The 72,089-nt window shown below is 48.2% G+C and overlaps 1 long non-coding RNA gene across 1 annotated transcript; it reads right to left on the minus strand.

The window, feature by feature from the left end:
* Positions 1 to 42,615: 42,615 nt before the first annotated feature.
* LOC147101079 (uncharacterized) lies at positions 42,616 to 45,918 on the minus strand. Its single transcript, XR_015073493.1, has 3 exons — positions 45,813 to 45,918; positions 44,485 to 44,524; positions 42,616 to 43,732 (listed from the first exon to the last, which is right to left on the minus strand). It is a non-coding gene; the product is annotated as an uncharacterized LOC147101079 (long non-coding RNA).
* Positions 45,919 to 72,089: the final 26,171 nt, after the last annotated feature.

Below are 72,089 nucleotides of genomic sequence, written 5' to 3' on the forward strand. Positions count from 1 at the left end.
AAGGGTTATGGGTAGGACCATGTGATGCCAAAGGAACCTCCCCTTTCTTCACAGCTTCCATTTTCTACATCCAGCGTGAGAGATTTCTCTGAAGAGAGCTGGGGTGAATATGACTTTTGAAATGAACTTATTCTGTGTAAAGTACAACTAAAACAGTATTAAGTGCAACCCAGACTTAGTTTTAAAGTGATATTGTTTCCCAAATCACTCGATACCACGGGGATGCTTGCAGATTGTCCCACCATGTGCTGGTGTTAACACTTGCTAAAATTGTTGTTGAGTCCTTGGGGGCTACGTTGCGAACGAGTTTAATATTCTGTGTTTTCTTGTAAGATGTAACAAGTGATAACGGGACATAAGAATGTATTGTACTATTGGTTTTGTTTTGTATAATGAGTGTTAGCTAACTAACTAACTGCACCTGTGGTTTGCCTCGTGTTCTGTTCTACAGCAAGCCACTGCCGTATTTTATCGACTGTGTTTTCTTGTATTTGCCGTATTTCTGTATTTTACATATTTTATACAATTAAATGTGGTTTTATGTATTTACAACTACATCCTAAGCCTAGAAACCAAGTTATCAATTCAGAATAAAAAACCCCAGAAAAAAGAAAGTTCTGTGTCCTGTGCTGCTCCATTTTGCCAGGCTACACATTTTGGTACCAGGAGTGGGGTCTGTTAGCTTGGAGTTTCTCAGGCTCGGTAAAGAAAAAATACATAAAATACGGCAGTGGGGGAAGAGCGGTGTGGTGCCAAGTGGACCTGGAGACGGACGGAGAGTGCTGCCTGGGGTTGCTAAGGAGGACCAGACCAGACAGACGGGATCCAGAGGGCGCCAGGACCAATCTGGGAGAGGACCCATCAAGGCACCGAGGAGGGACACCATTGGAGAAGAATCGTCGCAGCTGCCATCCCATTCAGTGGCTTTCAGGGACTTGTGAACTGAGTCAAAATGTTAGAGTCTCCTGATGAGGAGGTTGGAGCTCACACTTCGGATGGTGAGGACAATACCTCTAGTGTGGGCGAGGGCAACCGGATAGATGAACTCAAGTCACAGATTTCAGAGTTGAAAAAAAACCATGACCAAGCAATGGCAATTATTGCCACTCTAGGTAATGGGGCAACCAAGTCATATGTGTATGTACCTAGAGAGCGTCAGATCCAACCATTCAGTGGTGAGGTATCTAAAGATAATCGTTCAGTTGATGAGTTCATTGAAGAGGTTGAAAGTGTACTACGAGCTAGAGATCAGACTCCTGCAGAGCAGGTAGATTTCATTCGATCTTTGTTGAGGGGTACCACCAGGTTGCTGTTCGTGAAAGTGACAGCCCTAAGACTGCTTTTACAACTCCTTTTGGCTTTTTTGAGTACCTCAGAATGCCTTTTGGTGTCTGTAATGGACCTGTGACTTTTCAACGACTTATGCAAGCGACTATGAGCGACTTAGTGTTCCACATCCTATTGGTGTATTTAGATGACATCCTCGTGTTCTCTCAGACCTTCCCAGACCATTTAGAGAGGCTTGAGGCAGCTCTAAGACGACTGAAAGAGACAGGCTTGAAAGTAAAGCTTGAAAAGTGTCACTTCCTGCAGCAGGAAGTCAGGTTCCTTGGGCATCAAATTTCAGGGGAGGGTATAGGGACAGATCCAGAGAAAATTGCCGCCGTAAAGAAGTGGCAGGTCCCCAGTACAGTCAAAGATCTGAGGTCATTTCTTGGCTTCTGTAGTTATTACAGGAGGTTCATTGAGGATTTTTCTAAACGAGTTGGCCCTCTCCATGACGTAGTCAATGCATGCCTTAGGGAAGACAGCCCAGCAAAAGCAAAACGGTTGTTTGAAGGTTCATGGACAGCTGAGTGCCAAGCTGCTTTCGAACAGTTGAAAGAAAAGCTGATCAGTGCTCCAGTGTTAGGTTACGCAGATTTCACTCAGCCTTTCATTGTAGAGACGGATGCCAGTAACCTAGGATTAGGTGCCATCCTCCACCAGCAGCAGGGAGATAGGAAGAGAGTGATAGCATATGCCAGTAGGAGGCTCCGTAATGCTGAAAGAAATGACAGAAACTACAGCAGTATGAAACTAGAGCTCCTCGCCCTCAAATGGGCTGTTTCAGAGAAATTTCGAGGTTACCTTCTAGGTTCCAAGTTCACTGTCTTAACAGATAACAACCCCCTGTGTCACCTTTCTACAGCTAAGTTAGGTGCTGTTGAGCAAAGATGGGTGGCTCAGTTAGCTGTTTTTGACTTTGACGTCAAGTACCGCCCAGGCCGCTGTAATGCAGCAGCAGATGCCCTCTCTAGGCAGCCGTTAGCAGGGGAGCCCGAGTCAGACAGTGGGGAGGCAGACTATGATGATTGTGTGGCCATATGTAATGTCATTCACAAGGGAGCAGCTCTAGGACCAGACTTAGTGACAGCAGGAGTCAAGTGCTGTAAAGTCAGACAGATCCGTGTTTCGGGCGCAGAAGAAAGTACTGAGCGTAGTGAGTCGCAGGGTAACACACCAACACTTCCCGGTTACTCTAAAGAGGAACTACTTAAGTTTCAGGACACAGACCCCACCCTCAGCGTGTTTAGGAAGTTTTGGGGTGAGCAGCGAAAGCCAACTTACAAGGAGAGGTCGCAGTTATCCAAGCTAGTATTATCCACGTTAAAGCAGTGGCACCGTATTTGTGAGCAAGATGGCTTGTTGTACCGTGTAATCGAGGATGTCCATGTTGGTGAATGTCACCAGCTACTACTGCCCTCTTGTTTGAAAGAAGTCGTGCTTGAAGGTGTGCATGATCGTATGGGCCATCAGGGAATAGAGCGCACACAGAACCTTTTGAGACAGAGATGTTTTTGGGTTGGGATGTATGAGGATGTGGAACAGTGGGTCAAGAAATGCGAGAAGTGTGTTTTGACAAAAATGCCCCACCCCAAGATACATGCCCCTATGAAATCATTTCTAGCCTCCCGGCCCCTTGAAGTAGTTGCTGTAGATTTCACCATGCTGGAACCAGCCTCTGATGGTCGTGAGAATGTGTTAGTGGTGACAGATGTTTTCACTAAATTCACACAAGCCTTCCCTACTCGGGGCCAAAAGGCTGATACCACGGCAAAAGTCCTTCTCAAAGAGTGGTTCATGAAGTATGGGGTCCCAGAAAGATTGCATTCAGACAGAGGTCGAAATTTTGAGAGTGAAATCATTGCCGAGCTGTGTAAGCTTTATGGTGTAAAGAAAACCCGCACTACCCCACACCACCCGGAAGGAAATGCTCAATGTGAGAGATTCAACAGATCTTTACATGATCTTTTGCGTACACTGCCTCCAGAAAAGAAACGCCGCTGGCCTGAGCACTTATCTGAGTTGGTGTATGCCTACAATGTAACACCCCATGCTACGACTGGCTGCTCACCGTACTATCTGCTTTTCGGGGTTCATCCACACCTTCTTGTAGATGCTTTATTAGGTCAGGAGCAAGTGTTAGACAAGAAACATGAGTGGTTGGTTGTCCACCAAGAGCATTTGAATGAGGCACATGCAAGGGCAAGAGAGTACACTGAAAAGAAATCAGCTCAAAGAATTGAACTTAACAAAGACAAAGTGTACTGTCCAACCATTGAGGTGGGTCAGCTGGTATACTTACGACACAGGCCTTTGGGTAGGAACAAAATTCAGGATGCTTGGGGTCCTACTGTGTACAGAGTGGTGGAGGTACAGGGCACTACACATGCAGTTGAGCCTTTAGAGGGCGGTCCTTTAAAAAGGGTCCATAGAGTTAATCTTAGGCCATGTGTTACCCCTGTCCCTGATCCTAGGCGGATGAGAACCAAGTCCCCTGTCACCGTACCCCCTGTCACTCTTTTGACAGAATCGTTGCCAGAGCCCTCTGATACTGAGTTTGTTGTGGTAGACGAAGTCACCTATCCAGAGTTAACTCAGGAGGAAAAAGTAAACAATGATCCTGTTGGTAACGCCCAAGATGTACAGGAATCAGAGGCTGTTTCTGAGCCAGAGCATTCAGATCCTTCTGAGTGTGGGACTGAGGTTGAGGTACCCATTCCGGCTCCTCGCAGAACTAAAAGAGCCAATGTTGGGGTAAACCCTAACCCGTACCATTTGCCTTAGTCAGCCTGTAATGCAGTCTCACTCAGTCCTGAGGTGTTCTCTCATGTTTTATCTAGTCTGGGTGCTGCATTTTTTCGAGAAGCTGTAAAAGAAGTTAAAAACTGGTGCTAAGTCACCGAGGACGTTGACTTTAAAGCAGGGGAGAATGTAGCCAAGTGGGGAAAATGCAGTGAATATTTAAGTCCACTAGATGGCGCGGTTCATTTTCCCCTTTAGTAATTTGAACAAGGAGAAAAGGGTTATGGGTAGGACCATGTGATGCCAAAGGAACCTCCCCTTTCTTCACAGCCTCCATTTTCTACATCCAGCGTGAGAGATTTCTCTGAAGAGAGCTGGGGTGAATATGACTTTTGAAATGAACTTATTCTGTGTAAAGTACAACTAAAACAGTATTAAGTGCAACCCAGACTTAGTTTTAAAGTGATATTGTTTCCCAAATCACTCGATACCACGGGGATGCTTGCAGATTGTCCCACCATGTGCTGGTGTTAACACTTGCTAAAATTGTTGTTGAGTCCTTGGGGGCTACGTTGCGAATGAGTTTAATATTCTGTGTTTTCTTGTAAGATGTAACAAGTGATAACGGGACATAAGAATGTATTGTACTATTGGTTTTGTTTTGTATAATGAGTGTTAGCTAACTAACTAACTGCACCTGTGGTTTGCCTCGTGTTCTGTTCTACAGCAAGCCACTGCCGTATTTTATCGACTGTGTTTTCTTGTATTTGCCGTATTTCCGTATTTTCCGTATTTTATACAATTAAATGTGGTTTTATGTATTTACAACTACATCCTAAGCCTAGAAACCAAGTTATCAATTCAGAATAAAAAACCCCAGAAAAAAAGAAAGTTCTGTGTCCTGGCTGCTCCATTTCGCCAGGCTACACATAGATAAACATGAAAGGCGATATTTAACCAACGTATCATTCATGCTTCTCTGGAATACAGCGGGAACTGCAGTATCCACAGGCAAAGGATCTATAACTAGAATCATGGAATGGTACAGCACAGAAGGAGGCCATTCGGCCCATCGGCCTGTGCCGGCTCTTTGAAAGAGCTCTCCAATTAGTCCCGCTCCGCCCCCCCCCCCGCTCTTTCCCCATAGCCCTGCAAATTGTTCCTTTTCAAATATTCATCCATTTCCCTTTTGAAAGTTACCACTGAATCTGCTTCCACCACCCTTTCAGGCAGCGTGAGATGCATCCGCCCCTGTACGTCTCAGAGGGTGAACTGCTCATTCCTGAACATACTTTTCCTGCTCAGATTCGCTGCTGATGATTAGTTTTAGCTGGTTTTTTTATTTTTGAAATGATGGATGGCCAGTAAGTCGAAAGTGCCTTTTCCTGTGTATTTTATGGGCAAATTCCCTGGTGTTTCTTTACTGCTGAAATGTAGAATGATAAAAATCAAAATGGGATCGAAAGTACAGTAAAACCATCGATGCTTTGAGTTAGAATGTCTGTTTGACATTTCCCCTTGATAGGAAAGGGCCAGCTGAGGAGCCTGCGGAGATGGAGAGGAAAGCTCCCCCTCCTTAAAACCTACCTAAGTTTTTAGTTAGTTACCCCTCCTAATAGCTCCTTCTTTGGCTCAGATTTCATTAAAAAAAAAAAAAATATTCATTCACGGGATGTGGGCAAGGCCAGCATTTATTGCCCATCCCTAATTGCCCTTGAGAAGGTGGTGGGCCGCCTTCTTGAACCGCTGCAGTCCGTAATACTTCTTTGTAGCGGTTTAGGTACTAATGAGTGGCTTGCTGTGGGTCTGGAGTCACATACACAGGCCAGACTGGGTAAGGACAGCAGATTAGTGAACCAGATGGGCTTTTACAACAATCCGGTAGTTTCATGGCCACCGTTACTAACACTAGCTTTTTATTCCAGATTTATTTAATTGACTGAATTTAAATTCCCCAGCTGCCGTGGTGGGATTTGAACTCATGTCCTTGGATCATTAGTCCAGGCCACTGGATTACTGGTGCCAGTAACATAACCACTATGCTACTGTATCCCAGCATGGTTGCTTACTCTTCTGTGAAGTACTGCGGGACCTTTTTATACATAAATGTGAGCTGTTGTCGTCGTCGCATTTTCCTGAACATTTCTTTTAGCAGAGGTGCTAATCTATTTATCTTATCCCGTATCGTAATTAGGCCATAATGTTTTAAAGATGTATTTGTAAATACTGCCCTAGGGAAACAATACTCCAGCACTGTTCAGATTATTGAAATGCTTTACGTGCATTCTGTTAAGGACATGACCATAATCAATGTAGAGACTAAATGTGAATTTTTTGTTAACATGTCAAAAATCTAAGCATTTCTCACCTGCCGATGCTTGCTCAAATACTGGAAACTGAACAATAAGGCTAAACTATTGCTTGAAAATCCCAGTTAGATGCAGGCCTGATATAAAGCCTGGTGCTCCATTCACAGAGTGTAGGTTCAGTGCTAACATGCCCATCAAAGAAGAGCCCATCCTTTCTCAATGGGAAAAAGCCCCGTCATCATAAGAACATAAGAAATAGGAGCAGGAATAGGCCACTTGGCCCCTCGAGCCTGCTCTGCCATTCAATAAGATCATGGCTGATCTTGGGCTCAAAGCCACTTCCCCGCCCGCTCCCCATAACCCGTCACTCCCTTATCTTGCAAAAATCTGTCCATTTCCACCTTAAATGTATTTAATGACCCAGCCTCCACAGCTCTCTGGGGCAGAGAATTCCACAGATTTGCGACCCTCTGAGAGAAGAAATTCCTCCTCATCTCAGTTCTAAAAGGGCGACCCTTTATTCTGAAACTATGCCCCCGAGTTGTAGATTTCCCCACGAGGGGAAACATCCTCTCTGCACCTACCCTGTCGAGCCCCCTCAGTATCCTATATGTTTCAATAAGATCACCTCTCATTCTTCTAAATTCCAATGAGTATAGGCCCAACCTGCTCAACCTTTCTTCATAAGTCAACCCCTTCATCTCTGGAATTAACCCAGTGAATCATCTCTGAACTGCCTCCAATGCAAGTATATCATGGTACTGAGCACCCCAAAGCAGCAAATTCTCAGACTGTTAGTTGATTTTATTTGGGCTGGTGGAAGGGTTTTACAATTGACAGCAGCACTCCCAGTTAGCGAGGGAGAAAATTAGCATTGGCTCCCATCCCTGGTTGGTATCCAATAACTCCACTGGGAGTGAGTGTGAGATTTTTGGCCTCACTATAATGTCCCCACAGTTGAATAGCCCACCAACCTTTACCGTCCAGGCTCAAAAATAAACACCCTCTTAGGCAAAACACCGGTGAGCCACTGCTGACCAAGGGACTACACTCCACCAAAACTCACCAGATTCGGCAGAAGGGAATTTTATGAGAACATGGATTGGATGGCAATCAATTTAAAAGCATGTGATTTAGATAATTTAAAGAGAAACAAAATTCATCAATTCAAAACTGTGCTAATGACTCTGCCATACTCCCCATCTGTGTGTGTGTGTGCAAATGTGTGCACGTCTGTGTGAATATGTGTGTGCACGAATGTGTGAATATGTGTGTGCATGTGTGTGCACGTGTGTGCATGAATGTGTGAATATGTGTGTGCATGTGTGTGAATATGTGTGCACGTGTGTGAATATGTGTGTGCATGTGTGTGAATGTGTGCACAAATGTGTGAATATGTGTGTGCACGTGTGTGAATGTGTGTGCACGTGTGTGCATGAATGTGTGAATATGTGTGTGCACGTGTGTGTGAATGTGTGTGTGCACGTGTGTGTGAATATGTGTGCACAAATGTGAATATGTGTGCATTTATATGTATGTGTGGTTGCATGTGTGTGCGTGTGTGTCTATGCGTGTATGAATGTGCATGTATGTGAATAAGGGTGCAAGTGTGTGGGGGCATGTGTGTGCAAATGCGCGTGTGTGTTTTTAAATGTGTGAATATGTGTACATTTTTGTTAATAGAGTAGTTATGCAAAATTCACAGGTACACACGTGTGTATGTGCATATATGAATGTGTGTGAATGTGCATATACGAGGGTGTGAACATGTGTTCATGTGCATCACCATATTACCCACTATTACACAGGATATACGGCACAAAAACAGGCCATTCGGCCCAACCAGTCCATGCTGGCGTTTATGCTCCACTCGAGCCTCCTCCTGTCTTTCCTCATCTAACTCTATCAGCATAACCCTCTATTCCCTTCTCCCTCAGATGCTTGTCTAGCCTCCCCTTAAATGCATCTATACTATTCGCTTCAACCACTCCCTGTGGTAGTGAGTTCCACATTCTCACCACTCTTTGGGTAAAGTAGTTTCTTCTGAATTCCCTATTGGATTCCTTGGTGACTATCTTATCTTGATGGCCTCTAGTTTTTCTCTTCCCCACAAGTGGAAACATTCTCTCTGTATCCACTCTAACAAAACCTTTCATAATTTTAAAGACCTCTATTAGGTCACCCCATCAGGCTTCTCTTTTCAAGTGAACAGAGACCCAGCTTGTTCATCCTTTCCTGATAGGTATAACCTCGCATTTCTGGTATCATCCTTGTAAATCTTCTCTGCACCTTCTCCAGTGCCTCTATATCCTTTTTAAAATATGGTGACCAGAACTGTACGCAGGACTCTTAAGTGTGGTCTAACCAAGGTTCGATACAGGTTTAGCATAACTTCCCTACTTTTCAATTCTATCCCTCTAGAAATAAACCCTAGTGCCTGGTTTGCTTTTTTTATGGTCTTGCTAACCTGTGTCGATACTTTTAGTGATTTGTGTATTTGTACTCCGAAATCCCTTTGTTCCTCTACCCCACCCAGACTCGCACCCTCCAAGTGAAAGAAGTTTAAAGAACCTTTGTTCACGTTGGATTTGGATGTGGCAGCAACCGGAGAAATGCCAAAAATAAAACAAGGTTTTTGCATTTTATTATTGCTGAAGAATTCAGAATTCAATTGGCATATTTAAAATGTTAGCAATCAGAATCAGTGGAGCCTGAGTTTGAGCCTGTCTTTGGGTCCTTTTGTTCATCCTGTTCAGGGCTGTGAGACTTGGGTCGGAGCTCACAGTCACAGTGTTGGAAGTGGTGCGGATTCAGCTCCACAATGGCATCTCACATGAACTCATTTCCAGCATTAATTTCTTTAGTCATATAAATGACCGTGAAGATATGTTACTATTATTATTACCACAGAGCTCTTGATGATGAATTCTTTGCAGTTATGTCATTCTCAATAAAGTAATTAAAAATGATTACTTCATAAATAATGTGGCTACGGTAGCTTGGCCCCCTCTATGCACAAATACTCCATAATGTTCCCATCGGGAGGTGATAGCTTTTAAACGTGAGCTTCTAATGATCCCACGGAAAATATTTGGTTGTAAATTCACTTTACAATACAAGTATAATCTCTTCCTGCAATATATCACTTGCTCAAACAGTCAGCCTTAATCTGGCTGGGACCCCTCAATGCACACACTCAAAGTGTTAAACGCCTTGAAAAATGAAAAAGTGACAGACGGCCTCTCAGGAACTGCTGATAACAAGAGCTAAGAACAGAGGCTGTCTGTCACTAATGGGAAAGCCGTGGCCGAGAAGGTTTCCCTCAAGGTATGTCCAACTAATTTTCCAATGGATTTGAAACCATATGGGCTGAACAAAAAGCGCCCAAAGTTCTTACACTGTCAGCACCAGTGAAGTGTTTATGAGGGGAAAGTGCAAGAAAGGTTACTCCTGAGGCGAGAGGTCAACTAGAACCAGTCTGGTACCATTTATAGCCCAAGGCTTAGAGTCAGAAAGTCAGACGTTTCATTCGTATAGAAGGATTCACTCTAATAAAACCTGAATTGTACTTCACAATGTAAAGCTAAACGTAAGCTGCAGCATATAGTCAAATCTGATTAACTGGTCATAAATAGAGGAATTTGAGGCTTCAGATTATTTTTGGGGCCCAAGAAATATGGATTGAAAAGTCTGAAAGGAAACAGTAACGAGCAGGCCAGTCAGTAGCAGGGAGTGTCTGCCTTTACCGTCAGGGAACTCGAACACATTCCTTCCCTGAGACTGCAGGCCCCTCCCTCAGTCAGTCAGGAAACATGGAGGTCACACAGAAGTTTATTTTAAAACTAAGAGCAGCCAGCATACACAAAATTCAGCTACCATCACCAGCACTGTGGATGGATCTCTTCAGCCAACTTACAGGACAGGCTTGTGCCGGTTACACGAGGAGCCAACTCCAGGAATTATGTGTGGGTGTAAAAGAGAATCGTGGAATGTTGCAGAAACAGGCCACTTGACCCATGGCCCCGATATTTACCAAGTGGTGGGGAAGGGCGCATGTCTGCGGCCAGGAAACCCGCAAATACCGGCAAATTTAACGGCAGGACCTCTTTAGCAGTTTTTTTACTCCGTTTCCGGCCTGGCAGCCGAACAAATTGAAGGCTGCCAGGTGAGAACGCCTGCAGTAGAAGAGTGCAGCCGGAGAATGTGGGGGTTGGTGCGGGGTAGGCTGCCAGCGAGGAGGGAGGGAGGGAGATCGCGGGAAAGGAGAGATCGGGGGGAGGGAGAGATCGCGGGGAGGAGAGATCACGGGGAGGGACGAAGCGAGAGATAGCAGGGAGGGAGAGATCGCGGGGTGGGAGGGGGAGATCACGGAGGAAAGTTTGCTTGAGGGGCCAGGGGTAGCACTCCTGTTCCTCCTGTCCCACAAGCAGTGCTGGGAAAGCACTCACCCGCTGGATCTGGCAGCACCCGCCTCCCTTCAGCTGCCGAGTTTCCCAAGCCCTGGGAAACCCAGACCACAGCCGTTAAATTCAAATGGCTCCCATAATCTGAGGAACGGAGCCTCATTTAAATATTGAAATCACTGACCCGACTCTCCAGAGCGGGTTACACAGACTCCCTCAAACATACCTGTCAAGATGGATGTAAAACTTCCCATGATACTTGTTATGTCTGACATTGGTGATAAGGTACTCGATTGCCTTGGCCTGAGCACATGGAGTTTGATAGTGCTATTATCGTTGTATTGTGTCTGACATTGGATATAGGTATTTGATTGCTTTTGCCTGTAGAGTGTGTTTGGATCAGCCATTAAAAGCAACATGAACTGAGCTCTGCTTACAGCCTCTGGATTATCTTTGCAAACGCAACAATACTATTTGAAGAAGAGCAGGGAGGTGTCCTGGTCAACATTTATCCCTCAAACAATAGCATTAAAACACAGATTATCTGATCATTTGCTGCCTGTGGGATCTTGACCTGCATACATTGGCTGCCTACATAAAGGAAGACCTGCATTTATATAGCGCCTTTCACGACCACCGGACGTCTCAAAGCGCTTTACAGCCAATGAAGTACTTTTGGAGTGTAGTCACTTTTGTAATGTAGAAAACGCGGCAGCCAATTTACGCACAACAAGCTCCCACAAACAGCAATGTGATAATGACCAGATAATCTGTTTTTGTTATGTTGATTGAGGGATAAATATTGGCCCAGGACACCGGGGATAACTCCCCTGCTCTTTACAAAATAGTGCCATGGGATCTTTTTACATCCACCTACAAGAGCGGATGGGGCCTCGGTTTAATGGCTCATTCTAAAGACGGCACCTCCGACAGTGCAGCACTCCATTAGAGTGTCAGCCTAGCTTTATATGCTCAAGTCCCTGGAAGTGGGGATTTGAACCCACAACCTTCTGAATCAAAGGCGAGTGTGCTACCCACTGAGCCACAGCTGATACTCAACATAACAGTAACTCCACATCAAAAACTAATTCACTGGTTACATGGTGCCTTGGGCTGGTGGGACAGGGTGCTATATAAGCGCAGGTTCCTTCGATTGCATAATTAAGTCACTTTTGCAACAATACCAGAAACTTGTGAAAGAATTCATAATTTAACACTTAAGCAAATGAGATCTTGTTTATTCCAACCTGGGTTCTGTATTTCATTTTGACTGACACTGGTTATGTCAGCAACTGCGACGGCGGCGGCAGTGCGGACCTGGGCGGAGTGGCGAGGAGGGGCGGCGGTATAAAGAGAGCCCGAGGCGCAGATAGGCCCCACAGCGGCAGCGGCGGCAGAGTGGACCTGGGAGGAGCGGCGAGGCGGCGGTATTAACTCAGCACCGGCAGAATTTTCATAGAGTGACGTCAGAAGTCAAAAGCGATGTCGACACAAGGGGACGGAGCTGATTGGTGAGTATCTGGTAAGTGTTTATACTTGGCTTTCTTAAGGTTTTTAAGTTTATTCCAGCTGGGTTAGTAAATTAGAGGTTAATTAGAGGTATGGCAGGGCAGCACACACCCGTGGAGTGCACATCCTGTGCCATGTGGGAAGTCCTGGACACCTTCCGCGGTCTGGACGACCACATGTGCGGAAAGTGTCGCCAGCTACAGCAGCTCGAGCACCAGGTTACGGAGCTTGAGAGGCAGCTGCAGTCACTGCTGTGCATCCGCGAGGCTGAGAGCTACGTGGATAGCACCTTTCGGGAGATGGTCAACCCGCAGCTTAAGAGAGTGCAGGCAGAGAGGGAATGGGTGACCGTCAGACAAAAGAGGACCACCAGGCAGGTAGTGCAGGAGTCCCCTGAGCCCATCTTGCTCACCAACCAGTATTTGGTGCTGAGTACTGGTGAGGGCGATGGTTCCTCTGGGGAGTGCAGCCAGAGCCAAGTCCACAGCACCATGGAAGGCTCAGCTGCACAGGCGGGGGGGAAGAGGAGAGGGAGAACAATAGTGATAGGGGATTCAATAGTTAGGAGAGCAGACAGACATTTCTGCGGCCGCAGGCGTGACTCCAGGATGGTATGTTGCTTCCCTGGTTCCAGGGTCAAGGATGTCACTGAACAGCTGCAGGGCATTCTGAGGGGGGAGGGTGAACAGCCAGAGGTCGTGATCCATATCGGTACCAACGACATAGGTAGGAAGAGGGATGAGGTCCTGCAGGCAGAGTTTAGGGAGCTAGGAAAGAGGTTAAAAAGCAGGGCCTCAAAGGTAGTAATCTCCGGAATACTACCAGTGCCACATGCTAGTGAGTTCAGAAATAGGAAGATCGAGCGGATGAATGCGTGGCTGGAGAGATGGTGTAGGAGGGAGGGCTTTAGATTCCTGAGGAATTGGAACCGTTTCTGGGGGAGGTGGGACCTCTACAAGCCAGACAGGTTGCACCGCAATGGGAACGGAACCAATACCCTCGCGGGAGGGTTTGCTAGTGCTGTTGGGGAGGGTTTAAACTAGCTTGGCAGGGGGATGGGAACCTAAGTATAGAGTCAAAAGGGAGGGAAGAAAAACTGGAATTGGAAAACAAAAACATAGAAAATAAATTTGAAGGACAGAGGAATCAAGGGTAGATGGTGGTCATCAAGGAGGTTTGCCTGTACTAAACGGTATTTACTTCAATGCAAGGAGTCTAGCGAACAAGGCAGATGAGCTGAGGGCACGGGTAGATACTTGGGACTATGATATTATAGCTATTACAGAGACGTGGCTGAAAGAGGGTCAGGTATGACAACTCAACATTCCTGGATTTTCAGATGGGATAGAGAGGGAGGTAAAAAGGGAGGGGGGGGGTCGCGGTATTGATTAAAGAAACTATTACAGCTGTGAGGAGGGATGATATGTTGGAGGTATCATCAAACGAGGCCATATAGGTAGAATTGAAAAACAAAAAAGGGCGATCACACTGCTGGGAGTGTGCTACAGACCCCAAACAGTGAGAGGGAGATAGAAGAACAAATATGTAGACAAGTTTCTGAGAAGTGCAAAAACTATAAGGCAGTAATAGTAGGGGATTTCAACTACCCCAATATTAACTGGGATAAAATTAGTGTGAAGGGTATAGAAGGTGCGGAATTCCTAAAATGCATCCAGGAGAACTTTTTTAGCCAGTATGTAGCAAGCCCAACAAGGAAGGGAGCGGCTCTGGACTTATTTTTAGGGAATGAAGCTGGGCAGGTAGAAGGCGTATCAGTGGGGGAGCATCTTGGTGCTAGTGACCATAATTCTGTTAGATTTAAGGTAGTTATGGAAAAGGACAAGGATAGACCAGGAGTAAAAATTCTAAATTGGGGAAAAGCAAATTTTGCTAAGCTCAGAGGGAATTTAGCCATAGTGGACTGGAAACAGCTACTTGAAGGTAAATCCGTGTCAGAGCAGTGGGAGGCATTCAAGGAGGAGATCCGGAGGGTTCAGACCAAATATGTGCCCTTAAAGAAAAAAGGTGGGATGTCTCGAGACATACAGGGTAGGATAATGAAAAAAAGGGAGGCGTATGACAGATACCGAGGGCTAAATACTCCAGAATCTTTAGAGGAGTACAGAAAGTGCAGGAGTGCAATTAAAAAGGATATTAGGAGAGCATGAAAAATTCTTGGCAAGTAAAATCAAAGAAAACCCAAAGATGTTTTATAAATATATTAAGAGTAAGAGGATAACTAAAGAAAGGGGGGGCCTATTAGAGATCATGATGGTAATCTGTGTGTGGAGACGGGAGACGTCGGTAGGATTCTTAATGAATACTTTGCATCTGTTTTCACAAAGGAGAGGGGCGAAGCAGACATTGCTATCGGGGGGGGGGGGGGGGAGTGTGAAATATTAGATGAAATAAACATAGTGGGGGAAAAATTGGGTGAGTAGCGCCACCTGTTAGCGCCTAAAGAGGCAGTCAGTGGCTGTAGCGCCACTGGCTGCGCCTCCCGCGATATTCAGCAGGGGCGCTAATGGTGGCGTTAGCCATTTGCGCTGCGCCGCCACCGATGACGTCATCGGTGTGCGCAGCGCCCCATTCGCGCCCCGTTCGCGATATTTGGTAGTGAACGGCGCCGTTCGCTACCCGCGCCCGGTTCACGGGGCCTTACTGTGCCGGCAGCAGCGCAAGTTAAGGTGGAGGTGCGGGGCGGCCGCCTTTTTCGGCGGCCGCCTGCCAGCACCTCCGTCCCCAGCCTCCTAACCCCCCCCCCTGTAAGGTATATACCTTAAGGGGGGAAATACTTTTTACAGCTCATGTATACTGCAGTACCGGCAGTAACCACACCTGTATATAGCACTGAGTAGTAATCTGTACAGTTCAGTTCCAGAGTGAGCCACGTTGAGTAAACACCTGTTGTACTGCTCCCCTGCAGTCTTGTGTCTTATTACTCTCGGTCACAACATTGGCGACGAGACAAATTCGATCCTACCTGCAACTCTGCATCACCTCCCAGGGATTCGTTCCTGGAGACCAGTAGATTGGAGGTCAAGGCCAGAGACACGGGCGTCGACCACGGGCAACCACCCAGTCATCCAGCGGAGACTCGAGAATTGCGGGGGAGGCTGTTGAGAGCCAGGCTTGGCTTTCCAGTCGCGGTGGTCCAGCGAAACGGGCTGGCAACAGGTAGTGCGCAGACCCTTCCCAGACAGCGGCGGGCTAGAGCCCGACCGAGCGGCACAGCAAAGGGCCGAGCAGTGTCGACGGGGGGGAGTGAGAGAGGGCAGAGCGCACAGGGCGCAGCCGGTGTTCAGGGGCCGAGCAGCATCGAGGAGAGGGAGAGAGGCGCGCAGAAACCCGCAAGGCGCCGCCATTGCCACAAGGACCGCCGAGAGCGGCGTTGGCAGCAGCTCAGGAGAAGCGCGCGAAACCTACAGGGCGCCGCCATTGCCACAAGGACCACCGAGAGCGGCGTTGGCAGCAGCGGGGGATGAAGGAAAGCGCGGGAGATGCCATTTTAAGCCATTTTAAACCACACCCAAAATGCCGAAGAGTGGCAGTATCACCGCATTTGACAATGAAGTCGAAGATTGGACTACATATGTCGAAAGAATAGAGGTATACTGCAAGGCAAATGAGTTGTCAGATGACAAGAAAGCGCCGGTATTGTTAAATTTAATGGGTGCAAAGACGTATGGCTTATTACAAAATCTAGTAACCCCAGCGAAGCCAGTGGAAAAGAGTTTTGGAGACATAGTGACGATACTACAGGAACATTTAAACCCCACACCGCTGCTGATAGCAGAAAGATTCAAGTTTCACAAACGGAACCAGCATAAGGATGAAAGCAATGCTGAATATTTAACAGAACTGCGCAAACTATCGAAACACTGCCAGTTTGGAACGGGACTGGCAGATACCTTACGGGACAAGTTTGTGTGTGGGCTTCAAAGTGAAGGAACCCAGAAACGGCTTTTATCTGAAAAGGACCTTACGCTGGACAAGGCTTTCAGCATTGCGGTATCATATGAAGCAGCAACACGGGGCGCTGCAGAGATACAACAGAGACCGCAAGAATATGGCACAAACGAAATGTCATACAGAACAGAGAAGTGCTATCGCTGCGGCAGAACAACACACGACCAGAATGATTGCTGGTTCAAAGACAAAGTGTGCAGACAGTGTGGAAAAGTAGGACACATAGCACGAGTCTGCAGGTCGGGAAAGAAAACCAGCAATAAGAAATCTCCAAAAGAAAAGTACAAGAAGGTACATAAGGTGACGGAGAATAGTTCAGACGAACAAAAGAGTGATACCGACTCCGAAAACAGGGAGCTGAGTTGTCTGAAATTACATAATGTGATCAAAACGGAGGATCACCGAACCATTTGGGTCACTCTCAAGATAGCAGGAGTCCAGGTAAAAATGGAATTGGACACAGGATCAGCCCTAACAGTCATAAACCGATGGGACTACGAGCGGCTATTCTCACACATACCCTTGAGAGACACAAAAATTATTTTGAAGACGTACACGGGGCAAAAAGTCTACCCCAAAGGAAAAATAAGGGTGACCATTATATATAACGGTAAGGAAACACCAAAACTAGGCCTGTATGTATTGCAAGATGGAGGACCACCATTACTGGGACGTGAATGGATCCGGAAAATACAGCTGGATTGGCATTCCATACAAGCACTGACTGTGGCTGCCAAAAAGGATGACGATGTCACACCTGGGCGACTGTCAAAGATCCTAACCGACGCGCAAGAAATGTTCCAGCAAGGACTCGGAACACTAAAAGGCATGACAGCGACAATTAAAATCGAAGAAAACGCAAGCCCCAAATTTTTTAAGGCCAGACCGGTACCTTATGCGATCCGCCCAGCCGTCAAAGCAGAGCTGGAGAGTTTGGAACATTCAGGAGTACTGTCCAAGGTAGACTGGAGCGAGTGGGCTACACCCATCATCCCTGTGATGAAAAAGTCGTTGAGCAGCACGCCTGGGGAACCAAGGAAGGTTCGCATCTGTGGGGGCTTTAAGGTAACAGTGAACCCAGTCCTTCACACCGTACAATATCCACTTCTGCGGATTGAAGATATTTTTGCCTCGCTATCTGGAGGGAAACGCTTCACTAAGATTGATCTGGCCCAGGCGTATCTGCAAATGGAGGTAGAAGAAGCATCAAAAAAATACCTCACAATCAAGACCCATAAAGGTCTCTACCAATACAACTGGCTGATATTCGGGGTAGCATCAGCTCCGGCTATTTGGCAAAGGGCAATGGAACAAGTCCTGCAAGGGATCCCAGGGACCCAGTGTTATTTGGACGACATCCTGGTCACGGGCGAAAATGACAGTGATCACCTCGCCAATCTGGAGCAGGTGCTCACTAGATTGAAGGAATATGGGCTCCGAGCTAACCGCCCCAAATGCGAGTTTTTAAAAAAACAGATCTCGTATTGTGGCCACGTTATCGATAAAGAGGGGTTACATAAGTCCCCAGAAAGATTGAGGCAGTAGTCAAGGCTCCAGCACCAGAAAACGTGTCAAAACTGAGGTCGTTCCTCGGGCTGGTAAACTACTACCATAAGTTCTTGCCAAATTTGTCTACAATACTACACCCACTGAACACCCTACTGCAAACTGGGGTGCCATGGAAGTAGAGTGATGAATGTAAACGAGCTTTCCAGAAGAGCAAAACACTAATCACATCGAAAGAGGTATTGGCCCATTTCAACCCAGCACTACCAATTCGGTTGGCGTGTGATGCGTCACCCTACAGCATTGGAGCGGTGCTGTCGCACAAATTCTCGGACGGCTCAGAGAGGCCAATCGCCTTTGCGTCACGATCACTAACCTCAGCCGAGCGTAACTACGCCCAGCTTGACAGGGAGGCCCTCAGACTAGTGTGGGGAGTGAAAATGTTCCATTTTTAATCCGAAGATGACTGCGCAACGACGACAAAGATGGTCACTCTTTCTAGGGGCGCACCACTATGAGATTGAATATAAGGGCACGAAACAGCATGGAAATGCTGATGGGCTATCACGCCTGCCACTGCCTACTGCGGAGGAAGCACCAGCAGTGGATCCTGTCGAAATATTTCATTCGACTATAGTTGAATACCTACCGGTAACTAACGCTCATACAGAACAGGAGACCCGAAATGACCCGACACTGTCTCAGGTATATGATTTGACGGTGAAGGGATGGCCAGCACATGGCGACTCACTGTTGCCAGCATTCTCGACAAGAAGAGAACAGCTGTCAGTGTGCCGGGGGACCTTGATGTGTGGATCCCGAGTGGTAATTCCACCCAAGTTAAGGGATAGAGTGCTCAATGAGCTTCATGAGGGTCATCTGGGAGGGGTAAAAATGAAAAGCCTTGCCAGGGCTTATGTGTGGTGGCCGGGAATTGATAAACAAATCGAGGACCTGACCAAGAGCTGCTCAGGATGCCAGAAAGTCCAAAATGCACCACCACATGCCCCTCTACACCCATAAGGTGGACAATTTCCTGTTCGCCTACCGGAATGCGACACATGCAGTCACCAACCAGGCCCCGGCCATGATGTTCTTTAACCGAAGGTTAAGATCTTGCCTGGATTTGCTCAGACCAAACGTACAAAGAGATGTTGAGAGTAAGCAATTCCAGCACATCCATGAGAAGCCAACAAGGAGCTTCAATGTAGGGCAACCAGTCTTGGCCCGCGAATACCGACCAGAAAAATGGCAGCCAGGAACGATATGCACACGGCAGGGCCCACTAATGTACACAGTGGACGTTGGGGAGAACATCGTGAGACGCCATGCTGACCAGATCCTAGAGTCACAGGAACAAGTCAACCCCATGTCTCGCCCATACGTACCTGGTGAGGAACCCGACGTACAGGCCGCATCTACCCCAGAAACAGTAGCATCGGAAGCTGATGACCCAACCGACGACAGGGTGCCAGAATCGCCTCCGCACCAAGAGCGAGACACTCGGGAAAGGCGCTATCCAGAAAGGATCAGAAAGCCTCCCCAAAGACTGAATATATAAATGGACTATTTTCAGCTAACGTTGTATGTTAAAAGTGTTAATTGTAATTAGTTTGATATTTAATTGTTAAATGAGTGTTATGGTACTGTTAATCTAAAAGGGGAGGAATTGTAAGGTATATACCTTTAAGGGGGGGAACTACTTTTTACAACTCATGTATACTGCAGTACCGGCAATAACCACACCTGTATATAGCACTGAGTAGTAATCTGTACAGTTCAGTTCCAGAGTGAGCCACGTTGAGTAAACACCTGTTGTACCGTTCCCCTGCAGTCTTGTGTCTTATTACTCTCGGACACAACACCCGACATTGCCGACTGTTTCCCGAGAGCCCGGCACTTCTCCTTGGTGCCGGGCTCGTTTGCCGGCACTCGCGAGCGGGGATCGTGCTGTTGCAGGCCCCTCCCCCTTAACAGTGGGAGGAAGGCCTGCAGTACCGCAGCGTGCCGTGCCGCAGCGTGTGGCGCTGCGGCATGTGGCGCTGCGATATTCTGTTTCAGCGCCCTAAGAGGGACGCGGAGCGCCTCGAGCCTCGCCCCGTGTCCCTCGAGGGGCAATGGAACTGAATATCTGACGATCGCTAAAACCTCGAACGCTGCGCTAAATCCTGCGCTCAGGCGACTTTTGCGCCACTTTGGCACCCCAACCCAATTTCTAGGCCAGTGAGAGAGGAAGTATTAAGGGGTTTAGTGGCTTTAAAAGTGGATAAATCCCCAGGCCCGGATGAAACGTATCCCAGGCTGTTAAGCGAAGCAAAAGAGGAAATAGCAGAGGCCCTGACCATCATTTTTCAATTCTCTCTGGCTTCAGGTGTGGTGCCGGAGGACTGGAGGACTGCTAATGTGGTACCCTTGTTTAAAAAGGGAGAAAAGGATAGACCGAGTAATTACAGGCCAGTCAGCCTAACCTCGGTGGTGGGAAAATTATTGGAAAGAATTCTGAAGGACAGGATAAATCTTCATTTAGAAAGACATGGATTAATCAAGGAGAGTCAGTACGGATTTGTTAAGGGAAGGTCGTGTCTGCCAAACTTAATTGAATTTTTTGAGGAGGTAACAAGGAGGGTAGGTGAGGGTAGTGCATTTGATGTAGTGTATATGGACTTTAGCAAGGCTTTTGATAAGGTTCCACATGGCAGACTGGTCACAAAATTAAAAGCCCATGGGATCCAAGACAAAGTGTCAAGTTGGATTCAAAACTGGCTCGGAGGCAGGAAGCAGAGGGTAATGATTGATGGGTGTTTTTGTGACTGGAAGGCTGTTTCCAGTGGGGTTCCGCAGGGCTCAGTACTAGGTCCCTTGCTTTTTGTGGTATATATCAATGATCTTGACTTGAATATAGGGGGTATGATTAAGAAGTTTGCAGATGATATTAAAATCGACTGTGTGGTTGATACTGAAGAAGGAAGCTGTAGACTGCAGGAAGATATCAATAAATTGGTCAGGTGGGCAGAACAGTGGCAAATGGAATTCAATCTGGATAAGTGTGAGGTAATGCATTTGGGGAGGGCTAACAAGGAAAGGGAATACATATTAAATGGTAGGACACTGAGTAGTGTAGAGGAACAAAGGGACCTTGGAATGCATGTCCACAGGTCCCTGAAGGTAGCAGGCCAAGTAGATAAGGTGGTTAAGAAGGCATACGGAATGCTTGCCTTTATTAGCCGTGGCATAGAATACAAGAGCAGGGGGGTTATGCTTCAACTGTATAAAACACTAGTTAGGCCTCAGCTAGAGTACTGTGTGCAGTTCTGGTCACCACAGTACAGGAAAGATGTGATTGCACTAGAGAGGGTACAGAGGAGATTTACAAGGATGTTGCCGGGAGTAGAGAATCTTAGCTATGAGGAAAGACTGGATAGGCTGGGTCTGTTTTCCTTGGAACAGAGGAGGCTGAGGGGCGACCTTATTGAGGTGTATAAAATTATGAGGGGCATAGATAAAGTGGATACAGAGGACCTATTTCCCTTAGCAGAGAGGTCAAAAACAGGGGCACAGATTTAAAGTAATTGGTGGAAGATTTAGAGGGGATTTGAGGGGAAATTTCTTCACCCAGAGGGTTGTGGGGGTCTGGAACTCACTGCCTGAAAGGGTGGTAGAGGCAGGAACCCTAACCACATTTAAAAAGTACTTGGATGTGCACTTGGGATGCTGTAACCTGCAGGGCTACGGACCAAGAGCTGGGAAGTGGGATTAGGCTGGATGGCTCTTTGTTGGCCGGCGTGGACACAATGGGCCGAAATGGCCTCCTTCCGTGCTGTAACTTTCTATGATTCTATGTTTATGAAGGTTAACAGCTTCTTTAATTAGGAGGCAATTCAAGGAACTGACACAACCGTTAATATTCCGATGGCTAAGAACTGGGACCAAAGGCACGTCTGACCATTTTAGTTGTGTTACCTTATAAAAATCTCCCATGCACTGCCTCCGTTATCCTGTATACACGTGCCCTCCCCGAGCCATGTCAGGGAAAGAAAATCTGCCCCAGCAAAAGTCAATTTTTATTCATTTTCTTCTCCTTTCCATTCACATGGAGCTTGTGCTCTGATCAAATAAATCTCCGCAACCCTACCGCCCCCCCCGCCCCGCGATATCATAATGCATTATTATTAAACCAACCCAGAGCGCCACAGATTTATGTGATATTACAATATTATTATACATTTAATACTTAAACCACCACAGATTTACGCGCAGGGCGTTTCTGCACAGCTTCCGGTTCGTTGGCAGCAGTCACTCTGTTTCCGGTTAGCGCCCCTCCCCCCACATTGTCAGTGCTGAACAGTCCAAACCAGAGACAGTCCGGATCAGGGGCACTGGTACAAATACTGTCAATGATCTGCTCCTCAGTTAACCTTGTCAGGAAGCACACTTGAGTGGAGCCCCCAGAAGACTTGGCTGAGACAGGAGAAAACATTACCGTTTTGTTAATGCCGCATTTTAACCTCAGACACCTAAAAAAAATTCTACATTGATAAAGTCAGGAGCACTTACTCAGAGAACCTGGGACCAGAGGTACAGGCCTAGAAATTGAGTTTGCACTGCGCCAGGGCTTTAGCGCCGGAAGTTAGCACCGGCGCTAAGTCCCTTTGCGCGCGCCAAAAATTCAGTAGCGCCGCGCCCAAACGGCTGCCGGCGCTACTGAAGGGTTTTAGCGCCTGAAAACTGGCGCAACGCGCCGCATTGCGGCGCTATTCCGGCGCTGCGGCGCCCGCTGCGGTGCGGCAGGCTCGGGAAGTGCAGGCCTCCTCCTTCCGTTAAGGAGGAGCTGCCTGCACCTGGCCGCGGCCCGCGCAAATCTCTTCAAAAATGAGCCCGGCACCTCGGACAAGTGCTGGGCTTGCATCTGTTCTGGGGGGGGGGGGGGGGGGGAGAAGTCCGGGGAGGGAGCTGCGGGCAGGCGGCCGGCGGGAAAGCGGCCGGCCGCCGCGCCTCCTTAAAGCGCCGGCGCAGACTCCGGCAACACTCGTTTGCCGGAGTCTTAGTTGCGGCTGCCACTGGCGAGGCGGCCGCAACTGAATTTCGGCTTGGGGCCGGGTTACCACGGCAACCGGGACGCTGCGCACACCGATGACGTCATCGGTGCCGGCGCAGCGCTACCGGTCTACCGCCGCGGAAGGGCGCCAGGCAATTTAGGAACCGGCGCCAATTGCAGCGCTAGGCCCTCTAGCGCCACAAAATCGGTGCTAAGGGCACTGAATTTCTAGGCCACACTCTGCTCTCCCGAGTATTTGTAATTCCACTTCAATATTTGCAGCAGGAAAAAAAAACTGTTTATTGTCTTACGTTCTTTGTTGGCAATGAAACAGTTAATAAGTACAGTCGAAACAATTGATTGCCCAATAAGTAAGATATGCAGCAATATCTGAAGTTCCTGCTGAAGGTGGAGGGGGGGAAATGGGAGTCAGCATCCTCAGTGTTTCTCTATTTGTTCTCCTTGTACAGCTGACTGTGTGTTTACAGCATTTTCATTTTAGACCTGCATCTGCAAGCATTTAAGAACATAAGAACATAAGAAATAGGAGCAGGAGTCGGCCATACGGCCCCTCGAGTCTGCTCCGCCTTTCAATAAGATCATGGCTGATCATCGACCTCAACTCCACTTTCCCGCCCGATCTCCATATCCCTTGATTACCTTAGTGTCCAAAAATCTATCGATCTCAGTCTTGAATATACTCAATGACTGAGCATCCACAACCCTCTGGGGCAGAGAATTCCAAAGATTCACCACCCTCGGAGTGAAGAAATTTCTCATCTCAGTCCTAAATGGCTGACCCCTTATCCTGAGACTTTGACCCCTGGTTCTAGACACTCCAGCCAGGGGAAACAACCTCTCAGCATCTACCCTGTCAAGCCCTCTAGGAATTTTATACGTTTCAATGAGATCACCTCTCGTTCTTCTAATCTTTCCAATCGCTCTCGTTTTCTTGCCTTTTCCCTTGGATGGACATCTCACTGTCTTAGATACTTGCGAGTTCTTTTGTTTCTTTGAATGCCTTTCCATCGCTTCGTTGCGATGATCTTTAATATCATTTAACAATCTCCTGTTTTTCTTTCAAACAGGTTGCAGGTCATTCGACCCATTAGCCCCTCTCTCTGTGATTGGAGTGACTGTTGGTTGTTGTTCTTTCCCGCACTTCCCCCCCCCCCACCTCTTTTTACGATTCTGCTAAAATGCTCACGTATCTTTCAGTTTACAGCTCTGAAGAAGTACGGTGTTCAAAACATTAACCTGTCTTTTCACTTTAATGATGACCTGCTAGGAGTTTGCAGCATTTACTGCTTTTGTCTCAGCGTTTACCGTTTTACATTTTGAGATAATACCTGGATTTGCTTGGAGGTTTTTCTTTTTGCTCTTGCTTCTACCTCGCCTCATTGTCTCACAGCAGAACTAAGCCTGAATGTGAAACTCGAGAGTCCGACAGAGCTATCGGTATCCAAACTAAGCAAACGGCATTGTTTGGGCCAAAGCTTTTCTCTTTTTTTTCCCTGAGATGTCTAATATACCACGCTTTTGACAATGCAAATCACTTGAGTGTCACTCTGTAGGCCTGAGATTCCACTCTTTGTTGAAAAGCTGGCATGACTGCATACAGCAGTCCCAGTAATGAATTACTGCCTCAGCAAACTCTCCCAGCATCGCGTGCTAGCAGAATGGCTTCACTAATCCCCCTTTCGACACATAACTGTGGATAATATACAAAACCAATGCATTCTGAAAGGGGGGGGGGGCAGGCCAGGCACGGTAAATTGGGAACACTAATTAAATTCACCTGCTGTTGTGTGAGGGAAAGTAGAATAGATCATGTATTTAGACAGGTGGGCGATACACATTTTCAGCCCTCTGATCTCTGGTTCATTCAATTTCAGCTTGTGACAGGTGGGGTGTTGTTGCAGTGGTAGATTTTGATTGGTCGGGTCCTGTTCAGTCTACTCCTAAACAAACGTTTGAGAAAGGAGAACATCGCTCCTGTAGAGCAGGCGGGGGGGCGGGGAACAAGGGTATATTTTACTCTTTTAGAAGGAAAAGTATTTTCTCATGATCATTTTAATACCGTCAGACAAATCCAGACATTGTCAAACATGAATTCAAAACCATTAGCAGCAGAGAACTGTCCAATTGTGACTCACAAAATCATGCAATTTTCATGCTTTTCAATTATCTAAATTGCCTGTTAATTGGTATAATTAGCAAAACACCAAAAGTCGAGTTGTTCCAACTGTAGAGGGCTCCCCGCTGGTGTGCTGAATTCAAACCGTCGGCCCACACACTACACAGGCACTCAGGCACTACATGCACACCACCTAAACTTACACATGGCCTTCACCGAAACACAATGAACTTACGTTACTTTGAAGGAATTTTTGTAGTCTATCCTTTTATTGCTCAGAAATTAAAAGGGTTAAACTATGAGGACAAGTTGCATAGGAGTACGGTGGTATATGTTACTGGACTAGTAATCCAGAGGCCTAGCGTAATTAATCCGCTGAAACGAGTTCATTATCCCACCATGGCAGATTTAGATTCAGTTAATTAAATAAAAAACCTGGAATTTAAATAAAAAAGCCAGTATCAGTAATGGTGACCATGAAACTACCGGATTGTCGTAAAAACCCATCTGGTTCACTAATGTCCTTTAGGGAAGGAAATCTGCCGCCCTTACCCGGTCTGGCCGATATGTGACTCCAGACCCACAGCAATGTGGTTGACTCTTAACGGCCCTCTGAAATGGCCCAGCGAGACACTCAAATGTACCAAACCCCAGCAATAAAGTCAGCCTTCACCACAAGGACGGCAGCGGTTCAAGAAGGCAACTCATCACTGCCTCCTCAAGGGCAATTAGGTACGGGCAATAAATGCTGTGAACAAATAAAATAAAACTAGGTTTGTACTCACTTACATAAAGGGACGGTCTAATTGAGTTGTTTAAGGTGATTGAAGAATTTGATAGGGTAGGCAGAGAGGAAACTACTTCCTCCGGTGGGGGTGTACAGGACAAGGGGGTATAATCTTAAAATTAGAGCTAGGCTGTTCAGGGGTGATGTCAGAAACCACTTCTTCATGAACGGTAGTGGAATCTGGTACTCTTCTCCCAGCACCCCACAAAAAAAGCTTTTGAGGCTGGCTCAATTAAAAATTTCAAATATGTATGAAGTAGGCGGTTGGGTGTAGGTAAAATGTATAATTGGGGGAGGCTCCTCCTGCCATTGTTCCTGTTGGTCCTGGGAGGGGCCGTCAGCTGAACTTCTGGATCCATCACCCGACTGCTGCATACTGTAGGTGGGAATTCTCGCAAGGACAGGAGTCAGGAGATGAATGTCTTTCCCGCATAACCCCTGAAATGAATAGATTTTTGTTAGGCAAGGGTATTAAGGGATATGGAACCAAGTTGGGTGAATGGAGTTAAGATACAGATCAGCCACGATCTAATTGAATGGTGGGACAGGCTCGAGGGGCTGAATGGTCTACTCCTGTTCCTAAGTAAAAGGGGCATGTATTTCCCTTTTGTTCCTATTTTTTGGGTAGATTTCAAGTGCAATTGATCGTTGTTTTCCACTGGGAGCAATCTTTTATCACTTTGGCGTTAATGTTGGATATTTGGTCAATCCCAAGATAGCAGTAATAATCCCAGTTTCACACTTCTCAAATGGTTTAACAGCCATTTAACTAGTAAACGAATCATCCTCTGACAGGGTGCAGGAAGTGAAACTGCAGACAGGTTCAGCACTCTGTCCATGATTCCCTGGACCAGGATTGAACTCGGAGAAGATTAATGAACTGTCCAAAAGTACAAATGTCAGAGTCATGTGCAGAGCAAGTAGAACAGAACAGATATGGATTGTGCGTCAAGCTGTTTGTAATGTGAGAATTCTGTTACCATCACAATATAACCCAAATATGACTGGATACTTGAAATTAATGTGCCAATGGTCCACAGAGGCAACCTCATTCTTTTGGGGAACTCAACCTGCCCGTTATTGTGCATCTATATTGTTAAGTACTGACTGCCAAATAAAGGTAAGTGAGCCTCAGAAAATGGAGAAGGAGGGGTTATGCGGGAAAGACATTCATCTCCTGACTCCTGTCCTTGCGAGAATTCCCACCTACAGTATGCAGCAGTCGGGTGATGGATCCAGAGGTTCAGTTGACGGCCCATCCCAGGACCAACAGGAACAATGGCAGGAGGAGCTTCCCCCAATTATACATTTTACCTACACCCAACCGCCTACTTCATACATAGGAACATAGAAGATAGGAGCAGGAGTAGGCCATTCGGCCCCTCGAGCCTGCTCCGCCATTTAATGAGATCATGGCTGATCATCCAAATTCAGTACCCTGTCCCTGCTTTCTCCCCATATCCCTTGATCCCTTTAGCCTTAAGAAATATATCTAACTCCTTCTTAAATATATTTAATGAATTGGCCTCAACTGCCTTCTGTGGTAGAGAATTCCACAGGTTCACCACTCTCTGGGTGAAGAAATTCCTCCTCATCTCTGTCCTAAATGGCTTACCCCTTATCTTTAGACTGTGACCCCTGGTTCTGGACTCCCCCGCTATCGGGAACATCCTTCCTGCATCTAGTCTGTCTAGTCCTGTTAGAATTTTATAAGTTTCAATGAGATCCCCTCTCATTCTTCTAAACTCCAGTGAATATAAGCCCAATCGACCCAATCTCGCCTCATATGTCATTCCTGCCATCCCAGGTATCAGTCTGGTGAATCTTCGCTGCACTCCCTCCGTGGCAAGAACATCCTTCCTCAGATAAGGCTACCAAAACCACACAATACTCAAGGTGTGGTCTCACCAAGGCCCTGTCCAACTGCAGCAAGGCATCCTTGTTCCTGTACTCATGTACAGAGGTATAGCGAGGTACACTCAGTGAAGATAACAGCGCTGTCGGGGTCACCAGAGGAGTGTTCAAAGGGACTTTGAGATGCCGGCTGGGCTCCTGTCTAGACATATCTGAGGAGGTAGGTCTTTCAGCAGATCCCTTTGAGCAGAAGCTGTTGGAGGACGTTTGTGATGCGTTTGCTTCATTTAGCTCCATGTGAGGGCGAGAGGCTCAGTGCAGCAAATCTGGATGCTCTGAAATAGTCTACTTCCTGCACCTTGAGATATAAAACATTCAGACTCCCCTCGGGACAACACTAGAGAACAAACCAAATAACTTCATATAATGGGAACCATACATACTGCAAGAACTATTGCCTAGGCCAATTTAGGAGCATATTTCAACCTGTAAAAGTTGCTTATATAATTTGCCATATTTAAGAAAATTATTAAAAGGCAAAGGTTCCTAACAATCTTGACATCCCGAAGAAAGCAGCAGTCACTTTTTCACAATTCTAATTGCTCGAAGGCCGATTACAATAAAGGGCCTAGAACTAGCAACAACTACAACAACTTGTATTTATATAGCACCTTTAATGTAGTAAAACGTCCCAAGGCGCTGCACAGGAGCATTCTAAAACACAATTTGACTCCGAGCCACATAAAAAGATATTAGGGTGGATGACCAAAAGCTTGATCAAAGAGATACGTTTTAAGGAACATCTTAAAGGAGGAAAGAGATGCGGAGAGATTTAGGGAGGGAATTCCAGAGCTTAGGGCCTTGGCAGCTGAAGGCACGGCAGCCAATGGTGGAGCGATTAAAATCAGGGATGCGCAAGAGGCCAGGATTGGAAGAGCGCAGATATCTCGGAAGGTTGTGGGGCTGGAGGAGATTACAGATTTAGGGAGGGGGGAGGGGAGCCATGAAAGGATTTGAAAATGAGGATAAAAATCGAGGCGTTGCTTAACCGCGAACCAGTGTAGGTCAGTGAGCACAGGGGTGATGGGTGAGTTAGCACACGGGCAGCAGAGTTTTGGATGACCTGAAGCTCACAGAGGGTAGAACGTGGGAGGCCGGCCAGGAGTGCATTGGAATAGTCAAGTCTAGAGGTAGCAAAGGCATGGATGGGGGTGGGAAAAAAACAAGTGGGAAAAACGGTGATCTTCATAACTATTATAAGCTAACTAAAGAACTAAGTAGGAGAAGTGAGTGACCTTGGCAAAAGTTGAACAGAACAAGATTAACAACTCAAGAATAAGAGATGTGGAATATTTTCTCGGGGCGAAGGTACAAACTTTCCACGTAAGATTGAAACAAGAAACAAGAAAATGATAACATTGCTGGTGGGGGTAAGGATAATATGTCAAATAAAATTTAAGGGTGGGGATGGGGGGGATCTCTTGCTCGAAACAGAACCTTCACCCATGAAAGTAAAAACACAAGGGGATTGGAAATGAAAGATATGGATGAGGCAAAAACTAACCTTCTTACGGATGATGAAAATAAATGACTAAAGTGATCCTTTCTGAAGTGTAAGTTGAAATTTCCCTCACATCAAGAAGGCTGAAAAAACATTGCCCTGCATCAGAAGCAGAGCCCATCAAAGTCTAGACGGCTCCATCAGCCATAAACAATCCCTAAGGTGGAAGACGGGAAATGTCTGTTACAACGAGAGGTCTACAATAATGGAACTTGTTACATAATTAACTCCAGATAAAAGTATACCTGGCCCAAAGAGAATTTTGATCGAAGTGTGGAATTCCAATGTGCCAAACCACTTTCCATTAACTCCCCTTGAAAACTACTTCCCAAACATTCCCATTGTATTGAACTCCTGATCAAAGCAGAGTAATTGAATACGGAAACTGAATCCAGCCATCAGATATTTCCAAATTAAAAGTTTTCTAAATACATAGCAGTAAATGTTCTCTAATAAACCTACCCGTAAAATTTAAATGTTCTGTTTATTGCAGAAGTGTGACTATGTTTGTGTGTGTGTGTGCGTGTGTGTTTTTAAGCGTTTATTAAGATTGAATTGCTGGATGATCAAATGGAATGAGGTAGAGAGATTAGTAAATTTGCAGTTTAAAGGAATCCTGATCTAACGATAAACATCCTGCAGAACTGGTTGCATTTTTCTCTGTCGAACTGAGCCCCCTATCCCCAGGAACCGAGTGAAGAACTCTGAAAAGTGAGTCCCAAGCAGATACACCAACAGAAGAAGAGTACAGAGCTCCACCTAATGAAACTAATGTGAATCGAGCAGTCACTGCAAGAAACCCTCCAACACAACGGGATTAGCAGAGACTGTGCGATGAGGAGATTGTAGGGAGCAAAGTGGCTGAGGTAATGATTCCTATTTATACCAATATTATCAGACATGGTAGGGGGGTGGTGTGGGCTGACAACAAGCACGACTTGAATTAAATATTAAACCTGTTTATGTAAGAAGACTTTGAAAAGTATTTCAGACCTAAAGTTAGCATCAGAAATGTGCGAACAGCAAAACAAAAAAATCCTCAGTTAAAATGCGCACTCAGGAAAATGGATGCATCTAGTTACAAAACTCTGGAAACCTGTATCCAGACGTAGGTTCAGTACCATTTCTGCAGGGATGTATGTTGGAAAAGAAAGAAAGACTTGTGTTTATATAGCGCCTTTCACGACCACCGGACGTCCCAAAGTGCTTTACAGCCAATGAAGTACTTTTTGAAGTGGAGTCACTGTTGTAATGTGGGAAACGTGGCATCCAATTTGCGCACAGCAAGCTCCCACAAACAGCAATGTGATAATGACCAGATCATCTGTTTTTCAATGATGCTGATTGAGGGATAAATACTGGCCAGGACAATGGGGATAACTCCCCTGCTCTTCTTCGAAATAGTGCTACGGGATCTTTTACGTCTACCTGAGAGGGCAGATTTAACATCTCACCCGAAAGGCGGCACCTCCGAAAGTGTAGCGCTCCCTCAGCACTGCACTGGGAGTGTCAGACTAGATTTTTGTGCGCACATCACTGGAGTGGGAATTGCACCCACAACCCTTCTGACTCAGGGGTGAGAGTGGGACTATGAACCCACAAGTTTCTAACTCAGAGGCAAGAGTGCTACCAACTGAGCCACAGCTGACGCATATTCCAGCAGAACCTACTGGATAGCGCCCATGAGCATGAGTGTTGCTCATCATTGCTTCCTTGGCCCAAGGATGTCAAGGTTGATTGTGCGACAGAGCAGCACTCCTTCAGCACTGCACTGGAGTGTCAGCCTAGATTTTTGTGTTCAAGTCTCTGGAGTGGGACTTGATCCCACTTGGAAGTTCCGCCTATAAAGGGAAGAGCATGCGTAATTCAAGACATTTCGGTCAGACTGCACTAACTGGAGGGAATAAACAGTTCCCCTAATTTCAGTTCACAAATGTCAATTCACTAACAGGAAAGAAGTAAAGAATGAAGACTGTGTATATGGGATGAAATTATTAAATGTGTGGGCCTGTTCTGTCAAAGGAACAAGAAATACAACCCCTGACGGCCTCCTAAATTAATGAAGTCATCTAACAAAATAGCTCTAAACTGGTGATTCAGGCAGAGAATAATATAAATTTGAAAGCCACGCTCATTCAGTATGTATCAAAGAGTCATATAACAGAAATCTAATCGAAGATAAAGGAGGTAAGAAGAAAACCCCGGATGCTGGAAATCGGAAATAAAAACAGAACATGCTGCAAGTGTGCAGAGTCAGTCAGTGTCTGAAAGAGAAAGAAAGATTACCAGTTCAGCTGGGGCCCTTCACCAGAAAGGGATTCCATTTGAGTTGGGACACTTGATCAGAGCTGGTGTCATTTCAGAATTTAAATGAGATCTTGACAGGAATGCATGACAAAGAAAAGTGGTAAGAAGAGCTCAAGTGTGAGCAGCGTTTGTGGTTCCCTACCTTGGAAGTTATACTGTACAATATTACAGTATATGGACGTTTATCACATTCATATAATATTTGGTCTCGAGATGTGGCCAATGCTGGCACGGCTGCATTTATTGCCCTTCCCTAATTGCCCTGACTGAGTGGCTTGCTAGGCCAATCCCAAAGACATTAAGAGATAACCACATAATGCGGGGCTGGAGTCACATGTAGGCCAGACCAGGTGAGGGAGCCAGGTTTCCTTCCCTAATGGGCATTAGTGAACACGAGTGGGTTGTTACGACAAGCCTGCATCTTTCACAGTCTTTTTTTCTTCTGGTGCCAGCCCACAAATTGGCGGATTTATCGAATTCAGTTTCACAACTTGCCATCGTGGCGGTACTTGAACTCACGACGTCTAGGCAGCCAATCTAGTAACATAACCACTATTTTAGGATACAATAGCAAAATACTGCGGATGCTGGAAATCTGATGATTGGATTAATGCCCTGACGGAGAACCTGTGAAGCACTGCACCCAAATATGCCGCAACATCACTTCCCGGTGCGAGAACCAGAAACACCACTTGAGACCACGAGAGGAATTCCCTGGCTTAACAGCTGGAAAAATAACTACAATGCAATAAGCTGGCAAATGAGATCATTGACTAAAGCTGGGACATTATGGGTAACCTGAGCTTAAATTCAAAAAACAGATCAGAAATTTAAAAAACTCAAAAGGATCTAGAGTCCAGCGGTGCTGATTAGAGAAACAACTTGCTTACAGTACAGCTGTAGAGGGTGAGGGAGCAGAGGTTACCAGGACGTCATGCACAGGTGCCTAATGAATACCATCCATTATGTACAGACTGGAATCTATACATGAGTCACATGGCCAAAGAAATTGCAAAAAAATATTGTGATAAAAACTAGCAAAACAGAAAACACGTCTTACTAACATTTGAAGAAAAAAAGACCCAAAGATGACTAAAAACATACGCACAACGATTAAACTGCGGACAGGTTTGACACAATTCAGCTTAGAAAGAAAGATCAATCTTGCATTTATATAGCGACTTTCACATCCACAGGAAGTCCCAAGTGCTTTACAGCCAATGGTAATGAGCTTTTTGAAGTGTAGTCACTCTGGTTATGTAGGCAAACATAGAGCAACACCTCCACTTTACCAGCAGTCTAACAGAGGGTGAGTGCTGTGCCCCTCCATCATTAGCCCAACAGACCCAGTTTCCTGTCTCCAAATCTATTGTGCCAACAACATTTTTTTACACCAAACAGAATTTGGGATGGCTGATTAAAAAAAAAAGCTGTAAATATTTTTTAAAAGTCGAACACAACTTTTGCTCCTTTAAAATTTCCCAGCAGCACTTTAAGGGCTGCTGACACATGACTTGCCCCCTTTTCTCGAGCAAGCTCCCAGTGCCAGGCCCAATATGGGCTGGGAACTTACCCCCTTTATTAAAATGAGGCTACCCATGGAGGTCCTGACAAGGTCAGTGTCCAATCGGGTGGGTGCTATTCATACTGGGCCCACCTCCCACCCAGTCCATGCAGGGACAGAAACCTCAGATCACAGCTTCAGATCAGAATTGTTTTAAAAGATGTTTCTCTAAGCTGTCCCTGTGTCTAATATTTAAACTTTAAGTTAATTTCTATACTTCAGACAAAACTTTTTCCTCATATATTTGTGGCAAGTATAAATTTACACTTTTGGCTTAGTTAAGGAACTTCTAGTCTGCCCTTTTGTTCCTCTGTGTCAGCTGTGGCTCTGTTGGTAGCATACTCGCCCCTAAGTCAGAAGGTTGTGGGATTTCACAATCCCACTCCAGAGACTTGAACACATTTTTTAAAAAAACTAGGCAGAAACTGAGGGAGTGCTGCACGGTCGGAGGTGCCGTCTTTCGGATGAGACCTTAAAGCGAGGCCCCGTCTGCTCCCTCAGGTGGACGTAAAAGATCCCATGGCACTATTTCGAAGAAGAGCAGGGGAGTTATCCCCGGTGTCCTGGGGCCAATATTTATCCCTCAATCAACATAACGAAAACAGATTATCTGGTCATTATCACATTGCTGTTTGTGGGAGCTGGCTGTGTGCAAATTGGCTGCTGCGTTTCCCACATTACAACAGTGACTACACTCCAAAAAGTACTTCATTGGCTGTAAAGTGCTTTGAGATGTCCAGTGGTCGTGAAAGGTGCTACAGAAATGCAAGTATTTCTTTTCTTTTCTCTGTGCTCCTGATTTACCTGATGTAAATCACTGTTATACGGCCTAAATCGCAATTTGTGAGTAAAGATTAAAGTGAGGAAAAAGAAAAAACCCAGTTACATTTATGACTTAGCTAGATGTGTCTTCAGAGCCATGTCAACACACTCAGTTTATTGTGAGAAGGAAGAGAATAGAACAAAATTCATAAATCATACAGGAAACTTTGTGTTATCCGGAGACTAAATGTCCGGCAAGCTCGAGCCACCGGCAAAAATCAGGAGCCGTTTTGTTAGTTTTTTTTTCTTCTCTTGGCTTTTTTTTCAACAGTCTCTCTGAAGCTGTTGCTAAGCTACAGAGACGCTTCCAAAGTACGGGCCGACTGTTTAGAAGCTGTTGCTAAGCAACAGTGTTTGTTGTCAGATGAAAAGCTCCGTATGCTTCAACATTAACGCTGGTGTGTCCGGCAGTTTTGAGGGAACGGCAACAGCTCGGTCCCGTCGGTGCCGGATAGCGCACAGTTTCCTGTAATTTGGGAATGTTGGCCACTCTGTGTTTTTGGATTGTCCGCAGTCAGGGTGCACTGTCATTTTGGTGGAGTGTTTCTGTTACGTTAGCAACTCATGACAACATGCCCCAATTAAGAATGATAGCACCAGCAATATCGTAAGACTGACGAGGGGAGATTTTCCTCGGTCCGCGCCCTGGATCGCCTGGAAAATCGGGCAGCTTCCTTTACCAACGTGTGCTCCGAGCTGCTCGAGTTCCTAACACTCGACCCAGGAAGATCTCCCCTATGGATTCATTGGGAAAATGACTTAGCCCACACTCCCAATGAGGAGCGTTAGTGCAGAGAGCAGCGATCAGCAAATGGGTACTACACTGCTGTATCACTATCTCTGACCTGTGCTCCTTTGAATGTGGTTCTCTACTGGGAGCACAGGTTTGGTGAACTTATCCATTATGTAAATAATAACATAAGAATTGGGAGCTGGAGTAGGCCATACGGCTCCTCGAGCCTGCTCTGCCATTCAATAAGATCATGGCTGATCTTTGACCTCAACTCCACTTTCCCACCCGATCCCCATATCCCTTGATTCCCCTAGAGTCCAGAAATCTGAGCCTTGAATATACTAAGGAGGAATGCTGATTATTTTTTGTAAATGTTCTCTGCACAGAATTATCCTCCTCCACAGGTGATCACCCCCTAGTTTTAAAATTCTGAGATGTAAGTAACGAGAGTGGAAGGAGAATAAAAAGGTTGTTAAGGGCCTGTTGCCTCTTGTGCAATACCCAATGGTTTCTCATAGCCTTCTCTCACTGCAAATGGTGCTTATTTTAAAGGTGAGTCATGACACTGCATGCTGTCATCTACTATGGTTTCCAATGGAGCCCACTGTTTCCTGCACCATCCTCTGTGAAGAAAGTTTATGAGTGCATAAGCACGTTGCTCCAATTCATTCTTACCTTTAATTGTTGATGCCAGTGTGAGAGCCTAGAAATACTGTTCTCCAAATCAGTAGATAATATGAATTTTGTACCTGCTACCAGGTGTGTGTGTCCCTCCTACTTCCTGAAGAGGGGTTTCTTCAACCCTCTCCATGTGGATGAATGCTAATGGCATAGTGTCAGCTGTGGCTCAGTGGGCAGCACCCTCGCCTCTGAGTCAGAAGGTTGTGGGTTCATAGTCCCACTCCAGGGACTTGAGCACATAAAGCCAGGCTGACACTCCCAGTGCAGTGCTGAGGGAGTGCTGCACTGTCGGAGGTGCCATCTTTCAGTTAAGACGTTAAACCGAGGCCCCGTCTGCTCTCTCAGGTTGATGTAAAAGATCCCGTGGACACTATTTTGAAGAAGAGCAGGGGAGTTATCCCCAGTGTCCTGGCCAATATTTATCCCTCGACCAACATAACAAAAACAGATTATCTGGTCATTATCACATTGCTGTTTGTGGGAGCTTGCTGTGTGCAAATTGGCTGCCACGTTTCCTACATTACAACAGTGACTACGCTTCAAAATTACTTCATTGGCTGTAAAGCACTTTGAGACGTCCGGTGTTCGTGAAAGGCGCTATATAAATGTAAGTCTTTCTTTTTTCTCAAAGCCTTTCAGGGTCTTTAGTGTGTTACAGCCCCCTCCAGTGGCACATCAGGCCCGTGTATTAAAAGCCAGCTTTTTGTGTGAAAATGACATTTTTGCAGGATCAGCTCAGCCAGCCTCATGTAATGCTGCATCAACTTTCCTGCTCTGCTCCAAGACATCTGGCAGTCCCACTCTAAACCTGACTACCGAGCCTTGTGCCAGAGTGCCCTGGAGTGGCTCTTCCCTCTGACTTCCCCCTGCCTGTGAGGAAGCACGTGCACTCTGCTCGGTACTACATCTGATAGGCGGAACACTGTGAGCAGGGGTGTGTGGCATATTGCATTGGGGTTCCGGCGCCCTTTACCACCCGGCGCCACCAGTCACTATCCTGATGAATGGAAATGGCCTTGAGGTTTTGCGGTAGTGACCTGGAACATTTTGAAATAGTTGGCGTGTTCACGGTACAGATTGGATTACTGCTTATGTTTAAACACTGGCAAAGCAGGGCATCAAAAGGTCGTTGCTAACAACGAGCTGATTCAGACCAGTTCTGTTGCACGTGTCTGAGGATTTGAAGCGTTACCATGAGGGCGGCCGAGGACTCTAGCAGTAGGAATCTGCCTGCAGAATCCAGGAGTTACAGGTGGAAGGAAGGAAGAAAAACACAAGAGTGCAAATCCCAGTACACACTGTACAGGCATTTATTAGGCACAGACTCTCGCAAGAACAGATAGTTCCTCAGTGCTCAGTTTTCATGAAGTATCTGCTTCACATTTCAGGAAAATTCCATAGTTTGGGCATCTTCCACAGCACGTTCCTGCAACTTCTCCTATTACATTCCTTAAACTTTGTCTTACTTTAGAACTTAATAGAATCCCTGTTGTATATCATTATACATGTCTTACATATTAACTTGAAAGAATAATATAAGTACAACATGCCCGGGTATAGGATTCTATCCCCCATGGAAAATACAAACCAAAATTCACTAATAATTTTTTTATTCTTAACGGGATCATTTACAAAAGGAACTTAGGGGGAGAAATTGGCCTCCTTTGCGCCTCCCGTTAGCGCCTCGGGGGGGGGCATAAAGGGGCACAAATGGGTTTGCGACTGGGCGCGGCGAATTGGGCGACGCCCGCTTAATTCCCTGCCGCTTTAGCGCTGCGCCCCGTTAACGCCACGGATCAGAACTTCCCTCTCGCCCCCTGCCTGAGCGCCTGCCGTTAGCTACGACAGGTAGAGGAGGCGGTCTGCAGCCGGATGGGCGCTGGAGGAGCGTTATTTAAAGGCCTCAACATCTGGTTTATTTTTACTTGGCAAAGACGGCTGCCTTGTCAGTTTCACATAGGCAAACAAGCGTTTTGAACGATTTCAGCGTTTTTCACTTTAAGGAGTCTCAGAAAAATTATTCACTTTCATTTAGGTGAGATTTCAAAGTGCAACATTTCCATACTTTAATGGGGGCTGTACTGGCATTGGACCTCGCCCTCCAGCGTCACCATCGGTGGCAGAGAGAAAGATTGCAAAATGTGGCCAGAGGGAGGAGGGCCAAGAGGGCTCTCAACAGGAGGCCTTACTCTCCCAGGGTATTCCGGCAGCATTTCTCCTACATTAATCTCACTGAGGACCAGTGTGTTAGAAGGCTCCACTTCACCAAGGAGGTGGTCTCAGAGCTCTGCCACCTCCTGCAGTCAGACCTCAAGCCTCAGATCAGGATCACCACGGCTCTCTCAGTGGCAGTCAAGGTCACCGTTGCCCTCAATTTCTATGCCAGCGGAACAGTCCAGTGTGCAACAGGGGACATAGCTAACATCTCGCAGTTTGCGTCCGCGAGGTCACAGAGGCTCTCTACAGAAGAAGAAGGGACTATATTTCCCTCCCCATGACCAGAGAGAAGCAGCGCGAGCGTGCATGTGGCTTTGCCAGGATAGCGGGCTTTCCCATGGTGCAGGGCACCATTGACTGCACCCACGTCACTTTGCGGGTACCGCATAACAATCCTGAGGTATTCCGTAAACGCAATGGCTACCACTCACTAATGTGCAGTTGGTGTGCGACCACACACGGCGAATCCTGACCGTCAATGCCCGCTATCCTGGCAGCAGCCATGATGCCTTCATCCTGTGCCAGCTCTGTTCCAGCCACCACATCAAGCTCATGGCTGGCTGCTGGGAGACAAGGGCTATCCGCTCTCTACCTGGCTCATGACTCCCCTCCGCAACCCCAACACTCGTGCCCAGCACTCATATAATGAGAACCATGCTGCCACCAGCAACATCATTGAGCAGACCATCGGAGTGCTCAAGCAATGGTTCCGCTGCCTTGACCGCTCGGGAGGAGCCCTCCAGTACTTGGCTGAGCGGGTGTCCCTTTTTGTCATCGTCTGCTGCATGCTCCACAACTTGGCCATCGTGAGGGCACAGCCATTGCCACCAGGCATAGCCACACCACCTCAGGAGGAGGAGGAGGACGAGGAGGAGGAGGAGGAGGAGGAGGACGAGGAGGAACAGGAGCACAAACAACAATGATGGAGGATCCAGCCACTCCTTCGGCCTTGTGGAAGTGCGGTCCGTGACCGCCTCATCAGGCTTCAGTTCCAATGAATTCGAGGCCACTTCCCGCTTGCTCAGCACATCCCCATCATTCCATCAATTTCTCATTCCATACCACACCCCAAAGCTGAAATGAGACACAGCACCATTTCTGCAACATTCCAAAAATAAATTTATCCAAATTCAGTAACCACATATATACAACAAAAATATTAACTGATGACGCTTGTGCAAAGCCTTACTTGCCCTCTTTACAGTCTCCTTTCCTAATCTAGTGCTCCTACGTAGTCTCTCCCCAGTGGCTGCAGCAGGGTTGGTGGAAGGTTGCTGAGTGTCAGTGCCAGAGACTACAAATGGCCTTGCAGGACACCCTCGACCAGCTCTGAGCCTGGAAGGCCCGGCTGTACACTGCGTCACCTCAGGCTGGGCGGCGGAAGTCTGGGCTGGCTGGATGACAGGCAGCGATAAGTGCAATGGCGGAGTGGCAGCGGTGGGATCAGGAATGCTGTCATCCTGAGAGAGGACAGCAGGTTGCTGCTCCACTGACCCACTGCCACTCCCCCGGGGCAGCACCTCAACATCCCTACCAATCTGCTGGAGCACAGATTGCTGGCCTGCTGTGACACTGTGAGATCCTCGGTGGACTGTGGTGGACCCAGTGATGATGGCATCCAGCTGAGACTGCATGAGAGCAGTCTGAGATTCGATGCCACCAACCATCGTCTGCATGACAGCACTAAGACGTTGCGTGGCTTCCGCCTGTGCTGCAATGGAAGCTGCCACATCGCCCATGACACGCGTCATGAAGTCTGGATCCATAAGGTCTCTCTGGGAGTCCACCATCCTCTGCAAAGTGGAAATGATGGGCTCCATGGTAGCACAGAGCTCTGTGCAATGTTGGAGGCAGACTCCTCCATGCTCCTTACCACTGCCGAGGGGCTCTCGAGCACCCTTGCCACTGCACCTATCATCTCGGAGTACATGCCCATGACCCTTCTTGTGAACGCCTCCCCAGCGTGGTCCTCATCTGAGTCCTGTGCAGCAGAACTCGCTGGCTCCTGAGCTACCCTATCCCCTTGGCCTTGCTGCAGCCCGCTCGTCCCCAGTGCATCTCCCAGTGCAGACCCCTCTACTAAACTTGCCTCTAAAGATCGTGTAGTGCCAGTATCTGAGGTGGTGCCTGCGGGTGAGACATGCAGTGACGCGGTGCTTTCTTCCTCTTCCTCTTCTCCAGCCTCACTCTCACTGGGAGGCTCAGGGTCAGGCTGGTCATCTGGTTGTTGATTCTCTGAAAGCATAAAGCCACAAGACAAACGTTAAGGTGAGGGCAGGGGGGCAGGAATGGAGCAAGGAATGCAGACAGTATCAGGAGCTGGAAAGTGAGAAAGGATTGTGGTGTGAGGGGGAAGTGGGATGAGAGAAGGAGAGGGGATGAACATACCCTTGTTGCCCCCAAGGGGGTCAACATTGCCGACGGCCACGCCACCCACCACCTGCTGCCCAATGACTCTCAGTACTCGCTCCTCAAAGTCTGAGAGCTGCTGGAGCTGCACATCACCCCCGCCTGTTCTCTGCTGCTCCCTCTTATTGTGGGCCATCTTGACCTGCAAGAGAAACAAATGTGTGTAAGTCAGAGGCCAGCTTTGTGTTTGGGAGATATGCCTGCCATAATTGAATAGCTGTGATTATAGGCAAGGCGTGAGATGTGGATGTGAGTTTGAGTAGGTGTAGATGCTTGGTGGGTGAGTGGTGGGGGTGTGGTTCTTTGTGCAGTGTGTACAGACTGAGCTTCAGATGGTGGTATGTAGGACCTGTTGAAGCATGTACTCACCTTGACCACCCGAGTGAGGTCGGTAAATTTCTTCCGGCACTGTGTCAGGCTGCGTACGGCCACACTACTGGCCGAGACCTCCTGGGTCACTTCCCTCCACATTGCCCTGAATACCTGGGGCAATGGCCTCCTTCCAGTGTCTGGGAACAGCACTGCCCTCCTTCGCTCCACTCCCGCAGCCAATGCCTCCAATGCCTTGTCCGTGAAACAACGAGCTCTCTCCCTGGGCGTGGGATCAACCATCATGATCAGGGGATTGAGTTGCTTGCAGGTCGCCCTCACAGCCAGCACTGCTGATAATGAGGATCTGCACAATGATGCAACCTCCCCTTTAAGAGCTGGAAGGGGCCAGTGTGAACTATTATTCCCGATTGCATTGCACCTGAAATTCATTATCGCTCTGCTGGCAGTGCCCCTGTAGTGCCCCACTGAGGTCATTAGCACTTGATTTAGTGCTCCAGTTCTTTTCAGGAGTGCTAACAGCCAATTTACTAGAAGCAGAGAATCATTAGCACCTGGCGCTAATTTTTCAAGATTTCAAAAGTTAGCCCAAACCGGGCGCTACCAAATTCCCCTTGAGTGCTGAGGTTTGACTTTTTCACATTCCCAGCCCTAGGCCCAGCACCTACTTTCTCACTATTACAGGGCTGACTGCACACTGGCATCTCTTGTTTTAAGGGAATATATCAGCCCTAATAAACTCATTTTTAGCTTTCTGTTTACACATGCTATTCAGTGGGGGTGATTTTCGCCAAATACTCTCGGCGCTAAAGAGGTAAAGAAGTGGCCAAGATAGGGTCTTAAGCTGAAACGCCAGTTTAGTCCAGCGTTTTGCATGAGACGCCATCTTGGTAAAGGAGTTGAAGCCAACACTAAGAACGGCCACTTGTTAAATAGCTGATTGCCACTTAAAATGCCTGCTAGCGCTCATTAAAGAGGCTGCACGGTATTTTGATGGCTAGTGCTTGTCCTAACGGCCTCTCCTAACAGCGACCAGCGGTTTGGGAGTAAACATGGCGTTGATGTCGATATCAAGCACTTCTTAAAGGGATACTCACCACTTAAAGGGATACTCACCATTTCATGGTCATTGCTGCTGCAGCTGTGACGAGGACCCCTGAAACACATCGGGAGACTTCCTGAGACATTTTGGCACGACTTCACCAACACTCGAGCAACATATATTCCGGAAATTCTCTGAGGATTTCACGTAAGGATAAGGGGTAAGCCATTTAGGACTGAGATGAGGAGGAATTTCTTCACCCAGAGAGTGATGAACCTGTGGAATTCTCTACCACACAAGGCCGTTGAGGCCAACTTATTAAATATATTCAAGAAGGAGTTAGATATATTTCTTAAGGCTAAAGGGATCAAGGGATATGGGGAGAAAGCAGGGACAGGGTACTGAATTTGGATGATCAGCCATGATCTCATTAAATGGCGGAGCAGGCTCGAGGGGCTGAATGGCCTACTCCTGCTCCTATCTTCTATGTTTCTACTTCGAAGGCAACAATCTTTTAACCACAGTGTTGATGCAAAGATCACAATTTTGAATTCTCTTAAAAACCAGTCTCATCATTAACGTTGCAACAGACTCACATTGTGCCACAAGCTTGATGACAGCGCAGGAATTAAACTGTGACTGTGTCTATCCTGCCTCCCCCCACCCATTACTTGTAAAAGGTATAAGAATGGCAGAAAGCCCTTTAGCCCGTCATGCCCATTACTTCAGCACACCAGGTAAAATCTGTAGAAAAACACATTAGCCCCGATGAGTACGGGGAGCCGGGGTGGGTACGAGGGAGGTCAAAAACATCCGAAGGACTCGGCAATCTTAACGGCAGGACCTCATTGATGTTTTTTAATTGGCCAAAATGGACAAACCAGCCGGCGGATGGGAGGCCGCAGCCATGGACCCCTGGGGTCAGGAGGGGGGGAGGAGCCCACGATTGGGAGGGCTAGGGAGAGGTCGGCAACCGGGGGCTGGGGGAGAAATCTGCAATTGGGGCTGGGCAGAGGTCGGCGATCAGAGCTGGTGGGGACGCTGGTGATCGGGCCTGGGGAAGCACTCCCTGCTACCCCTGGCCCACAAGCAGTGCTGAAAGAGGCATGTCCATTGTGGAGCCAGCACCACCTGCCTCCCTTTGACTGCCGAGTTTTCCGACCCCTGGGACACTCGGACGACCCGATAGCCGTTGCCGTAAAAAGGCGGTGTGGACGCATGCGCGGCCGGTTGGAGTTGCATTCCCTGTGTTTAACTTTTTAACACCCCCCCCCCACCGCCGACCCTCTCCCACCTGTTGTGGGCAGTTTAATATCGAGGCCGTTACATTAATCAAACATAATGTAGGAATGACAAATCTAGGCATAAGGTATGACAGTAATTGAGGTTTATTTTTTCTTCTACATTCTCGGGATGTGGGCGGCATTGGCAAGGTCGACATTTATTGCCCGTCCTCACTTGCCCTGAGAAGGTGGTGGTGGGTCCACTGCAGACGGTTTGTTACAGCTGAGTGGCTTGAGGGGCCACTTCAGAGTGCGGTCCACATTGGTATTATGTTAAAGCAGAGTTATTCAGCCACGTTTTGTCAAGGACAACAATCCTGAGCAGTAACTTGCTCAAGGATGATTCAGTGCAGAGCTGAGGGAGTGCAGCACTGTCAGAGGTGCCGTCTTTCGGATGAGACGTTAAATCGATGCCTCGTCTGGCCTCTCAGGTGGACGTGAAAGTGTTTGCAAAGGTTCTGCTGGGATGAATGATGCATTAAGTAAAAATTTATGTGTTACATAATGAAGAAGTACAAGAAGTTGGTCCAGTACTGCACTATTAAAGTGAAATTACAATTAAAGAGCATCGTACAGCTGTGGCTCAGTTGGTAGCACCCTTGCCGGTGAATCGGAAGAGTTGCTGGTTCAAGTCCCACTCCAGAGACTTGAGCACAAAAATCTCGGCGGGCACTCTAGTGTAGTGCTGTGCTGCACTGTTGGAGGTGCCATCTTTCAGATGATACATTAAACCGAGGCTCTCTCAGGTGGATGTAAAAGATCCAATGGCACTATTTTAAAGAGCAGGGGCCTTATCCCCAGTGTTTATCCCTCAACCAACATCATTAAAACAGATTATCTGGTCATTATCACATTGCTGTTTGTGGGAGCTTGCTGTGCGCAAATTGGCTCCTGCATTACAGCAGTGACGACACTCCAAAAAGTACTTCATTGGTTGTAAAGTGCTTTGAGATGTCTTGAGGTTGTGAAAGGCGCTATATAAATGCAAGTTATTTCTTCCTTTTGAAAGGTTACTGGTCAAACACCAGGTAGAGGGAGGTTAACTGCAAACAAGTGCCCAGAATGCGGCTGCCTTTGTGAGGATTATTGAGCAATTTTATTCGGTCCAATGGCATCGGCCAGTCAGCATTTTCTCTCCACTGGAATCCGATGTTGAAATCCTTCTCTTCTCTTTTATGTTCCATTCTTCTGACCAAGTTCATAAACCTATAAATCAAAGTGCAGGCTCAACAGAAGCACAGTGCCAATCTCTTGTCATGCTGCTAAGCAAACATGTCATTCCCCCGGGATTATGTTGTGACGGCTTAATACAACTTTTCTCATTGCTGCTTTGAAGTGAAAGAACACATTTAGATCTGTGAGCCTTTTCTTTGTGTCATCCTTTGTGTTTTCCCGTTTAAGCGCGTATGTTGTCGTAAGCGCCCGAGGTGGACTGAAGCTCACAGCTGTGCCTCCCTGCCTCAGACCTTTATCTAAAACTTTTATTTCAAAACTAGGGAAAGCAGTAAAATAGATTAGGCCGGTCTGTTTTGTTTCCTTAGTTTTTAAAGGCGATAATATCAAATGTTTGTATTAGTCATAATATAAATTGCCTGCATTAAGAAAGACTTGTGTTTATATGGGGGGCAATTTTCGCTGAATACTTTAGGCACTAAAGAGCCGCCAAGGTGGCCAAGGTGGGGTCTTAAGCTGCAACGCTGGTTTAGCCTGCGTTTAGCGCAAGGCACCATCTTGGTAAAGGAGTCGAAGCCAGCACGAGGAACGGCCACCCAGAGGCTCATTAAACAGCTGATTGCCACTAAAAACGCTCATTAAAGATGCTGCACGGTATTTTGGTGGCTAACGTTTCAACTAACGGCCTCTCCTAGCAGCAACCAGCTGTTTGGGAGTAAACACAGCGTTGATGTCGATTTTAAGCGCTTCTTAAAGGGATACTCACCACTTAAAGGGATACTCACCATTTCATGGTCATTGCTGCTGGCGCTGTGACGAGGACCCCTGAAACACAACGGGAGACTTTCTACAACACTTTGTCAAGACTTCACCAACACTCGAGCAACATATATTTCGCAAATTCTCTGAGGACTTCACCTAAAAAGAGTAAGTGCTGAGCTACTCCTCCTTATTGAACACCTTATAGGCATCACCAGGAGAAGGTAGGAAGCTCAACTCAGGGTCAAATATAACACCACGATTGTGAACAGTCTGGTTCAGCCTCAGACAGTTGCCAGGGAGAGGGATGGAGTTGGTGACTAGGAAAGGAGTATGTGGCGGGGACCGAAGACAATGGCTTCGGTCTTCCCAATATTTAGTTGGAGGAGATTTCTGCTCATCCAGAACTGGATGTCAGATAAGCAGTCTGACAATTTAGAGACAGTGGAGGGGTCGAGAGAGGTGGTAGTGAGGTAGAGCTCAGCAACGTCAGCGTACAAGTGGAAACGGATGATGTCGCCAAGGGGCAGCAAGTAGATGAGAAATAGGAGGGGGCCAAGGATTGATCCTTGGAGGATACCAGAGCTAACGGTGCGGGAGTGGGAAGAGAAGCCGTTGCAGGTGATTCTGTGGCTACGACTGGAAAGATAAGAATGGTACCAGGCGAGTGCAGTCCCACCCAGCTGGACGACGGTGGAGAGGTGTTGGGCAGAATTTTGTGGTCAACCATGTCAAAGGCTGCAGACAGGTCGAGAAGGACGAAGGAGGATAGTTTAATGAAGACAAAACTTTACCCCAGTTCATTGAAGTCAAATGTCTTACAACTAAGGCACAACTGAGGAGCCTATCAGAATGAGCCTGTGATAATGCTGAGCCAGTTTTTAAGGTGTAACTACATACTGAATGTGCTACAACCTGTAAAAATTGGCTCATTGGCCTGGGTAGTGAGCATGTCTTTTTCTGTTCGGATTAATTCAGGCAGTAGTATGAGAAGCTGAACATACCCAGGAGTCCCTGTATTAGCTCATCTCTATAAAAGCTCTGCCTGCTTCTTACTCGGTTCCACGCCCGCAGCCAGCCAGATTGAGAGGCCGGCTGGCTGCGGGCGGGTAGGCCTGCGGCACTAGGCCGCACGGAGAAGGGAGGGAGGGTTCTTGCGGGGTTCAGGCCGTTAAAAGGATCAGGTGGTGGGTGGGGGTTGGGCAGAGGATCAGGGCCAGGGTGAAGGGAAGATCATGGCCAGCCTCAACATCATCACTGACGGGGGGGAGGCCTGGGGGGTGATCGGAGGTGATCGCGGGGGGTGGATTAGGCAGGGACCCTGGATCCAAGAGGTAGGTATAAAGGCACTTACCTCCTGGATGCAGCAGTCCCCATCTTGCTGTAACTGTCGGGTTATACGAAGTGTGTGAAACCCGTCCAGCTGCTGTTAAAAACAAAATGGAGGTTAATAAAGAGGATTCCGGCCTCATTATAATATTGAAATTGACATTCCGCCCCCTAGCAGCGGGTTGGCTGCCCGCCCTCATCCTGCTTCCTGTCCTGCCTCCGTTAAAACAGGAAGTTGGCAAGTTGGAGGCGAGTTCAGGCCGGGAATCCGATTGTTAGCAATGTAACTCCCACACTCCAAACCCACCCATTTTTTTTAGGTTAAAATTCGTCCCATAATAGCGGATTTTAACTACCAGTGGGATCCTGGTGGGAATCTGCTGGTTTTAGTTAGTTTTAGTTAGCAGTATGTGGCCATGGCGATTTCAACCGCTGCACCTCATTAACATGCCGCCGATCCACTTCCCATCTAGAAAATCGGTCCCTTGGCCATCTGCCGGTACTCGGGTAAGTGTGGGGAAGGGGATTCTGACCGGGGATGGGGAGCCCAATCGGGAAGGGGACTCCGCCTGACCAACACAAAGGCCTGGAATGGTCTCTTCAGCTTCCCGATCCTCTTCACGCTGGCCTTCATCCCACCCAGGCCGAGGTTCACAGCAGCACTGGGGCTCAATTATGTAATCGAACCCCGATTAGCATATGTTAATTAAAACCCCACCTGCTTTGGGCAGGGCGACTTAGTAGGTAGCACCCTCGCCTCTGAGTCAGAAGGTTGTGGGTTCAAGTCCCCACTCCAGAGACTTGAGCACAAAAATCTAGGCTGACACTCCAGTACAGTGCTGAGGGAGTGCTGCACTGTTGGAGGTGCCGTCTTTCGGATGAGACATTACACCGAGGCCCCGTCTGCTCTCTCAGGTGGATGTAAAAGATCCCATGGCACTCTTTCGAAGAAGAGCAGGGGAGTTATCCCTGGTGTTCTAGGGCCAGTATTTATCCCTCAATCAACATCACTAAAACAGATTATCTGGTCATTATCACATCGCTGTTTGTGGGAGCTTGCTGTGGGCAAATTGGCTGCCGTGTTTCCTACATTACAACAGTAACTACACTTCAAAAAGTACTTCATTGGCTATAAAGCGCTTCAGGACATCGTGAGATCATGAAAGGCGCTATAGAAATGCAAGTCTTTCTTTACACATATCCAGAAGCAGCTCTTAAAATCGGAAATAGCGGGATCATTACTGGCCATTTTAACTGCCTTCCTTCATGGTTTCTGCCGGGCGGGTAGATTTAAAATCCCCCCCCAAATTTCTTCCATACCTAATTTTCCTCCAGTTTACACATATCTTCATCTCTAGCAACGTTCAGTTTGCCCAGGAGCGCTCCCAATTCTGTCTCGCTTGCTCTCTCTCTTCGAGAATCCCCTCTAACAATTAGATTGACTAACCACTGACTGCTATTAGAAAGAATGATTTTGCTACTGATCAAAATCTCGAACTGCAGTCGATTGAAATGTAAGCGCATGGATCCCAGAAGAGCCTTTGTTGCGATTCTGGAGAGAGAGGGAGAAAGAAACAAAATCTCTCACACGAACTGACTTCACATCTTCCCACATTTTTGAGACACGGAGTTTTGTTACACTCCTGATTGTCTGTCGAGAGCGGTTGTTTCTCTTGGCATCAGTTTAACACAATGCGGCATGAGAATTATGATGTGCTCTCAACCAGTCGTCTACTACAGTTGAGAAAACGCAGCCCATTCTGGCTGCCGTAGAGAGTACAGTTACAGCCCGACAGGCTGAACGTTTCACTGGCCTCCAGTTTCCTTCCAAAAGCACGAGGAGTGGTAATGAGGAGAGCGAGAGGATTAGTTAAATTGGAACATTATTGGAATATAAATCAGAAACGATTAAATTAAAATGCAATGGCGGAATAATATTGAAATACTGGCATTTAACTCAGAATAATATTGAAATACAGAGTCAATATTAGTGGAATGTCCTTTAAATAAACAAGCCTACTTGTTTGCGAATAAATCTGTACTGGCCTTGCTATTCCGACATTCTTTGGTCCCGAGTGTGGATATTGGCAGTCGCACAGAGTTAGAGGTATGAGTTTACCAACCAGCCCCTCGAAATATCACGATTCGTAGTCATGTGCTGGTTATTCCACCCGCCAATACCACGCATTCTGAGCCAGTGGCCCCGGCGGTGAACAGTTCAAAGGAAATACTAGAGTCTGGTTGGTTGGCCAAGCTGGAATGAGCAGAATCAGCTCCGTGCTGTGGGTGGGGGGGTAATTGTACTGACGGCTGTTGAGAAGTCTGTTCGGAAAGTCTAACCAGGAGTCACGCCTTGCGTGGCCAAACTTTATAGAGGTCATCTTGGAAATGACAGAAGGTTAAGAGGAAATTCAGGAAGTTTCCATATAGTTGCTGTAGAATAAACATTGGCTGGAATTTTCCCCTAAAAAGACAGGTGGGCTTGGAGCATGGGGGCAGTTAAAGTGTTAAAAATGGGATTCCCGACCTGATCCTGCCTCGAACCCACTGCCGGTTTTACCGGAGACGGGGCAGGGGCGGGAGACCAACCCGCTCCCAGGGGGCATTACCTCAATTTAAATATTGTAATGAGGCTGATAGCCTCTTTTTCCCCATCCATTTTGTGTTTAGCAGCCTGTGAATGGGCTTCACACAATTCGTGAAACCTGGCAGTTAAAGCGAGGTGTTGACTGCTGCATCCAGAAGATAAGTGGCTTTATACCTACCTCCTGGATCCAGGGTCCCTGCCTAACCAACCCCCCCGTGATCGGAGACCCCACCACGAGACCGCCGATCACCGCCCCCAGGCCACCACCCCCCCAACGATGATGATGAGGCTAGCCCCGATTCTCTCTCACCCCCTCCCCCGCAGATCCCCGGCCGAAACCCCCCCCCCACCGTGATCCCTGTCTGACCACATCCCCCGATGCCTGACCAACTCCCCCCCCCCCCACCCCCCCCATGATCCCCGTCTGACCACACCCCCTGATGCCTGGCCAACTCCCCCCCCCCCCCCCCCGCCACCCCGTGATCCCCGACCCCTGCCGATGCTCTCTCCCCCCTCCCGATCCCCGGCCCCTGCCGATTGCCAATCCTCCTCCCGCGATCCCTCCCCCAGACCGGCCCCTCACTTCTGAGGCCTACCCGCCTGCAGCCAACCAGCCTCTCAATCTGGCTGGCTGTGGGCGGGAAACCTGGCCTCTCGGGTTTCCCGCCCACCTCGGAGGCCCCCCGGCCCCCAACCCGCCTACCTGGGGAAAATTCTGGCCATTGTATTAGGTTTGGGTTAACCTCACCTTTAAAAAATGGCATAGTCAGTGCTGCCACAATATATCCCTCTGTGCCTATACCACCATCTTCTGTAGCCTGGTGCAAGTCTCCACTGTTGGAGAGAAGGGTGGATGAGCAGCCATTATCTGTAGCTGAAAGTTTAGGAGCAAAACCGGCTGGTTTCAAACAAAACCTAGCAGTCGGTATTCAGCCTGAGGGTTTAACGAGCTCTGCGATCTTGAGCGTGGACATTGGATATTTTGGTATACTTTGCTTAACTTAACTTAAGTCACCATTACCTTTCAGCTCTGCTGCATGCCTCCAGCAGGCCATTGAGGACATCCATGAGGCACAGGAGTGTGAGGAGTAGGGTTCTCAACCCTCCAGAATAGTCCCAGAGTCTCCAGGAATTGAAGTATAATCTCCTGGGCACAGCTGTGAGTAAACCGAAGAGAAAAATAATTGCGGAATTTAAAATGTTTTTCATTTTCTTTGAACACTTCTGTTTATTATTTTAAAAATTGGAAAAAAGAATGTTTTTATTTGCTTATGGGATCTGGGCTTCGCTGGCAAGGCCAGCATTTATTGCCCATCCCTAGTTGCCCTTGAGAAGGTGACGATGAAGGATCGGCAATATACTTCTAAGTCAAGATGGAGTGTGACTTGGAGGGGAACTTGGAGGCGGTGGTGTTCCCATGCGCCTGCTGTCCTTGTCCTTCAAGGTAGTAGAGGTCGCGGGTTTGGGAGGTGCTGTCGAAGAAGCCTTGGTGAGTTTCTGCAGTGCATCTTGTAGATGGTACACACTGCAGCCACGGTGCGCCGGTGCTGGAAATAGTGAATGCTTAAGGTGGTGGATGGGGTGCCAATCAAGCGGGCTGCTTTGTCCTGGATGGTGTCGAGCTTCTTGAGTGTTGTTGGAGCTGCACTCATCCAGGCAAGTGGAGAGTATTCCATCACACTCCTTACTTGTGCCTTGTAGATGGTGGGAAGACTTTGGGGAGTCAGGAGGTGAGACACTCACTGCAGAATTCCCAGCCTCTGACCTGCTCTTGTAGCCACAGTATTATTTGGGGGGGGGGGGGGGCGGGAAAGGTTGTTTAAGTGGACGGGTGGTTGGAAACTGGGGGCCATGTGATGGAACCACCAGGAATATGTCTAACCAGTGTTTTCAACGCTGTAGAGGGGGAGTGATCTGCTGGAGACAAGAGGCCATTGGCAGCTATTGAACAGTTGCCACTCGGGGTGGGGTGGGTGGGGCGAGGGAATCATAGAGTCATAGGGGGCAAAATTGGGTCGCGCCCCCATTGGGGCGCTAACTTCGCCGGGGCGCTGGGAGTGAATATCGTGGTGCTACGGGCAGCAGCGCCAAGCGCTGCGACATGTCGCACGGCGGTACTGCAGGCCTTCCTCCCCTTATCGGAGTGCCGGCAAAAGAGCCCGGCACTCAAGAGAAGTGCCGGGCTCATGGAGCGCAGCTGGCAGCCCGTGGGGGGTGGGAGGCTGCACAGGAGGCCGGGGACAGCAATGGGGGCAAGTGCTGGCAGGCGACCAGCAACAAAAATGGCCGCCTAGCACCTCCCCTTTAATTTGCGCTGCCCCGGCCGCAGGTAGGCCCCTTTGACACTGTCATACATAGCATTTGGCGGTAAGTCAGGGAGCGCTACCGAAGAGCGCGGCCGGGGCACTACGCACGAGGTGCAGCGCCACGGGGCGCTAACGGTTACCGCCGCTGCTAACCTCCCGCTGAATTTCATGGGAGATGTTAGCAGCACTGCACCCAAGTGCTAGTTGCTTTGAGTCTCAGGGTGCTAACGGGAGGTGCAAATCAACTGAATTTTTCCCCATAGAGCCATAACGGCACAGAAGGAGGCCATTCAGCCCATCGAGTCCGTGCCGGCTCTCTGTAGAGCAATCCAGTCAGTCCCATTCCCCCGCTCTATCCCCGTAGCCCTGCAAGTTTATTTCCCTCAAGTGCCTATCCAGTCTCCCCTTGAAATCATTGAGGCCTAGAAATTCAGTGGGCCTTGCGCCCACTTAGCGCCTAAAGAGGCCTTCTGCGCCGGCGGGGTTGGTAGCGCGGAAATTGAGTGCAGCGTTAAAGGCGGCGGTAGCCGGTAGCGCTGCGCCGGCACTGATGACGTCATCGGTGTGCGCAGCGCCCCGGTTCCGCTCCGATGCCGGCCCGACGCCCATATTCAGTTGCGGCCGCCTCTTCCGCAGCGGCCGCAAACAACGTTCGTGAAACACGGCCTTCATGCAGCGTTAGTGGGGCGCATAAAGGTGGAGGTGCGGCCGGCCGCTTTTTCGGCGGCCGCCTGCCCGCATCTCCCTCCCCGGCCTCCTACACCACCCCCCCCCCCCGTGGCATTGGTGGCTGATTCCCGCGAGCCCGGCACTTCTCCGTGGTGCCGGGCTCATTTGCCGGCAGAATCCAGCGGCGATCTCACGGCTGCAGGCAGCTCCTCCTTAAGAGAAGGAGGAGGCCTGCAGTACCCCAGCCTGCCGCACCGCATCGGGTGGCGCAGCTGGAGCGCTGAAATTCACTTTCAGCGCCCCAAGTGGAGGCAGGCACACCCTGTAACAGCGCCCGGTTCCGACTTGGGGCGCTAAAAGTGAATTTCTGGCGGGCGCAACGGGCTCCGGGCGCTGTGCAAACTTTTGGGCGCAACTGAGCTGGCGGGGCCATACCTAATTTCTAGGCCTGAGTGTCTCCGCTTCCACCACTTCCGTCGGCAGCGAGTTCCAGGTCCTCACCACTCGCTGCGTAAAAAAGTTTTTCCTCACATCCCCCCTGTATCTCTTGCCCAAAACCTTAAATCTGTGTCCCCTAGTCCTTGTACCATCAACTGGTGGGAACAGCCTTTCCCCGTCTAGCCTATCCAAACCCGTCATAATCTTGTACACCTCTATCAAATCACCCCTCAACCTCCTTTGCTCTAATGAAAACAAATCCAGCTTCTCCAACCTGTCCTTGTAGCTAAGAACCCCATCCCCAGAACCATTCTGGTAAATCTCCTCTGCACCCTCTCAAGGGGCCTTCACATCCTTCCGAAAGTGTGGTGAACAGAACAGAACAGAACTGGAGATCAATAATTTTCTGCCAAGCAGAGGTCTGTACTTGCAGAGGAGGGTAATACGGTAACTGCACATGGCAGATACTGGCCCTTTCACACTCCCTAGCCTCGTAGAGCCTTGTGAAAGAGGGAGTGCAACTGTTGAAACAAGCCAGGGACATGTACAGATTGAAATGCAGCAACACGGTGCTTGTCAAGCAGCGTTATAACAACTCTTGTAGTTTCTGAAATTTCCTGTAACATGTGAAGGTCTTTTGTCCCCTGGGTCCTATTCTCATTAATATATTCATGTAACGGGTGTCTTGGCATGGCCTGTGCTATTCTAAGAGCTTTAGCAACTACAAGTTGCCAGAGAAGGGCTTAATGAACCAAGAGAGTATTTCAAGCTGCATTAAGCAATGGGCGTGGACTGTTAAATTACATCTTGGCTGCTTGGTTTTTAACATGAATCAAAAATAGAACCACTCTGTCCTAGTCAAGTTCTCCAATTTCTTTACGTTTCTTGAATGCACCTCAAGAAAATGACAGATTTTCTGTATATAACAGACATATGGGTCTAGAAATTGGGTCTTAACCATTGTTGGGAGCAAGGGAGGTGTCGTTTGCCCCCGCCCGCCCCCCACACCCCATGCCTGAATGGTGAGGTCCTCGGCCCTCCAGATCGTGGGCCACAGGCCTTATTTTAATGATCCCAGCGAAGCGTGATGAGCTCGCCGGTCAAGAGGACGCCAAGTTTGCCACGGCTCTCAGGTAAGTGTCGTCAAGGAGCGAGGCCTAGGTCAGGGGGCGCAGGTTAGGTCGAGGGGGTAGGGCTCGTGGTCGGGTCTGGAGGTCCAGGATTGGGCATCGGGAGAGGAGGCCAGGGAGTCACAGGAGTGCTTACCTTCAGCTAAGTTACTTACCTTCTTTGGTGCAAGCGATCTAGAGGGCTGGTTTCGCTTAGCGCAGGGCAAACCAATCTTGGAAAGGGGGACCTCAAACAGGTTATAGGCCCTGACGTAAGAGAACTACTAGGCACTTGGTCTAAGCATTAAACAAAGCTTTAATCAACTGTTTTACAACATGGAGGTCTAGTTGTGTCCTTCACTCGTTCCTGTTAAGAATGTCCTGCGCAAGCTGGGCCCGTGCCCGAGTATTTATACTCTCCCTGGACAGCGCCACCCGCAGGCTGCTCAGTATTATTTCATAAGTCTTTCTTTCATGAATGACTGGTTCATGTCAGGCCCCTTATTTAGATGTGCAAAGCACCTTACACCTGCTTCAGGGCAGCAGGCGGTCAACCGGCCCGACTGCCTGCCTCTCTTCCACGGCCATGTTCGCGCCTGGGTGGCCCTGGAGCTGGCGCACGCGGTGTCCGCCGGCACGCTCGAGGCCTTCCGCGACCAGTGGGCGCCGCGGGGACTGGAGCGCATCATCACCCCCGGCAACCAAATTTTAATTTAATTTGTTAAGTTTTATTTAAAGTTTTATTAAGTTACAGACCCAAAGTTTAATCACCCAACCAGAAGAGTACACCTGCTTCAGGTCTTGTGCACTTCCGGCCAAAAATGTGCGCACGCTTCCTGCCTATATTGGGGTCTTAGTAGTCTGAATAGGCCCCGAAAAATGGGTGCTGCACGGACCAATTTCTAGGCCATGGTATCAGTAGAACATGTGTTTGGTGGAAAATACCAAGTTTTCTCCAAAATGACAAAACGCCCCTCTTCCCCAAAGATAATCTGTAAGTTTAAATATGTTAATGTCCTTGGAGGAGACTCTAGATATTGTTGTCCCTGTTAACAGAGTAGGCAGAAAGTTGACCCGAGTGATTAATCTGGGTTGTTTAGAAAACGGAATCTTTTTGTGACCCGACTGCCATCTGAGCATATGACTGGAGTCCTACCCGCTGACGGGAGGGACATAACTGTCTATGCAAGAGACAACATGGAAACACGAATGCTGTGGAGCAGGTGCCATCCTTTAAGTGGTCGCATTTGTGCCAGTACTGTTACTACCACAGAAAGGAACAAAACTGGATGCCAGGCTGGTAATTCTGCTGACTCACTCCATCTCCTTCCCCACATCCTAATGGTAAGTATTGACTGCCAGTGTCCAAGAGGAGGAGGTGGAACCCATTTTGTTTGTTGTTACTTTCTTATCCCTGCTCCTGCTAGGGTAGCCTTGCCTGAGTTGGTAGCACACTTAACTCTGAGCCGGAAGGCGGTGGGTTCAAGTCCCACACCAGAAACTTGAGCACAAAACCTAGGCTAGCACTCCCAGTGCAGTACTGAGGGAGTGCTGCACTGTCGCAGTGTGCCATCTTTCAAATGAGACATTAAACCCAGCCCCTGTCTGCCCTCTCAGGTGGATGTAAAAGATCCCAAGGCACTATTCAAAGAAGAGCAGGGGAGTTCTCCTCAGTGTACTACAAGGGAGTCAAGATTGGATCAGCCATGATCTTATTGAATGGCGGAGCAGGCTCGAGGGGCCGAATGGCCGACTCCTGCTCCTGTTTCTTATGTTCTTATGTGTCCTACATTGCAGCAGTGACTATACTTCAAAAGTACATCATTGAATGTAAAGCGCTTTGGGATGTCCTGAGCTCATGATAGGTGCTATATAAATACAAGTCTTTCTTTTACAAATCCACAGTGTCAGCAGCCCTCTGTGATACCCCACCCAGGGGACCGTTCTTCATGTGTAAGCCTAGACAATGCGTATTAGTGGGCTATGCACCAATGAGTGGCACCACAGCCTAGTTTGATCCTATCCTGGCCCAATATCCACTTTTTAACATGGTGCACTCTCATATAATAAATCATCTTCCATGTCCTGATAGCGCACTAGCAATCTAAGGTGTGGTGCGGTGCCGAACGTCTCCAATGTCAAACACATGAGTTGGCAAGTGCCAATTGATTTTTCCTTTCCCTGGCTTGAAAACACAGGAGCCAAATGCAACACCCCTACTGCTGCCAGGTTTAGACCAATTAACTCAACAAAGACCTGGCTTCAAAACTGAGATCTTCCTTGCCTGTGAAGCTCAGTACCGCATAAAGCAATGCATTTGCCCACTGAGCTCGTCAGGGAGCCCACACCTATTTCAGAGATGATGTCATGCCAGTGGTGCATGTACTTATTGCATGCGCCCATGCATGTAGTTCTTCTCATGAGGGATTTCCTTTATTAAGGGTGGAGTTCTCCTAACTTCCACTCTGGTGGGGCTTCTGAGCAGAAGTTAGTAATAGTGAGGTTCCAGTGTAATTGTGCTGATAGCTTTTAAATAGTGTGTGCTGTTTGAGTACAGTTATGGTGCGTGGCTAATCACTCGTGGAAGAAATTCTGCATGATGAATGGCTACTAGTGCAGACCTGTGTGTGCCTGCTTCCGATGCGGTTCTTGATGCTGTTGTAACCCAAAAGAATCAACAAATGCAGTTTTAGAAACCTCCATAATCTTGTGCAAAATTACAGAACTCGCTCAATGATCATGAATGTTTGACAGCTCCGCCATGTTTGGGCAGTTGTTTGGGCATGAGTTTGGAAATGTGTCTGGGGCCGTGTGTGGGAACGTGTCTGGGACAGTGTCTGGGAACGTGTCTGGGAACATGTCTGGGGCCAAGTCTGGGCACTTGCCAACTCACGTATTTGACATTGGAGACGTTTGGCACTGCTCCACACCTTAGATTGCTAGTACGCTACCAGGGCATGGAAGATGACTTATTATATGAGAGCGAACCATGTTAAAAAATTAAGTTCAACAGTACACAACTGAACAATCATCATTGGAAGGCACAGCTCAAGCCCTTTAAGAAGAAAAAGAAAAGCCAGTCATCATTTATTTGACAAGGCTTTATATAGAACAGAACACAAGTGGCTACTGAAAGCTAGATTCCATCAGGACCCACTTGACAAGATCACATATTATAAGCAATACAGTAATGCAAACAGAGAATAAATCAGCATTAGGTAACATGAGAACATATAGTGCAGAAATGAAAAAAGATAAACATCTAAAATCAAAGCTAGTTCTGAGAGGCACTGGTGTCTATGTACGCAAAAGCTGTTTGGATTAGTAGTTTTTAAAAAGTACTCTCGTGTTTGTGTTGCTAAATAAGAGTATTATATGGCAGGGAAATGTCAGCTGATTGACACATCCCAGTCGAATCTGTACGCCGACTATTGTTAAAAAGCTGTGGATGCTGGAAATCTGAAATAAAAACAGAAAATACGAAAAGCAGACAGCAGGTCACCCAGCATTCTTTCATGGCTCTACAATTCTGCCACCAGGGTAAAACAACCATGTTAATCAGTTTAAATGTAGGGAGCGGGCGCACAAATGCCTGCTTCTCCTGAGCCAAGCTAAACAGTGTCTTTAGTAAAAGACAGATAAACATTTTGGTTGACAGCCTTCGTCAGAACGAACCTGCTGTGCGTTCCTGGCAAGTCCTGCTTTTATTCCTGAGTTGTGTTGCGTTTCGCTACCGTGAGTAAGTCTAGGCTGACACTCCAGTGGCGTACTGAGGGAGTGCCGCACTGTCAGAGTTGGCGTCTTTCAGATGAGACGTTAAACCGGGGCCCCGTCTGACCTCCCAGATGGACGTAAAAGATCCCGTGGCATTAATTCAAAGAAGGCATCAGGAGGGCTGCCGAGTGGAGGCAGGAGGGACAATCAAAGGTCAAGTGTTATTCAGCTCATCCAAGCAGTCAGTCACAGAGCTCACTGGGAGGGGCTTGGGACCGGCTCGGCTTCATGGCTTCTTGGGAAAAGGATGTTGTGCGACACAGGGGCACCTAAAGACGGAAACAAAAACAAAAAATACCTTCTTTGGCGGAGGTTGCAGGGTAACAGCTCCGACGGTAAGCCACAGCTCGTCGTTGTGTTGGAGATATGGGCTCCAAAATTCCTCAAGGGTTCCGCTGGTCTCCAGTCGTAACTCTGGCGAGTGGCCAATAGAACCCCCGGGAAAATGGCAGAGACCCAGTTTCCTCAATGCCTTGTCAGGGGTGAAACTTCCATCAGCCAATGGTCGGGGAACAGGCTCAGTCTCCTTGGGGACCCGCCCTATCAGTGGAGGCTGGTACAACGAGTGAGTGGGGGCACTGCAGCTTCCAAAGGGGCAGATCCGAGTCCCACTGGTGGGGTCCAGGTCCGGACCCATGAAGAATGCAGTTTTTTTTAAATTTAAGCGCTGTATGTAAACCTGCTCCCTTGCTCAGGGGACTGAGGGGAACATTTTTGGAGTGGGGTTGGAGAGGGGTTGGGGGTCTGGGCAGCCCCTGCCCCGGTGTGCCTAAGCCTGGCATGGTATAGGTAGGCATCAGAGAGATATCCATAGTGGCACTTGCGTCCTCTCTGAGTCAGAAGGTTGTGGGTTCACAGTCCCACTCCAGAGACTTGAGCACAAAAATCTAGGCTGACACTCCCAGTGCAGTGCTGAGGAAGTGCCGCACTGTCGGAGGTGCCGTCTTTCAGATAAGATGTTAAACCAAGGCCCCGTCTGCTCTCTCAGGTGGACATAAAAGATCCCAGGGCACTATTTTGAAGAAGAGCAGGGGAGTTATCCCCGGTGTCCTGACCAATATTTATCCCTCAATCAACATAACAAAAACAGATTATCCGGTCGTTATCACGTTGCTGTTTTGTGGGAGCTTGCTGTGCGTAAATTGGCTGCCACATTTCCCACATTACAACAGTGAATACACTTCATGTAAGGTGCTATAGAAATGCAATTCTTTCTTTTCTTTCTTTCTGAAGTGCCCTCCCACTGACCCGAGAACTCTGGTGGGGACACAGCCTGAGGAATTTCAGGGCCACAAGGCTCTAAATTCTCCTTATCCCGGTAACCTTTCTGCTAGTTTGTGTTACATTTGTAAAAGATCCCCATTTTCCTTTGTCTGCTGGTTCCTGTGAAATTGTGCAGTTTCTTCAAATTACTCACATCCCAGCTTCATTATCCTGTGAGAATGAGTGGGCGATGAAACAACTCCTCCAACATCACACACTTTGGCCGGGATTGTGCCGGCGCTCAGGGGGCGGGTTTGGAGGCGGGACATCTGGCAAAATCGCAAAGATTGACAGCAGGAAGCAAACCCGCTGTCAACCCGCCTCCAACCAATCTTCCCAAGTGTCGGGTCCCCAATTTGCACAGGGACCCGACACCTAGCGGCGTGAAGAGGATTATAGCCACTTAACTGCCTGTTAAAGGTTGTTAACAGGCAGTGAACAGGCTCTTTTGCAATTTTGACACTTCTACTTCGGGCTTCCCGATGTCCAGACACCACGCCAGGTAAATGTGGCGAGTTGTGGGTCTGCTGTAATGTTTCTGCATTGATGACAGCTGCAGAAGTGGTGTGAAGGATCCAATGGTGCACTGGTGAGTATCAGAGGTAAGAAAATGTTGGGAAATTCATTTTTAATGCATTTACACTTTTCTGTATGTAACAAGTTTTGAATTGGCTGTCTGGTCCCACCTCATTGGGAGAACCTCTCTCACCAGTGACAGATCGCTTCTGTAACCTCACCTGCAGCTGCCATCTGTTCTAGCCTAAGGAGGGAGTCACTGGAGAGCCTGGGTGCAAGAGCTCACCTGTGAACAGTCATTGTCAGTGTTTGCAGCACCTCAATGCTGTCAACCACTGAGAAATGAGCTGTCATAGAAAAATTGTGCGTGGTCCCTTTAAGAAAACCAGCAGATGACGCGTCATCAACTGACGTCATCTGACCGGCTTCATCTTAATTGGCGGGCTAATTGACGTAAAATCACGTCTGTAGGCCGGATGTAGTTGGGGGCGGGACTGGAACCCGGAAGCCACCTGATCCGCTCCCAAGCCGCATCGATCGAGAAAATCCCGGCCTTTGTGTCAAACGCACTGCTTCCCAGGAAGCCTGGACCTGCTCAGTAAATTGCAGAATCAAAGGCTGCCAATAGGAACAGCACCCATTTCTCGGAAGCTTGAACAGATGTGAAAGAAGAATGACATCATGGAGTGAGGGGGAGGGGAGGAGTGTCAGCATGGAGTGAGGGGGAGAGGAGTGTCAGCATGGAGTGAGGGGGAGGGGAGGAGTATCAGCATGGAGTGAGGGGGAGAGGAGTGTCAGCATGGAGTGAGGGGGAGGGGAGGAGTATCAGCATGGAGTGAGGGGGAGGGGAGTGTCATCATGGAGTGAGGGGGAGGGGAGGAGTGTCAGCATGGTGTGAGGGGGAGGGGAGGAGTGTCATATAGTATGGAGTGAGGGGAGGGAGAGGAGTATCATCATGGAGTGAGGGGGAGGGAAGTGTCAGTATGGAGTGAGGGGGAGGGGAGTGTCAGTATGGAGTGAGGGGGAGGGGAGTATCAGTATGGAGTGAGGGGGAGGGGAGTATCAGTATGGAGTGAGGGGGAGGGGAGTGTCAGTATGGAGTGAGGGGGAGGGGAGGTGTCAGTGTGGAGTGAGGGAGAGGGGAGTATCAGTATGGAGTGAGGGGGAAGGGATGAGTGTTAGCAGGGTGGGGAGGTGAGCAAGTTGGAACTGGAAAAGAGGGAGCAAAATGCCATTTGATCTGGGGGATGAGATGGGAGAAGATTTGCGCCCGATGGACAGAAATGGGGAAGTTTGCTCTATGTCACTGTGATAACCAGATAAGCAATCGGACTAAGCTGCCCTCGAGGGCTGGAAAACAGGAACCAGGCGGCCTCCTGGCCTGGTACCAGCCTCTTTCCTGCCCCTCAAATTGGACACCCTTCCATCGCACACAGAAAACACTGAGGTTAGCGGGCTAGAACACCCCCTCCCACCTCCTCTTCACGGCTGCCCCTGCTCGTTGTAGGTGCAAGGCAGACCCAGGTCCGCTTCTCCAGGGCAACATGAAGGGGACAGAGACCAGGTGTCATGAATTTCCACATCCTTATCCTCTCTGTAGCACTGGGAACCGAGACACTATAGAAGGGTGGAAGACTATCAGGCCCATGGGAGTTGATTAAAATTATTGGGGAAGAGCATAACTAGTGGCCATCAATATAAGATAGTCACCAAGAAATCCTATAGGTGAATTCAGAAAAAACACCTTTACCCAAAGAGTGGTGAGAATGTGGAACTCGTTACCACAGGGAGTGGTTGAGGCGAATAGTATAGATGCATTTAAGGGGAGGCTGGATAAGCATATGAGGGAAAAGGGAATAGAGGGTTTTGCTGATAAATTTAGATGAGGAAAGACTGGAGGAGGCTCGAGTGGAGCATAAATGCCGGCATGGACTGGTTGGGCCGAATGGCCTGTTTCTGTGCCGTATATCCTGTGTAATCTTATGTAATGACATAAGGGCTGATTCCCCGGTCAGGTGCTCGCGACATGAAGTGGTGCTCACAGGGAGCACTGAACAGCAAATCAAGGGCTTACACCCTTGCCTTTCTGTCCATTAATTTAAATAAATCAGGCACTGGTAGCCTGCGACCTTCTCATCGGGGCTCGCTGCAAACCCTAGTCCCACTGGGAGCAACTCTTCAGGGGTTCAGGTCTAGCGTTCTTGGCAAGGCTTGGAAGTGGCATGAATAGGAAACTGTGTGAGTTTATGCGCACAGGGAAGGTTGTGTAAGTGATGGTATGTTCGTGGTGGGAAAGCGGGCGGGGGGGGATGGGGGAAGGTGTACACAGGACTGTTCATGTAGTGAAGAGAAGGCTCTAATGCCAGTGTGGTGCGAATGCGCCTTGCTGCAAGGAACAGCTCTTCGGGCTACTGGGGCTTCCCGAGCAAAGGTCAGATGTGAGGGTCCCTGCAGAAAGAAAGAACGACTTGCATTTCTATAGCGCCTTTCAAGGCCACCGGACATCCCAACGCGCTTTACAGCCAATGGAGTACTTTTTTGAAGTGCAGACAAAGGAAAATGGGGATCTTTTACAAATGTAACACAAACTGGCAGAAAGGTAACAGGGATAAGGAGAAGTTAGAGCCTTGTGGCCCTGAAATTCCTCGGGTTGTGTTCCCACCAGAGCTCTCGGGTCAGTGGGAGGGCACCTCAGAAAGAAAGAATTGCATTTCTATAGCACCTTACATGATGACCGGGCATCCCAAAGTGCTTTACAGCCAACAAAGTACTTCTTGAAGTGGAGTCACTGTTGTAATGTAGGAAACGTGGCAGCCAATTTGCACACAGCAAGCTCCCACAAACAGCAATGTGATAATGACCAGATAATCTGTTTTTGTGATGTTGATTGAGGGATAAATATTGGCCCCAGGACAACTCCCCTGCTCTTCTTCAAAATGGTGCCACGGGATCTTTTACGTCCTCCTGAGAAAGCAGACGGGACCTCGGTTTAACGTCTCATCCGAAAGACAGCACCTCTAACAGTGCAGCACTCCCTCAGTACCACACTGGGAGTGTTAACTTGCTCAAGTCTCTGGAGTGGGACTTGAACCCACAACCTTCTGACTGAGAGGCAAGGGTGCTACCCACTGAGCCACGGCTGACAGTTAGGCAGCAGCTATCCATGTCCAGTGCTGTGGCGCCAGCCTGACCGCCCTCAGTCCTCTGCGGGGTGGGGGCGGGGGAGCAGATTTTAACCCTAACCCTCTGGCAGAAACCAAGCAGGTGGGGCAGCTGAATTGCCCCAGACTACTTACCTGCTGTAACGCCGCCCGGATCCCACCGTTTCCATTTTCAAAGTACGCTTCTGGGCAGGCAGCTAATCCAACCGCCTAAAGCCGACGGGGTCCTAATTCACACATGGCAACCGGGGTCCGATGATGCATTCGGGCCCAGACAGCGACTTTAACTTGGGCTCTAACGGGGAAGCTGCCATGCGTTTCCCTCCAGGTGAAGGCCAGCGTGAAGAGGGTCAGGAAGCCGCGGAGTCCCCTCAGGTTAGTTAATCTTTTTTACTTTTCCCCTGTGGGGCCAGGAGCAGGAATGGTCCACTGGGCTCCGTGAGGGAGATTTAGGCATCCCTGCCCCAGACTTCCCCGCCCGGAGACCAGCAGCCGTTTCCCGCCCACTGTGGCCGGGAAAGTTGGCCTCCACAGCCTTCTGTGGTAGAGAATTCCACAGGTTCACCACCCTCTGAGTGAAGAAATTTCTCCTCATCTCAGGCCTAAATGTCCTACCCCGTATCCTGAGACTGTGACCCCTCGTTCTAGACCCCCCAGCCAGGGGAAACATCCTCCCTGCTTCCAGTCTGTCTGGCCCTGTCAGAATTTTATACGTTTCAATGAGATCCCCTCTCATTCTTCTAAACTTAACACCAGGCACCCATCGTTTACGAGCACGACTGAGAATATCACCACATCACCACCGCATCATTTAAATATGGGTGCTCCTACTGCCCCCTGGAAATGATGACAGGAAATTGGGTGAGAGCTTGCCTGGATGAGTGCAGCTCCAACAACACTCAAGAAGCACGACACCATCCAGGACAAAGCAGCCCACTTGATTGGCACCCCATCCACCACCTTAAACATTCACTCCCTCCACCACTGGCGTACCGTGGCTGCAGTGTGTACCATCTGCAAGATGCACTGCAGCAACTCGCCAAGGCTTCTTCGACAGCACCTCCCAAACCCGCGACCTCTTCCACCTAGAAGGACAAGGGCAGCAGGTGCATGGGAACACCATCACCTGCAAATTCCCCTCCAAGTCACACACACCATCCTGACTTGGAAATATATCGCCGATCCTTCATCGTCGCTGGGTCAAAATCCTGGAACTCCCTCCCTAACAGCACAGTGGGAGTACCTTCACCACATGGGCTGCAGCGGTTGAAGAAGGCGGCTCACCACCACCTTCTCAAGGACAACTAGGGATGGGCAATAAATGTTGGCCTTGCCAGCGACGCCCACATCCCATAAAAACGAATTTAAAAAAAAGCTAAAGTGACTGGGATCTGGTGCAATGAAAGCCTGCCCCGATCCCTGCCGCCACCGACCCAAATACCAGCTGGAAATTGGGCTGGAGGAGGAAAATCTCAGCTACCGTTCTTTTTTTAAATGATTTAAAAAGTTGCAGTACTTGGTAGTTTCACAAATTTGGAAAACCAGATGCTTAGATCTCCACCTACTTATAGCCCACTTTAGGGACAGCAAGGCAAGAGAGCCCCAGGTGGGCAGAGGAAACGTTTCAAGGACACCCTCAAAGCCTCCTAGAAAAAATGTAACATCCCCACCGACACCTGGGAATCCCTGGCCCAAGACCGCACAAAGTGGAGGAGAAGCATCCGGGAAGGCGCCAAACACCTCGAGTCTCTTCGCCGGGAGCAAGCGGAAGCCAAGCGCAGGCAGCGCAAGGAGTGCACGTCAACCCATAGCACCCCACCCACCCGCCCCTTCAACCACCATCTGCCCCACCTGTGACAGAGACTGTAGGTCCTGCATTGGACTCATCAGTCACCTGAGAACTCATTTTTAATGTGGAAGCAAGTCATCCTCAGTTCCGAGGGACTGCCTAAGAAGAGACTTTAGGGAAAAATGCAGCACAATCTTTAAGCGTTCTGAGAGTTCGATTCAGCTGAACTAACCCGTGTCCTACTGGAAGCAGGATGTATGCCATGTTGAAGCTAAGAATGAGTCCCGAATGTTACTGCTGCCAACGTTCAGCGGGGAGACTGTTAGGTTAGGCCTCAGCCTGAGTGCCTGTCAGACATTCCTGAGCTGCCTCAGGCTGAAAGTCCACATCACTTTCCCTGAAGATCGGACAAAAAAAAAGGCTGATGCAGCACTGGAGTCATCGTTATTCTTTTCTTTTCTCTTCTCACTCGTGAACTACAAAGATTGAAGGAAATGGGTCATAAATAACCCAGGCAGGAGAACACACGGTGGTTACTAGCTGCATGCAAGTCTGCTTTTAGAAGTGAGATCTTCAAGAAGGGCAGTTGATGGCGTTGATGTGAATGATACGGCTGTGCAGGTGATCCAAAGCACCTTCAATTGTATATGGTACATTTACAACAACAACTAGCGCCTTTAACGTAGTAAAACGTCCCACGGCACTGCACAGGAGCATTTTTAGACAAAAAACTTAACACCGATCCACATAAGGATAAATTAGGGCAGGTGACCAAAAGCTTGGTCAAAGAGGTAGGTTTTAAGGAAGTTCTTAAAAGTGGAAAGAGAGGTAGCGAGGTGGAGAGGTTTAGGCAGGGAATTCCAGAGTTTGGGCCTAGGCAACAGAAGGCACGGCCACCAAAGGTTGAGCGATTATAATCAGGGATGCTCAAGAGGGCAGAATTAGAGGAGCGCAGATATCTCGGGGGGTTGTGGGGCTGAAGGAGATTACAGAGATAGGAAGGGGCGAGGCCAGGGAGGGATTTGAAAACAAAGATGAGAATTTTGAAATCGAGGCGCTGCTTAACCGGGAGCCAAAGTAGGTCAGCGAGCACAGGGGTGACGGGGGAACGGGACTTGGTGCAAGTTAGGACACGGGCAGCTTTGGATGACCTCAAGTTTACGGAGGATAGATCGTAGGAGGTCGGCCAGAAAAGGGTTGGAATAATCAAGTCTAGAGGTAACAAAGGCATGGATGAGGGTGGGGAAAAAAAACAAGTGGGAAAAAAGGTGATCTTCATAACCATTATAAGCTAACTAAAGAACTAAAGGCATGGATGAGGGTTTCAGCAGCAGATGAGCTGAGGCAGGGGCGGAGTTGAGCGATGTTCAGGAGGTGGGAATAGACAGTCTTAGTGATGCCGCGGATATGTGGTCAGAAGCTCATCTCAGGGTTAAATATGACACCAAGGTTGCGAACAGTGTGGTTCAAATTCAGACAGTTGCCAGGGAGAGGGATGGAGGAGGTGGCTAGGGAACGGAGTTTGTGGCGGGGACTGAAGACAATGACTTCGGTCTTCCCAATATTCAGTTGGAGGAAATTTCTGCTCATCCAGTACTGGATGTTGGGCAAGCAGTCTGACAATTTAGAGACCGTGGAGGGGTCGAGGGAGGTGGTGCTGAGGTAGAGCTGGGTGTCGTCAGCGTACATGTGGAAACTGACGCTGTGTTTTCGGATGATGTCGCCGAGGGGCAACATGTAGACCAAACGCACAAAAACAGAGTCTCTTTTGGAGTGGCTCGACATTGTACGCTCTGTCCTTTAAGGGAAAAGTTTAAAAGGAAAATAAGCTCAAAACATTAATGCCGCATCAAGTTCAGAGTCAGTCAACTGCAGAATAGCAAGTTATTTAATTTTGGAATTCAGACATTAGATTTCCATCGGCCGCGCGCTGGCCGCACTGCGCCGAGTCAGGACCCGAGAGTGGGTCAGGACCTGAGAGGATTCGAGTACAGGAGCAAGGATGTCTTGCTGCAGTTGTACAGGGCCTTGGTGAGACCACACCTTGAGTATTGTGTGCAGTTTTGGTTGCCTTATCTGAGGAAGGATGTTCTTGCCATGGAGGGAGTGCAGCGAAGATTCACCAGGCTGATACCTGGGATGGCAGGAATGATGTATGAAGAGAGATTGGGTCGATTAGGCTTATATTTGCTAGAGTTTAGAAGAATGAGAGGGGATCTCATTGAAACTTATAAAATTCTAACAGGACTAGACAGCCTAGATGCAGGAAGGATGTTCCCGATGGCGGGGGAGTCCAGAACCAGGGGTCACAGTCTAAGGATAAGGGGTAAGCCATTTAGGACAAAGATGAGGAATTTCTTCACCCAGAGAGTGGTGAACCTGTGGAATTCTCTACCACAAAAGGCAGTTGAGGCCAATTCATTAAATATATTCCAGAAGGAGTTGGATATATTTTTTAAGGCTAAAGGGATCAAGGGATATGGGGAGAAAACAGGGACAGGGTACTGAGTTTGGATGATCAGCCATGATCGCATTAAATGGCAGAACAGGCTCGAGGGGCCGAATGGCCTACTCCTGCTCCTATCTTCTATGTTTCTATGTTTAAGGAGCGTCTTAAAAGGAGGAAAGAGAGGCGGAGAGGTTTAGGGAGGGAATTTCAGAGTTTAGGGCCTCGGCAGCTGAAGGCACGGCCACCAATGGTGGAACGATTATAATCAGGGATGCTCAAGAGTCCAGAATTGGAGGAGCGCAGAGATCTAAACCAAGGAAAGAAAATGCGTTTCCCTTTATATTTAATCCACAGCACCAGATATCTACTAAAACCACCCCGCCATTCCCCTGAGAATTGTTTAGCTGTTGTCTGATGTGCATACAGGACTGGATTGTAAAAGAAAGTCATGATGGGCTGCGATGCAAACCTCTAAACCTTATCTCCCACCCCTCCCCGAGTCAGCCATACCAGAGTCGCGTGGGGTGGCCGTGTAAAGTAGGTGGGAGAGAGTCTGTGGGACCTGCTGGCTTGTGACATGTGCAAAAAGGAAAAAGGGGCCACTTCTAAATCAAATACAACTCCATATAGCTAGGGCTTAGCCACAAGCAGGGCCACAGATGGGGGTTGCGGCCGGCAAACGTCTGCATTCTTTCCAGTGCCTTGGACTTTAAGTTGCTTACACTCTGCCGCCGTTCCTTCTGCTTCAAGCTGCAGCACAATCTTTGTCTGAACAGTTTGAAAAGCTCCTGCTGCCCCAGTGAATAGAACATCCTATGTGTACCGGGCCGGGGGAGAGCGCTGTGGGGTTTCTTATGTGCAAACCATCTTTTTGGCAGAGAAAAAAAAATCCATTTATACATTAGGGGGTACGTATCATGTTATGGTATAATGAATTAACAAAGCTGAATCAGACAGATTCTTTGATAGTGAAGTGATTTTTCAAAAAAAGTAATAGATCAGCCCAACAAAAGACATTTACATTTGAATATAGCCTCGAGAAGAGGGAACTAAAAAGAGACTTTCGCAAATGAGAAAAATTCAGCGCAGAGACCTTTTATTATAGTGCTCACATCAGGAGGTTGTAACTAGTCCCTTAGATCTCATTCCATCGCTGGTTTGGCTTTCGCCCGTTTCACAGCAGGAACCCACCCGAGCATATTTCGCAGAGGGTCGGCGCTACTAGGGGCTGTGTTCAAACAGAAATGGCATTTAGTTCCCTGATCTATTGCCTTGTCAAGTGGTTTCCCCATCAGCTCTGGGTTATTTAGCCCTATTAATGCAACAGTAGGTTCTGAAGTTAAATTAAATATTTCATTCAAGCACATATATATCCAACTAGTTCATACAACTCGCAGTGCAGGCAGGCACCTCAATAGCACGCTGTCTGCCCGAGGACTCTTAAGGGCTCTGTGTAGTTCATTCGGGTTTCAGTATTGTCCAATACAAATCAGCAAAGCAATTAGGTCTCAGTTGCTTTGTAACAGTAAATCCCAATTAAAAGCTCAATAAAAGGGGTCGTCACTGCTTTGCAGAGGGAGTGCAAACAAAGCAGGCGCAGCCAGTTGTGTCATTTTCCCCGGGGGTTCGCCAGTCTCCTGCTGCAAACCCCCATGGAATTTCAGCCTCTTGTTATCTGGAGATGGTAATATATGTGAGTTTGCAGATTGATGAAAATCAGCAAATTCATTATTCATCATTTTGAAAGGAAGTTGTTATCTCAAGTTTAGCATCATCTTAATTACCTGACCATTCAGAGCAATCCATTTAATCTTTAGATGGAGCCAAAATGCGTGTGCACTCTTTTGATGCACACGATAAACAAATAAACTGTAACTTAACAAAAACATTAAATGAAACTTAAAAACTTAAATCAAGATTTGGTTTCCGGGGGCGATGATGCGCTCCAGTCTCTGTGGTGCCCGCCGGTCTCGGAAGGCCTCGAGCGTGCCAGCAGACACCGCGTACTCCGTCTCCAGGGCCACCCGGACGCGAACGTGGCTGCGGAAGAGAGGCAGGGCAGTCGGGCCGAACGACCCCCTCGACCGCCCGCTGCCCGGACCAATTGATGGCCACTTTGACCAGGCCCAGGAGCAGTCCCACGAGGAGGTCCCCCGACCTGCCTGCTCCCCTCCGCAACCGGGTGGCCAAAGAACGTTTGTGTAAGAGCTGGAACTTTTTCCTGTAATTAGCTCCCTGCTTCACGATGCCTCTTGCACGTGATCTGGCCAAAGAGGGGCTTGTTATACTGTTTGACGACTGGGAAGTTACTGAAAAGAGACAAGAAATGGGCAGCAACGAGTCTGATGCATGTTTTACACCCCACCCGATTTTAAACCCCCTCTGAATTTCCTTTCCATTAAAGTCAATGGTACAAGAGATAAGAGCACTGTGGGAGTACCTTCACCACACAGACTGCAGCGGTTCAAGAAGGCGGCTCACCACCACCTTCTCAAGGGCAATTAGGGATGGGCAATAAATGCCGGCCTTGCCAGCGACGCCCACATCCCATGAACGAATGTAAAAAAAAAAATCACCCACTACCACCTGTTACCCAACTAAACAATTGAAATCAACACCTAAGATTTTGCATTCTTTATTGTTTGGGGGACAGTTGAAGTATTGTGTAAGTGTTGTAGTGTTGGGTTACTTGCTGTATTCTTCTGCTTCTGTGTAATTATCTTAGTTGTAAATAAATTGAGTTATTAGTCTTAGCCTGAGTGTAAAGGTCGAACTGTATGATATTTACCACCTTTCAGAGTGGACAGGTGAACTGCACAGAATTATCCCCAACTTATTTTTAACTTCAATCTCTACTTAAAACCATACCAGAGTGCAAGATCACTGGTCTTAGATCACATCATAAAATGATTGCACAGACTGGCCATTTTGTTATTCTATATTCTGTACAGCAGCGTTTCCAATGATCTGAGGCACAAGCAGCAGCAATGCTACAGTCATTCTATTGCTGCACAAATTGCAGGTTTTCTTTGACTTGTATTCAGTTGAAGCTTATTATTCAAAAAGATGCTGGGTGGAACTTTGGAACTTCGGAGCGCTGGCGGAGTGGTCACCACGGAAAGGAAAATCGTGCGAGGTGCGTAACGGGAGGCCAACGTGCGACCGCCTGTTCTACGCACTGGCTGAGAGTGAAAATTCCGCCCAGCGCTGGGTTTCAGCCTGAATCTGGAATAAAATGGATCAGCAAAGGTGCCGTAAGCATATTCTGGAAAATTACTTGGAGGACAGCCACAGCGGGTGAGATTTCTGAGAGACACTTGATTCGTCATTGGAGTTCAGATTAACCATCATCAGTGGTACGAACACTGGGATGAATGATACAGGAAGTCGAAAATTATACATTATTTTACATTATAATGAAACACAGGAAAATGATCCACCTCTGCAATAATCAAACTGCGATAATAAACCCAAAGAGTTACCGCTGTCTGCCGGTCCCGTGCAGTCCGGGAAACTGCTTTTCAAATGTTAAATTTCACTGTTAAAGGGGCAGCGCACCCCCACAAAAAATGAGGGGGAACATTGGTTACATGTACTATTTTATTGGGGGTAAGGTTAACCTAACCCACCCGTTGGGAAACCGCTGGGATTGGGCGCTTTTACACCACGCCTGATTTTACTCGCCATTGGCCGGGGCTGTGAAACCGGGTTTCCAGCCGATTCCCGTGGGTTTCCTCGCTGGACAGGCGAGGTTAAAATTAGCCCCGTAGTGTCTGTATTTTAAAATTATTTTGTCACACCTGATGCTTTTGTGTCAGTTCGGATCACGTGACACAATTCATGTCCAGCAAAATCCATGCTGTGAATGGATGGCAGTGAGAGTCAAACTGGCCCACAGCAGACTGAGCCCCAAGGCTGTTGCACTGTCAACTCATTTGAATAAGTAAGATCGCATGACACGATAGTAAAATACTGCGGATGCTGGAAATCCGAAATAACAACAGAAAACGCTGGAAAAACTCAGCAGGCCAGGGCAGCATCCGTGGAGAGAGAAACAGAGTCAATGTTTCAGGTCGATGACCCTTCGTCAGAACTGAGAAAAAAGCAGGAAATGAAATGGATGAAAAAGCAAGTTTGGGGGCTGGGAAATGGGGGAGGGGATGAAAGAACAAAAGGGAAGGTCTGTGAGAGGTGAAGAGACATTAAGAGATATTCAAGGCGAGACGAGATGGTAATAGGACAGGTAAAGAAACAAAGGATGGCTCTAGATGAAGTGTGAAATGCGCTGGCAGAGTGAGAGACAGCTGCCATGTGGGAGAGAAAATAAAGGAAAAGGCACAAACCAAAAGTGTGGATAAAAAATATATAAAAATATGATGGAGGCCGAGGTTATGATCTGTAATTGTTGAACTCGATATTGAGTCCGGAAGGCTGTAAAGTGCCTAATCGGAAGATGAGGTGCTGTTCCTCGAGCTTACGCTGGGTTTCCGTGGAACAATGCAAGAGGCCGAGGACGGCGAGGTCTGAGTGGGAATGGGGCAGTGAATTGAAGTGACAGGCGACCGGAAGCTCGGGGTCACCCTTACGGACTGAACGGAGGTGTTCCGCAAAGTGGTCACCCAATCTGCGTTTGGTCTCCCCTGACACCTTTGGCCTTATATTAGCAGTTGGGCTGCTTTTTGGGGGGTTAGCAGTTCAGATTCAAGGGGGTGTCCACACTTAAAGGTAAGTAGCTCCACATGGAGGCGAATACTGTTTCAGCCTTTACGGAGAATTTGAAGTATTTGACAGCCCTTTGCTGGCGCTGAGGCCTGAGGGTGGCCGGCTGTACGGGGAGAAGAACAAGAAGCAGTGATGGGCAACAATGAACTGAGAAGAAACTCAACATGGAGGTGCGATTTTTGGCATCTGTGTGCAGGAGCGGAGTGGAGCTGCGCTCGGCCCTCCGTTTCTTGGCTGGCAAAGTGAGTGTACTGCTGCATGAGGTGGGTGCGAGGAGGGTTGCCCTACACAGCACTCCGGGACACCGTCCACAGAGGACAGCACTGCGCCTTATCCAGCAAGAGGAGGTGGTCAAACTCAGCAGGCTGGTAGCCATTTCATAGAATCACAGAATAGTACATCACAGAAGGAGGCCATTCGGCCCATCGAGTCTGCACCGGCTCTTTCGAAGAGCAACCCAGTTAGTCCCACTCCCCCTGCTCTTTCCCCATATCCCTGCAATTGTTTCTCCTTCAAGTTTTTATCCAATTCCCTTTTGAAGGCTACTATTGACTCTGTATCCACCACCCTATCAGGCAGCGCATTCCAAACCCTAACCACTCGTTGCATAAAAAGATTTTTCCTCCTGTCGCCTCTGGTTCTTTGGCCAATCACCATAAATCTGTGCCCTCTGGTTAGAAACATAGAAGATAGGAGCAGGAGTAGGCCATTCGGCCCTTCAAGCCTGCTCCGCCATTCAACGAGATCATGGCTGATCATCCAAACCCTAGCACCCGGTCCCTACACCGACAGCCATCCCACACAAGCCCTATCCCCGTAACCCCGTAACCCCACGTATTTAATCCCCCCTAACACTAAGGGCCAATTTTTTATCATGGCCAATCAACCTAACCCGCACATCTTTGGACTGTGGGAGGAAACCGGAGCACCCGGAGGAAACCCACACAAACACGGGGAGAATGTGCAAACTCCACACAGACAGTCACCCGAGGCCAAATTTGAACCCGGGTCCCTGGCGCTGTGAGGCAACAGTGCTAACCACTATCAACACTTCAGCCATTGGAAACAGTTTGGGGACGAAATTCACCTTCTTTGTACCCGCCGTTAGCACCTCCGGGGGGCGCGAATGGGGCGCAAAGGTCTTACCGCCTGGGCGGGGGCGCTAGCAGCGCCTGCCCCCTTAGCGACATGACCCCTTAGCGTCCCACAGCAGAAATTAGGCTGCACCTTGCAAGGCTGCCACAGGCGATGTCAGCGACAGCCTTGTGGGTCGTGACCCGGGCAACACACTGCTGGCAGGGCGCGAACTAAAGGAGCTGTCCGGCTGTGCCCCGCGCCGACATTTTACATTTTGGCCGACCTCCAGGTCGGCCCCTCTTTGCGGCCCTTGGCGTGGTCCGTGGCCGCCATCATGCCATCGGTGCCGGGCTGCGGCCATGGCATCACGCCGCCCTGGTGGCCTAGTGTGGACCATCGGAGGCCCTGCAGAGTGCGCAGCGGCCCTCCCCTTTAACGGAAG

The sequence above is a fragment of the Somniosus microcephalus genome, chromosome 24 (assembly GCF_052327205.1).
Source record: "Somniosus microcephalus isolate GS21.2 chromosome 24, FLI_Smic_1.0, whole genome shotgun sequence".
In the NCBI taxonomy this organism is placed as follows: domain Eukaryota; kingdom Metazoa; phylum Chordata; class Chondrichthyes; order Squaliformes; family Somniosidae; genus Somniosus; species Somniosus microcephalus.